Source organism: Saimiri boliviensis, chromosome 18 (assembly GCF_048565385.1).
Source record: "Saimiri boliviensis isolate mSaiBol1 chromosome 18, mSaiBol1.pri, whole genome shotgun sequence".
Taxonomy (NCBI): Eukaryota; Metazoa; Chordata; class Mammalia; order Primates; family Cebidae; genus Saimiri; species Saimiri boliviensis.
Window position 1 is genome coordinate 22,109,146 of NC_133466.1, and position 72,089 is coordinate 22,181,234.

Consider the following 72,089-nt stretch of genomic DNA (forward strand, 5'->3'; position numbering starts at 1 on the left):
GAGATGTCATCTTCCTTCAGTTAAATGGCTATTATCAACAAGCCAAAAAGAAATAAATGCTGGCAAGAAATAAATGGATGCAGAGAAAGGGGAACTCATGTACACCGTTGACAGGCATTTCAGTTACTGCAATTACTATGAAAAATGGTATGGTGCTTTTCAAAAACACTAAAAATGTAATACACTGTATAATCTATCCATCCCACTAACTAGATGTTTGTCCAAAAGAAAGAAAATTAGTATTTGAAGAGATAGCCACAATCCTGTACTTATAGCTTCACTATTTACAATAGCAAAGATATAGAATCAATGTAAATGTTCATTAACAGACAAATGGATAAAGAAAGTATTATATACAATAGAATACTATTCAGCCATAATAAAGAAGCCCTATCATTTATGGCAATATGAATAATCCTAGAGGATATTATGTTAAATAAAATATGTCAGATCAGGAAGGGAAATACTTAATCTTCTCACTCATACATGGGAGCTTAAAAAGTTGGTCTTGTAGCAGTAGAGAATAAAATTTTGGTTACTAGAGGTTGGGATAGATAGGAGAGAGACAATAGAGAGAATACAATAGTATAGCTAGACAGGAGAAATAAGTTCTAGTGTCCATAGCCCTGCAGGGCAAATATAGTTAACAATAATCTATTGTATATTGTAGATTATTCTAAAGCCAGAAGAGAATTTATTTCATTATTCCCAACACAAAGAAATGATAAATGTTTAAAGTGATGGGTATGCTAATTACCCTAATTTGATCATTATACATTGTATACATGTATTGAAATATCACTCTGTATCTCAGAAATTATTACAGGATTAAGTTATAAATTATTATGTGTAATTAAAACTAAAAGAAAAAACTTATCTCTGTATTTATTAGATAGGTGATAGGCTCAACAAATACTGCTCTCAAGGATGAAAATTAATTTAATGATATTATTGGTCAGTGGCTACCATTCAGCTGTTTGTTAGAAAACTCGATATTTTGTTATCATGTTCATACACTGTATTTTCCCCTTTCTTATTTTGAACACTTTTTTGAAATAATTTATCTCCTGCGTTTTTCTCTAGAGGGGATTTTGTTGCTCACCCAAGGCTCAAATTTATTTGATTCTCCACACCATTCACTCATATGTGAAATATGAGAATGACAGTAGCATTAGATACGTTAACAAGAATTTCAATACTTCTTTCTTTCAATGATGGATTCAGAGCATAGAATTTGGATCTACGTAATAATAGTGCTGTGTCCAGTGGATCTTATTTTTAATAAAATAATAATGCAAATGAAATGTTATAATTGTAAAACCCTGGTAACCATACACCCTCAAAGCTACTCTTCGTGTTTTTTTCTTTTTCTTTTTGCTGTGAATGATAAAGCTTCTCTACAATTTGGGCTGAGTCCTAGATTATAAGTAAGCAAAACCAAACAATTGTACATGATTTTATGGTTTGACTTCAAGGACTGCATAGAGAAGAGAGTTTACCTACTAAGAAATACAAATGCCTTACGGCTTACCACTCATTTGCTTGCTACAACATGTTGGACCTTGTCTTATGTCCCTGGAAATAAGAAATAATTAGAATAATAATGATGTTTACATGTTTGTCTTCATACTCTATCCATATGGTGGAGTTATGCTTGTCCTCTTCTAAATGAACATAGCATCACTTGAATAATATCTAAAGATGTTTTGAATTTTTCTATTATTGTTCTTCTTTTTTATTTATTTATTTATTTATTTATTTATTTATTTATTTATTTATTTGAGACAGAGTCTCCCTCTGTCGCCAGGTGCTAGGCTGGAATACAGTGGCGCAATCTCGGCTCACGCCAACCTCCCCTCCCGGGTTCAAGCAATTCTCCTGCCTCAGCCTCCCGAGTAGCTGGGACTACAGACATGCACCACCATGCCCAGTTAATTTTTATATTTTAGTAGAGACGGGGTTTCAACTCTTGACATCGTGATTTGCCTGCCTCGGCCTCCCAAAGTGCTGGGATTACAGGCGTGAGCCACCGCTCCCGGCCAGATGTTTTGAATTTTAACACACATTATCTTACTCTATTTTGGCAGTTTCTTAACTTAGAGAAAATGTCGTGTTAGTGTTTATATTGAAATCTTCCACCTAGAAATGTGTTTGTCTCTTATAAAAAGAGGTCAGTTTCAGACTAGATGAAAGTACAAAATAAACTGTAAGCTAGAAATACATGACGTTACTTTCATGACAGACAGAACTACTAAATACAATACAACTAAAATAATGTATTTTTAATTTTATAATATGTGCTCTTTCAGGGAAATAAAGAATGAGTTCCATATTTATGTCAACATCTAAAAGGACTGACGAATGGCACAGTCTTTCACCTTCTGTCCAAATAGTGGTTTGTTAACAGTCAGAGAAAGCTATTTCTGTAAATCTGTCTCTAACTTCTAGAAATGGGGGTAATATTACTTTGATCTCCTTCCTGTCTTTGCTAAAATAACCTTTGGTGATTCAGCATGGTAACTCAGAATGAAGGCAAAATGATCTTATCTGTAATCCCTGAAAGATGACTTACTTTTTCTTGCCTGAGAACTTAATTCCGTATGTAACTCAGCTAGTCGAAAAGCATGCAAAACTTGAGTCCAGGTACCTTAAGTTGTTTAGGTTTTGGTACAGGTACAGGTTTTAGAACTAGGCTTTTTATTTTTTGTTTTTTTTATTATTATTTTTTAAGTATCATTGCCATTTCGGCTCAACTTCATTCAAAACTCTTTTTTCAAGTCTCTCAGTATAATCTCCCTGTCAAGTGGAGCACTTCAGAATTCCTCCTGATGCTGAAAAGAATTCAACTTTGCCAAATATGTGCTGCTATCCCGATAGAAAGATGGTGGCTGATGTCATTTGAAGAGGGAATAAATTCTGGTTTATTCTTCTCAAAAGACAAATCTGGTGATGAATTTCTCAATGGTTAACCTAAGAAGTAAACACTTCTTAATGTGGAAAACTTGTATTTTTTTTTCCAGTGATAATACACTGTATTCTCAAAAGAAGAAAAGACATCCCATGTGTTTTTGCCAAATGAGTTTCTTAAAGTAAAAATAAACTATAATAATAACATTAACTATAAATCTTCAGAATCCTGTCTTGACCAGGCATACTTTGTAAGGATTAGCACAAGTTCAGATTTTGTTTTCTTTTTGTGTTGTTGTTATTGTTTCATTGTTGTTGTTGTTTGTTTTTTAATTTTAAAATTTTCCAAACCTTGGTTAGAGGATTGTGGGTTATTTCTATTTGTTCAAACTTTTGGTTATGTTTAATTTTTTTTCAAAAATGTTTTCTGCTTTTTCAATATGATAGTGAAGTAAGTTTTCCATTGTCATGTTATATAATTATGAAATATTAATAGAATGTATTAACTTATAAGTATACATGTACATACACCTATGAATACATTGCATGTCTCCTCTGATTAATCAAATGTGTATATATATCTATCTGTCAATCTAGTTAGGTCATTTACTATAGTTTTGCAGAAAGACATTCAGATTACATCTACCACCAGGACTGAGAAAAGGGGGAAATTACAAATTAAAAGTTCAGTGGGGACAAAATATTTGAATACTTGCAAAGGGCAAGTCAGATAGCAATAGGTGAAAATATTTTATAAACTACTAATATATTGAAATATTCTCCCCGTTGTATCTTAATTAAAACCTGAAATTTGCAATGTATATCTAGTGCCCCACATCTGTCAACACCCTTCCCCTTTCCCTTCCCTTCTGACTTTGGCTGTATACCTTTCTGATCAGTCTCCATTCTTAAATACAGAGGAAGATAATGAGCTGCTTTGGCTAATAGTAAAATGGGGGTATTGTCAATAACCAAATTCACTTGCTGCTTTCTCTACATTAATCTGTGCTCCAATCTCAGTAACTAAATACCATTTTCTTTTCTCACTCAATGCTGTGCACTAATCTACTCTGTTGGCAAGGGTGATTTCTTGCCCCTAAACTAACTCCATATCTGTTAATATCTGTGAAAAAATGATTATGTCTTATTATTAAAATCTCCACAAGTAGCCTACAGCTGTATTTTAGCTCAAGTCTACTATGGAGGCTGCAGTTCTTGATAATCTAGCATCACCCTTTCTTTCCTTCTGGTAGAATGCACGCTTGTTACCCAACTTTCTGAGGCTGGATGTGTGTCATAAGTACCAGCTGTGACCTTCCCATTCTTGCCAAATCCTGAATTTGTTCCCATGTCTGTTCTGATCCTGAATTTGTTTTCATATGTGTTTTAACCCAGTAACAATTCCTGCCTAATTAAACTTTCCAGATGTAACTATACCAGGCAGGAACTAAAGCACTCCTTAAATACCTATACTAACAAATATATTTTAGTTTTACATATATGTTTCTGCTTTTTGTTGTTTTTCTTTCTTGAGAAATAAAATGAATGTTCCATTCCTCCTTTCCATCAGCATGTAATGAATTATATAACATTATAAAATCACATAGCAACAGAAAATACGTGTATTGCATAATAGGTACTCAATACATTTTTTAAAACTGATGGATGAATGAATGAATCAATGAATAAATAAATAAATATGTAAACCATTAAGAAACTTCCCCTATGCTAACATGTCTTATTTCTGGATGAAATATTCCAAAATTATTTACTGATTTCTTCATCATGTAATATTTGTCATCTTCTCATTATTATCTTCTCTATGTTTACTTTCCGTATGCTATAAATTTACTTTCTGCCTTCAAGTTGGAGGATACGTGTGCTAATGATGGCCTAATTCTCACAAGATAATTATATTAGTTCTAGAGAATTATACTTTGTCTTTAAATAATTAAAATATTTCTGTAAAATATTTTGTCTAATTTTATTTACTTTAACACTACATGGATAATAATCACATATAAGTAAATTTCAGTGGCTGGTATTATTTATATGTATATAATATATCACTTATACAAATATTTATAATGTATATATCTATATAAATATACATAATTTGTATAAATGTAACTAATTTGTATAAATGTATGTGATTTAAATAAGCTTATAGCTATATGTAATTTATATTTATATATGTGTATATATATAGGTAGTCATATAAGTATACACAAAGCAGAGACTTCTAATAATTTATTCTTTTTAAATATAAATAATAAATATTGATTGAATATTAAATGCATAGTAGTATGGTTTATAGAAACAATGAAAGTAATTAAGCTTTATGTTCTACTACTCGACACTATGGAAAATAATAAAAATAAATATTGAGTGAAATGTGCTTCCATGCCTAAGTCTTGAGTATAAATTGCTGTTCAAATGTTCAGAACTAATTCTATAGCATAAATATAACAAAGTCATGTGAATTAAATTTAAATTAAACACATTTTCTTGTTTGTAAATTCTAATAACATTTAGACCATAGAGTTTAATGAAATACACAAGGTAAAGTATCCAGAAATAGAGTGTTTTCCTTATAAACTGTTATCATATCTGTAAGTTCTCTAAATCACATAACAGCCTTTAATACATTTTATAAACCTTGTAAAACTAGTGATTTTATCTAGCATTTATTCAAATTATCTCTATGCGTAAGTGAGAGTTTTGTTTATTTGTAAGGTACAAGAATTGGTGGTTAAAATGGTGTGGTTTTTGTTAGCATTTTGATTAAATGTAGTCAATAATGATGCTAAATAGCTCATTTTAATATTAAATATCAATATAAGCAGTTAATTTTTTGTTTTATATTTTATTTTGTTTTGTTTTTTAGAAATAAACATCCTGTTTCTGTGGATTTTACTTACTTTTATGGAAAAATTACTAAAGGACATTTCTAAATTACACTTATCTAATGTTCTTATTTCCAAGAAAAAACAGTATCTGAATATTAAATATCAATAATAAGAATATACATTTCCATGTTTCAGATTAACGTAAAGTCATGCTCACTTATTATGAAAGGTAGTATAAAAATGTAAGTTATTTTTGCTATTTTATGATAGACTTTATTACAGAAATTGATTTTTTAAAATAGTTATCTCTTTTTTCTGTTTCTTTTAGCTACTGAAGAACGGACGAGGCCAACACCAGAGGGAGCCCAAGTTACCTAACCCTGTTCTCAGGAGCTAAAGTGACATCATCAGTCATCCTATTTATAAGTAGATTTAATATTCAGAGTCAGCCCAACACAGCCAAGAATGGAAGAAATAAGTGATTTATTGCAGTGTACAAAAAATACGCTGAAACGTATTTTTTACTATTTAACACTGCAATTTCTTAAATTACTTTTAATGCTTTTTATGCAAAGGCATGAGCAATTTCTAAAACAACTTGGAATCTTGAGTGAGAAAATGAATATGAGAGATAATGTGAATTCTTTAAGTTCTGAACTTCAGTGTACTTGGAACACGTGGTCTATTTCCCTCCCCCATTACAAGAACATATTAGTTTACAGTATTCACAGTTTATCATTTTACTTTATTGTTTTATAAATGATAATCTAGTTCTCTAAGTGCCTTTTCCATTTCTTTCTCTTTACCAGCCAGATTTTATATTTTTCCTAAAATTAATACATGTGAAAAATATCTACAGCTAAGGCAATCCACTTTTTCACTTAGGCTTCAGCAATAAAAAATAGAGATTCCAACATTTCACCATACTCATGATTTAGTGATACAAGTTCTCTCTTTGAAACCAGCACATCAGGCAAAAGAAAGGGAGCTTGTGTTTGGTGGGGCTTAATGGTTACAGTTCAAACATCTGGAGCATCAGCCTTTGAACAACAAAAGGAATTTCTAAATTCTCTCTTGCAACTTCTTAAAAGTGCTATTGATTGCATGTTTTTCAAATAATTCTAAAGCCAATTCATATAAGCATAAGAAAATGATGTTCTATTTGCCATAGATATTTAATGGCCTTTTTTCATATTTTGTCTTTGAAGTTTTCTTTTTTAGTACATTCTTTCAAGGCAAATGGCTAATGTGTTTCAGAGTGGTGGAAGAAAATAACTGGTTTATTTACAGCCAGTCCAGATATGAGACTCTCATCATTTCTTTTGAAAATCATTCTTTCAAATTTCTGAATAAGTTTTAATTACTGTTGCTAAATCCTCATTAAAAAATTTTGCAAGTGATTTTTGAACTTAAAATTATTGGAATACACCTTTCAAGAATGAATTTTCTCCTTTTTTATCCTAATTATAATGCATATCTCTGAGGGGTTTCATTAATTTACTTTTCCTTCTATGCATTCTGTCCATTGATAAAGTTCATCTTAATTACCGAGAGCCTCCTTAACCGGCACCCCCTTTCCTGCATAATGTGGTGATTTTCTGCTAACACCTTCCTCTCAGTCACTAGTTCTTTCCTTTGTCTTCTGAAACAAACTTCTGTAAGAAAAGAAATAGATATTCGTAATTGCGCTAAATAGCAAATTAAATCTGTATGTCTAAAATTCAAAGAATCTTTAATTTCTCTAACGGCTGCATCTTAAAACTAAATGGAGAATTACCAAGTAGAAAAAGGAGGGGGTGAAGGTATTACTGCCTGACCGTGCAGTTTAAGCCAAAAATGGCCAACATACCTTATTATTTTTTATGTTTTACTTTTTATTTTTTTGAGATAGAGTCTCACTCTTGTTGCCCAGGCTGGAGTGCAATAGCGTGATCTTGGCTCACTGCAACCTCCGCCTCCCGGGTTCAAGTGATTCTCTTGTCTCAGCCTCCTGAGTAGCTGGGATTGCAGGCATGTGCCACCACACCCAGCTAATTTTGTATTTTTGGTAGAGATTGGGTTTCTTCACGTTGGTCAGGCTGGTTTCAAACTCCCGACCTCAGGCTGATCCTCCCCGCCTCTGCCTCCCAAAGTGCTGGGATTGCAGTCGTGAGCTACAGCAACTGGCCCGCACCTTCTTATTGTATACAAATATTTGTCCTTCTGAAAGAAGCAATAACTATTTATTTTTAATGTTCATTCACTAAAAAGATGGCTAGTATGTATAAAAGTGTGTATGTTCTTCTTAGAACCATTCATTTGGAAAATATTTACATGCAAATTTTCCAGAAATTAGCCTTTTATTTTAACAAAATATACAATATACAAGTGTTTTGACATTTCATTAGGCCAAGAGTAAGTGGGATGATGTCCTCAAAAAAACGAGGGGGTAAGAATTTGTAAAGAATAAGAAGTCATCAGATATACTGATACTACCAATTAATCATGTGATTTTGATAACATTTCTTAAGCCCTTTTTATTCTCAATTTCCTTGTTTGTAAATTCTAAAAATGTTAAGTATCTCATGAAACTGTTATCTCAATGTAATGGATGGTTTATATAAAACATTTGGCATACTGTATTTTATAATAGCCACTTGATAAATACAAGATATATTTTAAATTTTTTACACATGAATACTGTAGTTGTACTGGAAATAATATTCATCTTTACAAATTTTCCCTCCAACACATTATATTGAACTGTTATTAAAGTTAGATATATAAATGACAGATTTGGTGATAGATGGACAGATAGATAGATGGGGCTATTGTACTGAGCTCATTTAATTACTAAAGAAGATATTACCCATCAGTAAGAAATGTGGTTTATGTGACCGTCTCCTAAAAACACTCTTACATGTGTACATTTTGCCTTCGTAGTAAGGGAATAAGAAGTATTGACAAATAAGAAGTTTTTGTCAATTACTGTGATATTAAATCCATTTATACTCTGCAACACACATCTGTGTTACCTTAAACCTTAACAAGTTGCTGTTTAGATGTGTAGCTACAGTCCATTTGCCATGTTCTACTCTTGCCTCTACCCCGCACGGCCTTTCCCATGAAACAGGCCTGCATGGATTCTGGACCTTCTCTATTCGTTAAACTGAATTTTTCAATGTGAAAAACAAAGACCAAAACCAAAACCAAAACTAAAAATGTATCAGCAATGCTTCCCTTTCTAGTCTCCTCACTTGGAGGAGAGAAAAGTCCTACCCTGGGATAGGAGATTTAGCAAACCCCAATGGCATGAGTGAGTATGCATTATATAGAGAAAATTACTGACAATAGTTGTAGTATACTGAAAAATATCATATTTATTTATCATAATTTGTATGCAAGAAAGCAACAATACCAAGCATGTCTTTTATTTTTAAAAATGAATTAGGCTTCTTTTATATTAACCAGTGTGCATACTTAAAGAAACAGAAAAAGTTTCAAAAGCCTGTGAGTTACCTGTATCAAGCAGTAAGCGTCACCATAATTTGAACATTATTTATAATAACCTATTTTTAAAACCTCATTGAAAATTATATTTGTACATTGTAACCACTTTTCAAAGTGCATAACAAACTCCAGGCGAAGGATTGTTTCTGTGTCTTCATGGTATTCAAATGGTGCATTTGTAACATACTGATTTAGAGATGTGTCATTCAACTACAGCGAAGGGACCTGTATGTCCAATTCAACATGGTCAGACTGTGCGGACATTTTCCTTTCGTGCTTCTGTACTCTCCATCATCCAGACAGAACAGGTGGTTGCCATGGGCAGCAAAACATTAGGGGAAGCGTGCTTGGCTAGTGACTGCTGATTGCATAAGCCACTGCAGTCCATGAAAAGTGGAATTTCTGGGTTTTCTTTCATAATGAAAACCCTAGAACTATTTATGCCTGGATAACTGGAGAAGGCCTGATTTTGAAATAGATCCCCTTGGCTCCCAACCTTGCAAGAGTTTAGCCAGCTTCTCATATGTAGTGGGGGGAGAAATACACCAAAAAAAAAACCTCTCATTGTCATTAACACTGAATTAATTGAGGCATTAACACTGTAAAGTCATGATATAGAAACTAAATGTAGTTTTTCCTTCTCTCTTCTGTTTTTCTGTGACATTCATTATACATTCCAAAATGCCTACACAAAATGATGTGTCAGGAAATGGCTAATTCATCTCTCTATGTAATAGATTACATTCCTTTTCAATTATTTTGATTGATAAGCAGTTAATCCAAAATTCAGTATTCAGTAAAAGTTTGCTTAGCAAAAGGGATAGAATATAGCCACAACACAGATAATCCAAAGTGATTAATAATATAAAAATATTTCTTTCTAAAATAAATTTAGCATCACATTTGCAATTTGAAAAAATTAATCTAGCATGATTTTTTCCCTTTATTTGTACTTTTCAAATGGAGTTATTTTCAGTAACTATTGTAAGTTTTCTACATACTAGAAAATTTTATAACACATTTTATGTTTTAGACATATAAATGCTCATTTACTTTATCTTTCTAGTTTCCAATATCAGAACCTTCTTCAATCGTTTTCTGTTCCACTTATCCCAACAAGAAAGACAAAGCTAATATTTCTTAAATATTTTCTATATCTCAGTATGTAACGATTCTATTTCAGAAGAAAAAATACATAAACATATAACACTAAACTTAAAAAAATGATAATGAAGGTACACCAAATACAATCTAGACCAATTATTAGAAAACATCAGTATTTTGGTTAGTTTAGCTAGGTCAGTTGTTCAGCGGCCTTGATACGAATTTGAAACCATATTAAATATTGATCTCTAGGTCCTCTCTATCATAGTCATATTTGGAATAGGTAGATAATAGTAAAGGTAAGTCTAAAATTTTCCAGTACTAGTTACTGAATATCATCTATTTCCTATTGAAGTATTTTTCCTACCCTAAAATGATGGGCACAGATGTAGGCATTTAACAGAACATCTAACAAAACTGGTGTTTTCTTGAGGTGTTTTATCCTACAATCTAGTGATTGAAGCTGGTTATAAATGGGCCTTTTACATGTCTGAAAAATACATAGTTATAGAAACAAGATCCACATTTATATGAGAATGTAATGAAGGCAGAATAACTGATGAGTTAACTTAAGGACAAATATTTATAGTTATATATATATACATATATATATATATATATATATGTATATATATATGTGTGTGTGTGTATGTATGCCAGTAGTTTAGAAAACATCAAAAAGAGTGATATAAACATAAAAAAACTAGAGTTCAAAATGATAAAATTGAGTTTGACAGAGCAATCTTTACATACAAAACTCCATGCAAATGAAGCATGCTAATCTCAATGTCTGAAAAATGGAGTTTATGTGGTTTTTTTCATAATATTTCTGTATCTTTTTATGATTATAGTTCTCATACAAAAAGCTCTCACTTCCTTGGTATGCAAATTAATATGGTGATAATTATACAAATTTCTTAAATAATGTTTATTTCTCATGAAAATAAGAAAATCTTTTTTTTAATGTATAACATTGTTTTATTTAGTTATTGTACTTTAGAGTCTGGGATACATGTGTAGATCATGCAGGATTGTTACATAGGTACACACATGGCAATGTGGTTTGCTGCCTCCATCACCCCACTACCCACATCTGGCATTTCTCCCCATGTTATCCCTCCCTGACCTCCCCACACACCCCGCTGTCCCTCCCTTCCCCCCGCAACAGACCCCAGTATGTGATGCTCCCCTTCCTGTGTTCATGTGTTCTCATTTTTCAACACCCACCCATGAGTGAGAACATGCAGTGTTTGATTTTCTGTTCTTTTATCAGTTTGCTGAGAATGATGGTTTCTAGATTAAACCATGTCCCTGCAAAGGACGCAAACTCATCGAAAGTAAGGAAATCTTAGTTGTTTCTAACTTGCTCAGATACCAGAAGAAAAAGTGTACAGCAAATTTAGGTATATGAGACCACAACCTCTCAAGGTATGTTTGAATTAAGCAGTAAATTACCAGCAACGTTAAGAAAGTAAAGAAATTGAACTTTATCACAACCACATGGCAAATAATAAGGTGAATAAGCTAAAAGGAGAAAAGAGCACATGAGTTGCAAGAAATAAAGTAAAAATGAAAACGTTTCATTAAGAAGCAAGTATGTGGCCACAAATTATGACTTCCACCTAGAAAATAAACTAAATTCAAAAGAGCAGCAACATATAAGCAAATATAAAAGCAAAAACAGTTAAGTAAAAAGACTATTTTAAGAAAACGCTTGAAAGTCATTAAAATAACCATCATTCTCAGCAAACTGACACAAGAACAGAAAATCAAACACCACATATTCTCACTCATAGGAGGGTGTTGAACAATGAGAACACAAGGACACAGGGAGGGGAGCCTCTCACACTGGGGTCTGTTGGGGGAAGTAGGGGAGGGACAGCAGGGGGTAGGGAGTTAGGTAGGGATAATATGGGGAGAAAAGCCAGATACAGGTGATGGGGATGGAGGCAGCAAACCACATTGCCATGTATGTACCTATGCAACAATCTTGCGTGTTCTTCACATGTACCCCCAAACCTAAAGTGCAATAAAATGTATAATTAAAAAATCAAATTTGAAAACTCAGAAAAGGTGCATAAAATAATGAAAATTGTAAAGGGCAGACATGAAGACATCTTTAATAAAAGTCAACCAAGATGAAAGGATATCCAAAAGTGTATTTCACCCTTGTGTGAGAAAGTTTCCCTTTGAGTTTCAAATGAATAACAGGATTGCAAATAAAGACTGTTAGATTAATTCATGGTATTAAAGTCTGCTTTCCAAAAGTGTGGACACAGAGCTCATGAGAAACACAAAATACACTGGGCATTATTTGTTAAAAATGCAGTATTACATTGGGTATGAAATATTTACTGCAATGAGTATTTTGATAGACCCACCAAGGACCCTCTCTGGTTATTAATCTTGCGTATATCTCAAAGGTTCCATGCCTATGGGATCCCCAGGTCATGTTATTACAGATTCATTGCAGGTCATCAAACTGCCCAGAAATGTCATTAAAGATTAATCTATAATGACATTCAAGTGCTTAACATTTTATTTGGAAGATGTATTCACAGTAGGAAACAGTTTAACTTCCTTTTCTGTTTTATTCTTTGATGGTGAGTTTGGGGATCCTTCAGTGTGTCAAAGGCAGATGCTAAAGCAAATGTCTTTCTGAACAATGTTCTATGTCTGACAGTTAATCAGATCCTCAGATCCCTTTTCATCATCTTGTAAAAAGAATGGAGGATGAGGGTTTGATTGAACTCCCTTAGATGATTTACAGGTTTCACTGTTTCATTGTTATTTGGGCAAGAGAAACGTATGCTTTGCAAACCCAGTTTATTTAGCAAATGTCCTCCAGGTTCATCAATGTTGTAGCAAATGGCTGGATTTTCTCCTTTTTAAAAACTGAGTAATATTCCATTGTATGCATATATCACATTTTTTAAAATTCACTGATCTGCTGATGGACAGTTGGTTTGTTTCTAAATCTTAGCTATAGTGAATAATTCTGAAACGAATGTGAAAGTGCAGATTATCTCTTTCAGTCCAAATCTTAATTTTTTCGGATACCTAAAAGTGGAATTGCTGGAATATATACTCACTTTAATTTTGATTTTTTGAGGAATTTTCCTAGTGTTTTCCATAGCAACTACTTAAAATGTACTATTTTACATTCCCACCACCAAGATTCTACAAGAGTTCCAATTTCTCTGCAACCTCACGTCGCCAATACTTAATAATGCTTGACTCTATTATATGTGGCATTTAAAATAGGCTAATTGAATCAAAGAATACCATAGTAGTTTCAGGGGCTTGCAAGTGGGAAAAATGAGGGGTTATTATTCAAACGGCATAAAGTTTCTGTTATGCTGGTTAAATGAGTTTTAGAGATCTGCTGTATAAACAGCACTTATAGTTAAATTTGGTATTGTGCATGCAGTAATTTGTTAAGAAATTAGATCTCATATTAAGTGTTCTTAACACACACACACCCCAGCAAAGAGATACAAGGAAACATTGGAAGGTGTTGTATATGTCTGTTACCCTGACTGTGGTAATGATATCATGGGTGTTTGCATATGTTCAAACTCATTAAGTTGTACACATTGATACATTTGTTTCCTTGTATACAGATTATAGCTCCAAGCTGGAGTGTGGTGGCATGAATACAACTCACTGTAAACTTGAATTCCTGAATTCAAGAGATTCTCCTGCCTCATCTTCCCAAAGTGCTGGGATTACAGGTATGAGCCAAAACCCCCAGTCAAAACTTTTTAAAGCTCAATCTAAAGATATTAGAAGTTAAGGTATTTCAGAAATTTGTCATTTTCCTCTTCATAAGCACTTGGTTGCAATACGAATTGATCAGTGCCTCTGTTGCTATTACTCATAAATATTTTGATTAATTATTACAGAGTATCTTTTTATTTATAGTGACCACATTGCATATTCTTATTGTCAAATAGCTGTTCAAACTTTTTTTAATCTTAATTTTTTCAATCTTCATATCAACTACTCACCAAAGTGTAATGGGGTACCCATTAGTAGAGTTTAAACCGTGCCCTTTCATAAGAGTTGTTAAAATGCCATCTTCTCCTTTGTGTCCCTGAAGCGGATGAGATTTACAAAATAAGAAAGTAAATGAAATACCTAATTCACAGAGCAAAGAGTTTTTCAAGCTTTACTTTGTGCTTTACAGGGATTACTTATTCAATTGTCATAACAAATTTATAAAGCAGGTATTATTTTAATTCTCATTTTACATATGAGAAATCTGTCTTATAAATATTAAATGCTTTGCCCAGGGTCACACAGACATAAATTATAGAAGAAAGATTCTGTCTATATTCTTCACTACAATTCCATAGTATATACTAATAAAAGTAAGAGGCTTTCATGACAGATGAAGGTACGTATCAGACCCTCATTGATCCAAGAATCAGATTTAATAATGTCATCTGAAGTGTACAAATATCAATGAGGTGACTTAACAATTCCTATTGACAATAAATATTTTTGAACCATGTAATATATTTGTAATTATATTCACATAATTCATAGCATTTTCCATTTTCTTCTATACCAAGGACATATTTAAATGTTATATGTAAATTGAAGTATTTTCACATTAAACAAACTTTTACAAATCAAAACTTTACAATTAACAAGAAACAATGAGTATATCATCACAAGAAATTCATCATAAGGCTAAACTCTATATCAATTAAAATGTAATACCTTCAAATGCAGAGTATTACATATATGAAGGCACAGACTTCAAGTCACCATTTGTTTTAACCCTTCTATCTTCCTACGTTTATCCCCAACTCCTACCCTCTGTACCTTTAGTTACATACTGTACTGCCTAGGCACCTGGGCCCCATCATCTCCCCTCAGCTCCATAGGCCTCTTATTTATAAAGGATATAGTCAAGTGTTGTGACTAGCTGCTGAAGAGATGCAGGAATTGTGCAAGTTCTTAGCCACTAGCACACAGCATCACATTTTGGGTTTTCCTATCGTGTGCATGACCTACAAGGTCTGTCGGATGCAATCTCAGATTTTGTGTCTTTTGAGTCACTCTGATTCCAAAAGTAGATTGCCTGTTATTAGTGGTGACCAGCCTATTATCTTTGGCTGTCCCCAGGATCTACCACAGTGTCCTGTAGACTCTGGGGACCAACTTCTCATGGGCCTCCTATTTGCCCATTTGGAACACATCAGGATACCATAATATATGATTTGTAAAGCTCTTCCTTTGAGCATTTTCTAGACTCGCTTTTTGCCTGAATTCTATTAATAAAAATAAAATAAAACTTACAGGCTGCTTTATAACTTATATGGACCTAAAAACTTATGAAAAATTTAGTACACTCTATATTAGTTGTTTTGATTAATACCTATACACCTGTAGTTGAAAGTTACTATTATTATCAAACATTGCTATTTAAATTATAAAATTGTAGAACAATGTTCTGATTTATAAAAAATATAGAAAAAAATCTTTTTTGAATAACCTACAGCTCACCCTTATGAGTTGTCTGATTCTAGTCTTTTGCTATCTTTGAGCTGTCTTTTACTAATTTCTACATAGCTGATTAACATGAAAATTCTGCCAATACTGGCTGAGTTTTGAATTTTCTCTTCCACTTTGTGGAAAACTCAACTTTGCTTTTTTGTACATATTCATTTCAATATTCCTTATCTATGAATGTTTCTATATTTTGTTTACTCTTTTGAACTGAATATGTTTAAGTTAACGAAAATAAAAGAGTGATTCCTTAATTAAATTTGTTAAATAAAATTTTTAACATGAGTTCATTTTACATATTTTTCCTGAAAATTATTTTGACTTTTTTTGAAAATCATCTTTTAACAAAACTGAAGCGTTCCCTTACTACTGTCTTGTAACCCATATAAAAAGTGTAAATCTCAGTGAGACAAGTACTTAAAACTGTGCTATCAACTCTGAAACCCTTTGCCAACATAACATAGAATAATTCAAATGACAAATTCGAGTGATATAAGAAATACATTATTTGAGAAAAATCTAGTATTTACACTAAAATGTAAATTGAAAGCTTTATTTTCTGTGAGAATTTAGGTGCATCAAAAATAACGGGAAATGCTGATCAGGTTTGAGAAAACAGATCATTCAGGGAGTGATAAATTGTTTAAAGAAAATCGGCCTGAATCACAGGAAAACAGGCACATCTGACAAACGTGATAGTGCTTTGGTTGATAAAATAATACAGTTGTCAGAGAAAATTGGGATCATAATTTTCCTACAGTACAAATCGTTTCCTAAATGACCAGATAGAAAACTAAATCTACAAGGTCAACCATTATAGAGGGAAGTGAAAGACAGCTACTTGGATAAAGAACTGTCTTGAAGAATGAAGACAAATGATAACAAGAGAAGAAAAACCTCAGTGTGGATAGAGGTGACAAGGGCGATGCGTCAACTACCCACATTATTTCCAATTGTAGAAAGTTAAGATGCCAGTGATGTGAAAAGCAGAACACTCAACAAACCCAACAAGTGTTCCTATGAAAACACTGTGAATTTAAAGTCAGCAATTCATCCGGCGGTTAAGGTCACTATTTTTCAAGGATTTGTTAAAACCATGTTGAACAATGAGTCCAACAGACCAGTGACTTATATGTTATTCATTGTAATAACACTAGGATATCTAGGCACTTACAAGACAGGAAAAGAAAATGTTAAATTCTCCAAGGTTGTAACATATTAAACATAAGGAAAAAAATATTTTACAAATGTTATGTGTGTGTTTGGGTGCATACACACAGCAGGATAATTGCTATGCCTTCTCTATTGTCCTATATGTTTTCACCTAAATCAGAAAAAGTGAAAGCATGTCATCATCTCAGGTGGTTTGATCTGAGTGTATGTTACATGTGTGTTATATTTGTCTTTTCCCGCTGTGTAAAAATACCCAATAAACTAAGTGGTGGGATCCCACATAGATTTCTTATCATCCAGTTTCCTTAGGCCGGCAGGTCAGACACAGCTTAGCTTGGTCACTTCATAGGGTCCTTTTTCCAGGTCTTGCTGCAGTCAAGGTGTTGGTTGGACTACGTTCCTTTCTGGAGGTCAAGGTCTCTTCCCTGGTCACATGGATGTTGCCAGCACCCAGTTCCTTGCAGGTGTAGCATTCAGGTTTCCACTTTCTTGTTAAGGGTCAGTTGGAGGTTGCTGTCAGCAACAAAAAGCTGACCACAATTCCCAAAGGCCCTTTGAACATTAGTTTCTTGAATCTTTAGGGCAGTAGGAAAATCTCCCTGACCTCAAAGCTCTCTCTTTGGGAAAGGTCTGGGCTCTCTTTAAAGGCTAATTTGATTAGGTTACGTCACCTGAAATAATCTCCTTTGGACTCATATTCAACCAGTTTTGGACCTTGAATCAGCTTTGTCATTTAAAATAATGTAATCACAGGAGTGAATCTCTTCAAGTTGACAAGTCCTGCTTACACTCAAGAGAAAGAACATAGTTGTGGGGATCTTGGGGAACATCTTTTATTCTGCCTGCCACATTCATCAAGCTGTATGTTTATGATTTATGCACATTTATGTCTATAATATTAACCTAAAAATAATCCCAAAAAAGTAGAAAATAAAGTATTCAGGAAAGACAAAGAAGATAAAGAGAAAAGAAAACATGTCAGGATAATCATGAGTGTATATTCATAAGACTAAACAAAAGACACTAGATGCTGGCATTTAGAGACCAGGAGGTGAATTATTAGGAAAGATAAAGTTCCGTAATGACAAAAATTTGAGGCAATGTTTTATTACGATAGGAATCATAGTGTTTGCTTTCATTTAACATAGAAAGCGACCCTGGAGTTTGTGTTGAAAGGAAGTTGTTGCCTCTGTATCTGCTTAAATGAAGTATGCATGTCTAGATCAAATATTAACCACTGAAAATGAAAGAGTTGGAAGACTCAAGAAGGCAAATTCACTGAGTGGAATCAATTCTTCTGAAAAGTCAGTGACAATGGGATTTCAAAAATGACATTGAATTTGTCTAAATTAAATTGATGATCCTTGAAATGACAGATTCATTGAAGTGGAAAAAAACACACTATTTAAAAGAAATCCTATAGGTAATGTTTGCAAAGGCAAATGAACATTTAGTCTCTTAGATGTTCATTCATAATTGTACTATTTTAAAAATGCAAAAATAAGAAAGTAAAAGAGAAAGCCCTCCAACAGGGCTTTTTAAGAAGTGATACCTGAACCTATGGTGTATCTGAAAAACAGAATATTATAGCAAATTTTAGAAAGGTTATTTTTACAATTATATAATAATTGTCATGAAAGCATAGGGTACATCATTCATAGATTTAATATATTTAATTATAAAAATGTATTGTGGAGAATATGAGAAAAATAATTTTGTATTTGTATTTTTTAATGTTGCAAAATAATAGGTAAGTATAATGTAAGGGAAAAATAAGTAACTGTATAAAACAATAAATTTCAGTCATCAGAAGATAGATTATAGAGAGCCTTCAGGAATTAAAAGAAGAGTTAGAATGAAAGTGATTCTCAGAGCAGGCTAAACAAACATTGCCAATAGCCAATGAGGGTACTTCTCTAGTCTAGAAAAGAATAGCACAAGCAATGAGATGCCAACTCCATCATTTAATCTTTGAGAATGTATCTGTCTATACAACACTTAGAATGGAGGTAGGTGTAGAGTAGGTAAAATTCTTCCCATTTGTACACATCTTTTTAAATCAAAAGTGTATTATTTGCAAATATCTGGTATTCTCTCAACAGCCCTAAAAAATAAGAAAAGTAAAAGAATGATTTGAGCACCTCATGTTTTTAAGTGACATTTTCCATATTACACAGAATATTATATTTAAAAAGTTCAGATAAACTTGATGCCTCTTCACGTTTTATGCCTGATTTGCAACAATTTGTTTCATATTACAATTTCTTGCAAGTGATCCAGTTTTCAATATTTTAACAGAAGAATGGGCCATTGTCACTCTAATTTTCTACGTTGATCTTTCTTGCTAGTATTAGGTCACATTTCCACATATTCTGTAATATCAGTAACTTGCACATATGATAAATCCACTCTTCACCAAAGAATTTCTCACAATATTTAAAAGAATAGCTTAAGAATTCCTTTGAAGAATAATGCAGTCTTTGATTATTTTTAACTTTCCCTTAGCTTTACTTTATTCCCCTTTCTCTTAATATTTCAATACTTTGAGAATGAACTGAATCTGAATGTGTAAAAGAAATCAGATGCAGAATTTTGTTTAAATTAGAGTGATATTGTGGACTGAGCAGTAAATATGGATAAGAATGATTAAGTATCTAGCTAATCAAAGAATATATTAAATAATGCATGGGCTTATATATGGCCTAGGAAATTGCTGTAGCCTTGAATACTTCTGCGTGCATAATTATTAAAAATAGGGAACTTCCATCAAATGCATTTGATAAAGAACTGTCAGGAAAAGGCATTTTAACTCTAACAGCCTATGCCAGCATAATTTTCAATGTTTCCTTAAATTGTTAAGAATAATAATGATTTAAATTTAGCCAATTATTTATGTAGAAAAAAAAACAGTTCAAAGTGAAAAGTTGATTTTCTTTATCCTTCATTTTGTGGCTAAAATCAGCTAGGGAATTAACGTAGAAATTGACTGAAAATAAAAAAAAAAATGAAGCTTCTTTCCTCAAATCAGCATCACTGATTGATTGGGGATTTGTAATGAGTTATAAAACCTTTCTTTTCTAGGTCACTGATACAAACACTATCACGATAAAGCATGTCTAAAAGTTGCTGTAATTTGATGGATATTCGGTGACCCATGAGAATTTGCTAGTGGTCTGATTTCAAGTTCTGGAAGGAAAATTGCTATATCTTAAACTTGTGCTTGTGACAGTTAATAATTTAATGCATTAGCCTTTAATAAGTAGCCCTTTGGACTGAACTATCTGCCTCAAATACAGTAAGCCCCACAAAAAATTTTATTAGGGATTTATGTACTTGCACATCTTATTGCACAAATAGATAATGCCACTCGGTGATTTGTCCTAATTCGAATAGTATTTAAATGTGTTTTTGTCCTTTAAAAAATAATGCAATAAATGGGTCTAATACATTAATTAGTAAAGCAATAGAGGAATACTTTTGCTATGTTTTTCACATGGTAGGGTTAGAATATAGCCTACTTGGAAGTTTGTCACCATTTATTCTTCAGCTAAAAGTATCAGGGCAAGCTAAGCATCTTGACATATTCATTTAACCTCTGCTTTATATCTAAAAGCTGAACATTTATCAACCTCCAGGGCCTCGGCTCTTTGAATTGCTTAGAGTGAGCATCTGTATTCAAACATATGCTGTGGATACGGAAGGTATTTTAGCCAGTTTGGTTTAGCAGCTGTTCTGTAAAAGTGAGATGAGTAATTTAATAAGCAACTCTCCTTGACTCTGATACTCTTCCCCCAGTGTATGCCAACCTCAGCCAGAAATGCAGCCTAAAAAGGGTTCACTGCTTGTGAGACATAAAGACAGGATAATGATTTATGAAGAGGACCATCTTCCAGGCGCTGACAAGTGCATACTGTCCTACACAAGTCATCACTGCTGCTCTAAAGAGAACAGATGGCTTTGCACACACCACTAACAAAGAAGGAATTCTGCACAGATAGCATGAAACTTCACCACTTTTCTGAACACATCTTGTCATAACCAAGCAAGAAAATGAACATGCCAAACACACATTGCCAAAATGCAACAAATGTGGACCTTGGCCTTGCTCCTAGGAAAACATCATACAGGGCAAAAAATGTCTTAAGAAATAGATGAGAGCAAATTACCACATTTGTTATTGCCTGTATTATACCAAATAGATGTTCCCAAAACATGAAATCAAAGCAAACCCTTGGTGGAATTGGAAGATGGTTACTGTAAAGCTATCAATGCAGAAAAAAAAATTCTAGATTTGATGTGATTCCTACTGATTTCTTCATTCATAAAATGTTTCAGAATTTACTTAGAAAAGTATAGCAGTTATATGTTTTGGAAAATACAAACAAATAATAGACAACATCTTGATTAGCAATGAGTTTTTAAATGTTTTATGTAGTAATTGCATGTAATAATTGTTCAGGGAGTATACTCCCAAACAACTAACCAAAAGACTGTGCTCTTAATATATCAATTAATTTTTGTTATATTTTACCTTACAGCATATTTAGTATAATGGGCTTTATAAAATATTTATTCATTTATAGGTAGTCATATAACTGATTCAGAGAGCATATTTATTAACAACTGGATCTTGGGAATATTAGTGTAGGTAGCATAACCAATTAAAGGACAATTTGGCAATGCATCATACATCTCCATTGGAAAAAACAACCAACCAAAATATACATCTATTTGCAATTGGAAATGTTGAAGTTTCTGTACTACATTGTTAAAAAGAATATTGGGCCGGGCGCGGTGGCTCACGCCTGTAATCCCAGCACTTTGGGAGGCCGAGGTGGGCGGATCACAAGGTCAAGAGATTGAGACCATCCTGGCCAACATGGTGAAACCCTGTCTCTACTAAAATATAAAAATTAGTTAGGCATGGTGGCATGCGCCTGTAGTCCCAGCTACTTGGGAGGCTGAGGCAGGAGAATTGCTTGAACCTGGAAGGCGGAGGTTGCAGTGAGCCAAGATTGTGCCACTGTACTCCAGCCTGGTGCCTGGTGGCAGAGTGAGATACTGTCTCAAAAAAAAAAAAAAAAAAAAAACCATCTAAGCAGTTGTCTGTGTGTTATCCCTTAATGTTTGTAGACAGAGTTGCAGTCGATTCTTATTTCTATTTCCATCACTGACATACATAATCTAAAAATCACTTTAGGCAGATGTTTATGCTAGTTGGAACTCTTCCTATGAAATGAAGGAGCTGGTTTTGAAGCTTCCCTGTACTGCTTAAATATTCTGGAGAGGGGGTTAATTTTAGCCCTGACAACTGCAGCGGTCCTGCTGTGACTTCTTCAATGTAACCATAGAGTGCCTCATCACCTGTAGCCTTCATTGACCCACTCTGCATTTCATACTCACACTATTCCACAGATGTCATTTCTCTGTTTCTAGATCCTATGCAATAGTTGGTGACTTAATTTCTGGTTGTAAATATAACCTTTCCTGGTATGATTGTTCCCATCTCTCAGATAAGCTGAGGAAGTATAGTCACATCTCAGTGGGTCAGGTCAGACAAATTGCTGATAAATTTCTCCTAGTCGTCACCGCAGCTAAAGTCATGTAGAAGCTGACAAAGCTGACAAAGCTTCCCAACCCCAGAATTTATTTATTCCCCTGTCAGGAAGTGTTGATTTAGCACAGGGCCAAACTTTCTCATGTATTGTTAAATAGGTTTGAGTCATAAGATGGAGAGATGTTGGATACTGAACTCCCAGCACTACGGTTTGTCTGATGTATTGGTGACAGGAAAGGTACTTGGTCTTTAGAATTAAGTAACCTGTAAGTGGTAGACAAAAGTATAGTGATCCAGTTCAAAGGATTTAAGAGGACATATGATTTATTGCCTTTCCTCTGATGTAGAAGTGAAGACTGTTTGAATTAGGATTATTTTAAAACCTGACATTGTAAAAAATAGTACTGGTTAAATATTATTTGACCTTGGTGACTTATGTACATCTGTCAGTTCATTAGAACATGATGATGGTTGTGGTATTCTGCATCTTATTTAAACTTATTTCATTACAGAAAATGTGTGGCAAGACTCCAATCTCCTCAAAGCCATTTTCTACTTTGGGCTCTCCTATGTCTAGATCTCAGAATTGTGGTTAAAACATAATAGGCAGTCACTGAGTATTTACTGAACAACGTGTCTGCAGGTGGTAATAATTATTATGGATTCTATGTATGTTTCAGACAGTTTCTTCAAATAAAAGCCTTATACTTAAGGCTTTAATTATAATTAAAATGTATGTATAAGCCTTATACTTATATTTAAGGCTTTTATTCCTTCATCTCCCAGATGTGAGGAGAACACAGGGAACTCAACCTTTGGGATTCTGTTACAACTGCAGAGTTAAACTGTACCAGGATAGTAACATCGTACTTCATCTATGATAAAGGAAGCTAGTTCTCAATTTATCCACCATAGGGAGAACAAGGTGCTTGACTTCACAAACACTACTTAATCAACTGTCAGGCTGACAGACTCCCCCTGAAAACTTTAATTTTAATGTTCAATATTCTCTCAGACAAATGCAAGTATTTTTATATGGGTAACTGTGATACTTAAGTTTGTGTGCCAACTTGATTAGGTTGTTGGTTGCCCAGATATTTGGTGAAACGTCTGGATGTTTCTGTGAGGCTGTTTCTGGATGAGATTAATATTTGAATCAGTAGACCAAGTTAGGCACATTGCCTTTTCCAATACAGGTGGGCCTCTTACAATCCACTGAAGGCCTGAATACAATAAAAGACTGAATAATAAAAATTATTTCTGTCCATCTGTCTGCCTTTGATCTTGGATATTAGCCTTCTTCTTTCACACTCAGACTCAGATTGGAACTACATCATTGGCTTTAATGGTTCTCAGACCTTCAGACCAAGGACAATCACATCCTCAACTCTTCTGGGTCTGAACTCCTCTGCCTCCATAACCATGTGATCCAATTCCTTATAATAAATACATACATATATACAAAAAGATGAACTTACGGGCGATTTGATTGAATGATTTTCAACTCTTTACTGATGCAAAAGCGATATACTTTAGTAGAAATCATACTGGGAGTACCCATATGATAGAGTTTGGCTCTATGTCCCCACCCAAATCTCAGGTTGAATTACAATCTTCGGTGTTGGAGAGGACCTGGTGGGAGGTGATTGGATCATGGGGGCAGATTTTTCCGTCGCTGTTTTCAGGATAGTGAATAAGTTCTCATGAGATTTGTTTTTTTTTTTAAAGTGTGTGTAGCACCTCCCTCTTCACGATCTCTCTCTCTCCTGCTCTGCCATAGTAAGACCTGCTTTCTTCCCCTCTTCCACCATGATTGTAAGTTTCCTGAGGACCTGAAGCCATGCCTCATGTACAGTCTGAGAACTGTGAATCAATTAAAACTCTTTTCTTCATGAATTACCCAGTCTTAGGCAGCTCTTTGTAGCAGTGTGAGAATAGACTAATGCACCATAAAATCATCTTGTTTTTCATGTTTAGTACAGTTTTCAACAAATTACATGAGATATTCAGCACTTTCTTGTACAATAGGCTTTGTGTGACATGATTTTGCCCAACTGTAGGCTAAGTGAACACATTTAGGTAGGCTAGGCTAAGCTATGTTGTTCCATAGGTTAGGTGTATTAAATGTATTTTTGACAAGATATTATCTATTCATGATGAATTTGACAGGACATAACTTCGTAGTAAGTTAGGTAGTGTATACATAAATTCAAATGTTTCTGCTCCTCTGGAGAAACCTGACTAATACCATAATCAAAGATAAATCCCACTACTTTTGTAAAGAGAAATGAAAACACCTGCTAGAAGTGAGTTATGGAAACTAATAACAAACAGAGGAAACTAGCAAAATGAGAGAATAAAACAAAAGGACATAGAGTTCTTAAAAAGTTTTTTGTTATTTACTGTACTTTAAAATTGCCATCAGTTAAAAAGCATAACTTCAAATAATAGTTATTTTTAAAACTCTTAAAATGTTTGCTATTCTGCATACACACTGATACAAAATATAGCTCTTAGAAAAAATGCTTAAAATCTGTCAGAATCAGCTTTTTTTTTCAATCACAGATTTATTTCCCTATTTATTTTTTTTTAAAGCATAGCAGTAGACCAAGAAAAACACATTTTTTTTTTACATGAAAGCTCATTTTACATTGTTTGAAGAAACAGTACTATTAGAATTTTAGGTGAAATCTAAGTCCCTACACCAGTCTGAAGAGAACAATAAATAATATATTACACTTGGCTTTACACTTGCCAAATTCAAGTTTCTGGGTTTAATATTGTGAACAATAGAATATAAAATGTTCCGCCTCTAGGGCAATAGCTTTTATTTATTATTATTATTATTATTATTATTATTATTATTATTGAGATGGAGTTTTGCTTTAGTTGCCCAGGCTGGAATGCAATGGCACGATTTTGGCTCACTGCAACCTCTGCCTCCTGAGCTCGAGGAATTATCCTGCAGGGTAATATCTTTTAAAAATCAGGATGTCTCATTTCTTAAATGCCATTCATCCTGTGTGTGTGTGTGTGTGTGTGTGTGTGTGTGTGTGCAAAATTAACACTCTGGAATGTACTGTGACATATATCAGTGGCTCCTTGATAAAGTTACTGAAGTGTACACTGTGTTAAATTGTTAGGTGTCTCTACTATTCTATTATTTTGACATGCTTTAAAGAATATCTGCTATGCATTGCTAATTAACAGAGAGACAACTCACACACAAGCACTGCTATCAAGAGCAAGTTTTCATATCATTTTCTGTTACAGTATTTTCTGACTTACTTGAGATCTTTGCTGAAGTATTTGGTGAGTACAAAAAAACTAAATGAGGCCTGGCACAATGGCTCAGGCCTATAATCTCAGCACTTTGGAAGGCTGAGGTGGGTGGATCACCTGAGGTCAGGAGTTAAAGATCAGCCTGGCCAATAGTCTCTACTCTACTAAAAGTACAAAATTAGCCAGATGTGGTGGCCCATGCCTATAATCCCAGCTACTTGGAAGGCTAAGGCAGGAGAATCATTTGAACCCGGGAGTCAGAGGTTGCAGTGAACTGAGATCGCGCCATTGCAGTCCAGCCTGGGTGATAAGAACAAAAGTCTATTTCAAATAAAATGATTTTTAAAAAAATTAAATGAATGATTCCTAATCCTTTGGGTATATAGGGAGTACTGTGATTGCTGGGTCAAATGGTATTTCTTGTTCTAGATTCTTAAGGAATCGCCACACTGTCTTCCACAATGGTTTAACTGACTTACACTCCCACCAACAGTGCAAAGCGTTCTTATTTCTCCACATCTTCTCCAGCATCTGTGGTTTCCTGACTGTTTAATGATCCCCATTCTAACTGGCATGAGATGGTATCTCACTGTGGCTTTGATTTGCATTTCTCTAATGACCAGTGATGAGGAGTTTTTTTCATTTGTTTTTTTGGCCACATAAATGCCTTTTGAAAAGTGTCTGTTCATATACTTCACCCACTTTTTGATGAGGTTATTTGTTTTTCTTTTTTTTTTTCTTTTTTTTTTTGAGACGGAGTTTCGCTGTTGTTACCCAGGCTGGAGTGCAATGGCGCGATCTCGGCTCACCGCAACCTCTGCCTCCTGGGTTCAGGCAATTCTCCTGCCTCAGCCTCCTGAGTAGCTGGGATTACAGGCACGCGCCACCATGCCCAGCTAATGTTTTGTGTTTTTAGTAGAGACGGGGTTTCACCATGTTGACCAGGATGGTCTCGATCTCTTGACCTCGTGATCCACCCGCCTCAGCCTCCCAAAGTGCTGGGATTACAGGCTTGAGCCACCGCGCCCGGCCTTGGGTTATTTGTTTTTTTCTTGTAAATTTGGTTAAGTTCCTTGTAGATTCTGGATAGTAGCCCTTTGTCAGATGGATAGAGTGCAAAAATTTTATCCCATTCTGTAGGCTGTCTGTTTACTCTGATAATAGTTTATTTTGCTGTGTCGAAGCTCTTTAGTTTGGCTAAATCCCGTTTGTCAATTTTGGCTTTTGTTCCAATTGCTTTTGATGTTTTAATCATGAAGTCTTTGCTCATGGTTATGCCCAGAATGGTATTGCCTATGTTTTCTTCTAGGGTTTTTATGGTGTGAGGTCTTATGTTTAATCTTTAATACATCTGGAGTTAATTTTTGTATAAGGTTTAAGGAAGAGGTCCAGTTTCAGTTTTCTGCTTATGGCTAGCCAGTTTTCCCAACACCACTTATTAAACAGAGTATCCTTTCCCCATTGCTTGCTTTTTCAGGTTTGTCAAAGGGCAGATGATTGTAGATGCGTGACATTATTTCTGAGGCCTCTGTTCTGTTCCATTGGTCTATACGTCTGTTTTGGTACCAGTACCATGCTGTTTTGTTTACTGTAGACTTCTAGTATAATTTGAAGTCAGATAGTGTGATGCCTCCAGCTTTGTTCTTTTGCTTGGTATTGTCTTGGCTATAGAGGCCCTTTTTTGGTTCCATATGGAATTTAAAGTAAATTTTCTTTCTAATTCTGCAAAGAAAGTCAATGGCAACTTGATGGGAATAGCATTGAATCTATAAATTACTTTGGAGAGTCTGAACATTTTCACAATATTGATTATTCCTATCCATGAGCATGAAATGTTTTTTACATCTGTCTGTGTTCTCTCTTACTTCTTTGAGCAGTGGTTTGTAGTTCTCCTGGAAGACGTCCTTCACATTCCTTATAAGTTGTATTTCTAGGTATTTTATTCTCTTTGTAGCAATTGTGAATGGAAGTTTGCTCATGATTTCACTCTCTGTTTGTCTATTATTGATGTATAGAAATGCTTGAGATTTTTGCACATCGATTTTGTATCCTGAGACTTTGCCATTGTTGCTTATGGAGTTTTGGGGATGAGACGATGGGGTTTTCTAAATATACAATCATATAATCTGCAAACAGAGGTAATTTGACTTCCCCACTTCCTATTTGAATACTCTTTATTTCTTTCTCTTGCCTGATTGCCCTGGTCAGAACTTCCAATATGTACTATGTGGGAGTGGTGAGAGAGGGCATTCACACATATGTTTATTGCAGCACTATTCACAATAGCAAAGATGTAGAACCAACCCAAATGCCCATCAATGATAGACTAGATAAAGAAAATATGGCACGTGTGCACCATGTAATACTATGCAGTCATAAAAAGCATGAGTTCATGTGCTTTCCAGGGACATGGATGAACATGGAAGCCATCATTCTCAGCTAACTAGCACAGGAACAGAAAACCAAACACCACGTGTTCTCTCCCATAAGTGGTAGTTAAACAATGAGAACATATGGGTACAGGGAGGGGAACATCACACATCAGGGCCTGCCAGGGGGCTGGGGAGCAAAGGGAGGGATAGAATTAGGAGAAATACCTAATGTAGGTCTCAGATTGATGGGTGCAGCAAACCACCATGGCATGTGTATACCTATGTAACAAACCTGCACATTCTGCACATGTATCCCAGAACTTAAAGTAGGGAAAAGAAAAGAATTAAGAAGATTTAAAAGTCAACATATTGAGCAGAATAAATAATAAAAATATTTTCATCAAAAAAATTAAAAGATGGGTTTAAGTCTGTTACAATGCACCCTTCATCATATCTCAGATTCATAAAAGATAAATCTGATAATGTGCTTTCTCTAATGGAAGGTCACTTCACTTTTGCTAGAAAATTGAAAAGTACTATGATAATTGGTTAATTCAGTTCACATGTTTTGGAAGAAAATAGATTGACATTGACAGTAATTATTCTTCAGATAATTGTATCAGGAATAGCTAGAATTTCTGATTATGAGATTTCTTTCTCCAAATGTTAATCTTAGTCTTTAACAAGAATTGGGCAGAAAAGATTCTAAAAATAAATTGCTACATATCCCTTTCTTCACTGTTTCTGGTAGAGTGCCCAAGATGATATTCTCTAAATAACATTTCACCTACACTTAATCTTGAAAACAAGATTTGTATACCTGAACTCAGGTGTTTTCATACAACTAGTATAATCTCATTTTGTTTTACTGAAATTGAAAAAATACAACTACAAAGAAAACCTCTTTTCTTTTCAACCATAATGAACTTGAATAAACACAACATTCAGAAGGTTTACTCGTGATTTCTTTTCCTGAAATGGTGAATAAAATACATTTCATTGTGATCTGAGTAAAACTTCACTGAGCGAAGCTTATTGTACAATAAATACATTTAGATTTCATTGAGTCTTTTCAAACTGTTATATATCTCTATACCTGAGACAGTCCATAAAGAAGTGATATTGCAATCATTTATAATTTCACAAGTATTTTAAAGCTGATGAGTAATAAACTCCTAGACATGTGATTAAGATCATTTTTATTAGATTAATGCAAACATAATTGCAGTTTTTGCCATTATAGTAATATTTGTGACAAGAGGTGATTTTAAGTTTGTGTTAGAAATCTCTCTTGTCTAAACATCATAATCAGAACAATGATACTATGAATCATATTATCTTACTCAGATTCTGCTCCAAATGTGATGCAATCAAATATTAGAAAATGTCATGATAGTTATATGGTGGAATCTAATAATTTTAAATAAAAAATAATCAAATATATTTCATGTGCAATAGATATACGATTGCAGATCATTGTGATGCGGATGAGTAATTTATTTTTAAAAATCTGGAAGAAACAGATTTAATACATTTTCCTGTGGATTGTCAGCATTGCGGTTAATCACAGAATAATTCTAACTCTCTCTAGTTAGTATATCTGTATTTCAGTTAAGAAACTGGAACACTTACTTTATGTAAGAAAAGAAGAATGCCTAACAAAAGACTGAAGAATAAGCAACTCTCAGCCCTGAATTTTTATGACAATTTTATTTTATTAGTGTATCCTCCAGAAGGCTAGGAGTCACTTGACATGTTAGTAGCGGTATCAGTTCAGTGTTTTGTGTGTGTTGATGTAATTTCAAACTTTCTGAGAAGTTGCAAGCCACAGTACAAAGTAGTCCCACAAAACTCCTTGCCAGAACATCCCATTCAAATTTGCTAAATGTACCAATAATATCTTTTAAAAAGTCTAATCCTGGATCATTCCTTGCATTGATCATCATGTTTCTTTAGCTTTCCTTATTCTAAAATAATTCCACAATGCTTCTTTGATTCTTATGACCTTAAAATTTTAAGAACGTAGGCCAGTTTTTCTTTCTTTCTTCTTCTTCTTCTTCTTCTTCTTCTTTTTTTTTTTTTTTTTGAAATGGAGTCTTGCTCTGTCACCAGGCTGGAGGGAGTACAGTGGCACTATCTCAGCTCACTGCAACCTCCGAATCCCTGGTTCAAGCAATTCTTCTGCCTCAGCCTCCTGAGTAGCTAGAATTACAGTCACGTGCCACCACGCCCGGCTAATTTTGTATTTTTAGTAGAGACGGGGTTTGACCATGTTGGCCGGGATGATCTCAATCTCCTGATCTCGTGATCTGCCCACCTCGGCCTCCCGAAGTGCTGGGATTACAGGCGTGAGCCACCATGTCTGGCCTGTAAAATATTTTTCAATTTGGGTTCATCTGATGTTTTTTCACAATGAGATTCATGTTATGCATTTTTGGCAGGACTCTCATGAAAGTAATTCTGGTTTTATCATTGCATGTCAATCTATCACATTCCTGGGAATATTGACTTTGATCACTCAGTCGTACTAGTGTGCTAGCTATCTTTGCTGTTGATGTTACACTTTCCCTTTTTATAATTGATGATAATTCTGGAGGGAGGTACTTTAAAACTATGCCAATGCTTCAATGTTCATCCAACTTTTGTATACTAGTGATAGTATCCATAGATATTTTAGTTAATTATTGCTAACATGGTGGACAAATGGAAATTTCCTATTTCAACGATTCCTTCTACACCTAGTATACATTCTCTTTTGAATATATTCCCTTTCTCTCTTTCCATTTATAATTAATTAATTTTATTTGGTTATATATAATTATATATATAACATATAGAATTACAAATAATAATATCAGTTCAAGTTGTTAAAATATACCTGATAAATCTGTGGAGACTCCTTGAAGGAGCTAATATTCATATGTTGGTATCCATGAACCAGATACGTCTCCCTGTATTCCCCACACACACCACTGTATATTTCATATAATTTCACATGGGTATAACTATTTGGAAAAATTTTAGCCGTGACACAGATAATTTTCCTAAACATATGCGCCTAACAAGGTTGATGGTAACCATGCTGCAAGAATAGCTCTTTTGACTTAACCGAATTTTGCATAAATGAAGCACCCTAGAACCAACCAGGATTTCTACTTTGATGAATTAAGAGGTAATCACCCGTAAATGACTAAATCAAAACAGATTGCTGAGTATACACGAAATGATGTTTAAAACATAGCCCTTGAAGACAAAGCTAAAATTATTCATAGAATAAACATCTAAGCTGTTTATTTTGCAACCTTCTTCATTTTGGCAATTGAACTTACTAAATTTATTTAAAGAGATTTTCGTAAATAGTTTTAAATTATTTCCAGCTGAAATATAATACTCAGTATCTCTGAATCACAGAGATTTTAGAGGATATAAGCAAAAAAAAAGTGAACTCTTAAGTAAACTGAGAAACTAAAGTTTATTTCTAAATTGTAGAGCACTGCATTTTTAAAGTTTACATGAAGTTATAATATTATTATATATTTTATAACAAAAATTATGGATGAATTAGAAGTGTCTTTTTGACTATGATTCATTGTATTATTAGAATTAAATAGATTAGAAATATTTGTGCTAAAGAATGCCTTTCCCTTTCATTAGATTCTTCAGAAAAGAAAGAAAACCTGTGACATTGCAAATGCCATGCTAGACATTCTACTAGCCTTCTATGGCTAGGGTACTTTCCATCAAGAGAACCCCCACCACACACACACACAAAAACAAGAGGCTTGAGAAAAGTAGCAGTGACTTGGTAAAGGCTGTAGAATATGAGTGAAAAAGAAGCAAAAAACAATAACCCTTACCTTGTTCCAGAATAAACATTCTATTAGCGAAATATCTTTTTTCATCTCCTCAAAAGTCAGTCTTGAAAATCACACAATGGATATTAAAGTGTAATACTTATGGTAATGAATATACACTTGTGTAAAGAATCACAAATGTACATTTGGTTGTTACTTCATTACACATGTAGAGATCTCAGTTATGTACACTCCAGTTTGAGAATGTTCATTGATTATAACCACAGAAGGAAGCTTTCCAAGAGCTCAATCTGAAGGAATTTCTACTTAAATTTACATCAAGATAGTAGTTTTAACCTGTATTTCAGAAACTGAAACTGTAATTATCTATTGCAGGTAACATATATACTGTGTTATGCTATCTTGTGAAAATACGTAGATTAGACAAAATATTTGTTAACATTTAATGAAGGATATGCAAGAAGGCTTCCACACACACAAACACACACTCACAATCATGCACACATCACAGTATACCAGTGATTTGTTTATATATTTTCATTATATAAAATAGTTCAAAATACATAATATGTGAATTTTAATGTATACTATGTACTTACTATTTATCGTTTTGTTAAGGAACTTAAAGATAATGACTACTTAAAATTTGTTCCACCATTAAGCTTAACTTACAGTGTGGTAAAGAAAATTGTTTATAATTTACTTTATATTCTTAGCTATATTTTATTTATGCAATGGGAATTCCCAATCTCCCATGCTAAAATTCTGTGCTTGTGGTTAGTAGCTTATTTGCTATTGATAAATTTGCATGTATATTAAAACTCCTATTGTGTTAAATATATGTATATATAATATATATACATATATTCAGCAGATACTCTGCTGAAGTATCTTTGTGAAAATAAAGCCCTAAAAAATTGTACACGCTTAAGTTTAAATGCAGAAAAGCCCACGTGTTGAAATGAAACCATTGTTTTCTAAGAACATGGTATATATGCAAAAAAGGTTGGTACTCAATTTATAAAATGAATAAGAGAAGTAAATTTCATGAGAATTTTCTCCTGTGCTTTGTGTGTCCTTGAAACAATTTATTTATTAAATGCTTTCTGTTTTTCACCTTAACTAGATCCAGTTGATTCTTATTTGATATGGATTTTGAATTCTTCTTTATCTTTATGCTACAAATAAATCAGTGATGTGAAGAGAACTCAATCATAAGAGAAAAATATTTTCACAGCTGTCTGCCTTTCCATAATTAACATTTACTTCTTATTATACAAAATACTGGGCTCATGCATGCACATGTTTATAAAATACTTCTCAGGTGAATAGTAGTAAATATAATTTTTGTAATGTTACATTTAGTTTGGTATATTTTATATAATTCGTGTAGTATAGAAAGCAGAAAACATAGCTTTTAAACACATTTCCCCTGACTAATTTGCTTAATGTAGAATAATATATTATATCAAAATAAAAAATAAGTGGTGAAAAAACACATGTATTGAAGGAAAAGTCATGTGACGTAAGGAAGATGTAGTGATTTTCTTTAAAGTACTAAAGAATAATATCAATTTAGAGAATTTGTAGTTAAAATAGAGAATCTATTGGAGGATTAACTCTGAAAAGCCATGCAATGCTAATCTATAAAAGAGACTTTAAAAAGATAATACACACACGCACACACACACACACATATACACATACATGTAATTATGATTATATATGTAATTATATTTTATTGCTACTTGATAGAAAAAACATATATATATATATTTACCATGAAATAGCCAAGACAAAGATTATCTGGCACCCAATTGTTTGCTCAAAAGATGGGTAAATGAATTGTTAGTCACTAAAAAATCATTCCTTCAAAAGTTGACTTTTACACCTGATTATTCTTGTCTGTCAGATAATCAAGAGATTAACATTGTTTCTCCAGCTATCCAATTTCTTATGCTTAAATTTGCACTGCCTAATGGATTCCTGAACTTTCACATTCAGCTCTTTCCTGCTCTTCTCTGCCTCATCAGGGCATCTGACTGCTATAACTCATTGGGATACTGTTCATACTCTCTACAAACTCGACATTGATTTGAGTGTGTGTGTGTGGGAGGGGTTGGTGGGGTGGGGGGGTGCACATGGTATAATCTCCATTATTGGATAGAGAACTGAAGTTGATGGAGAGGATATGTGACTAGGATTGAATCACACAACCCACTTCCTCTGCTTGATGAGTCAAACCTAAGATCTAGAGGCCTGCAGGCTCATCCTCAGCTTCACGTGTCTCAAAGTGACTATGGATCTCCCTATCTCTGATTCCACATCTGCACTTGCATATTTAATTCTAGGCATAAAGCATGTGAAATATGAGAAACATATTCTTGGCAGAACTGGATGCACAACTACCATCAAGCAATAATCTTTAATGTCATTGAAAGAAATCATCTGTATTACATTTCATTTGTAATCAGTCTGAAAAAAATTATAGAAAAAATTTTGATTAAATTGTATTGCTCTTCCTAATTTTAGTGAGGTGACACATTAAAATTTAAAAGGTAAATAAAGATCTATTGTATTTTTTTTCAGAGATATTTTATTGACATTCATGAATAGGTTATATATATATGTGTATATTTATATATAAAAAGAAGCATAATATACACAGTAGTCATTATCCTTCCAACTTCCTTTAGTGATATTTTGGAGCTTATTTTTTCTAATTTTCTTATCATTTCCCTGTCTTTTCTGGAGTTATATACACCTTATCCCTAAATCCCTACTACTCTGCCTTTACTTCTGTCAATAAGCTCATGTATAATTTCAAAACTGTAAATATAATTTAACTACACACTTCATAAAGGGTTTTGCCTGAGTCAAAGAGTGTATTTGTTGTTTTTAAAGATTTTTCTTGAAGATCAAGTGATTTTAGGTGTGTGACTTTTTTTCTGGGTTCTCTATCCTGTTTCATTGGTCTATGTGTCTTCCATTGCTTTGTTGGTTTATGCTCTTTTTTAGTTCCATATGAATTTTAGAATAGGTTTTTCTAGTTCTCTCAAAAATGACATTGGTAGTTTGGTAGGAATAACATTGAGTCTATAAATTGCTTTGGGCAGTATAGCCATTTTAATGATATTGATTCTTTTTATACATGAGCATGGAATGTTTCTCCATTTGTCTGTGTTTTCTCTGATTTCTTTCAACAGTATTTTGTAGCTTCCCTTGCAGCTATCTTTCACCTCTTTGGATATCAGTACTCCTAGGTATTTCATTTTCTTTGTGGTTATTATAAATGGTATTGTATTCTTGATTTGACTGTAAGCTTAGATATTGTTGGCATATAGAAATGCTACTGCTTCATGTACATTGATTTTGTATCTTGAAACTTTGCTGAAGTTGTTTATGAGTTTTGCAAGCCTTATGGTGGGGTCTATGATGTTTTCTAGGTGTAGAATCACATTGTCTGCAAAGAGAGATAGTTCAGCTACCTCTCTTCCTATCTAAATTTCTTTTATTTCTTTCTCTTGCCTGATTGCTCTGGGTAGGACTTCCAATAGTATGTTGAATAGGAGTGATGAAACTGGGCATTTTTGTTTTGTTCCAGATCTCAAAGGGAGTGCTTCCAGCTTTTCTCCATTTCGTGTAGTGTTGAATACGGGTTTGTGATAGATGGCTCTTATTATTTTGAGGTATGTTCCCTTAACGTTTGATTTGTTGAAGGTTATTAACATGAAGGGATAATGAATTTTATTTAGGCCTTCTCTGTGTTTATTGGGATGATCATGACATTTTTGTTGCTAATCCTATTTATATGGTAAATGACATTTATTGATTTGCATATATTGAACCAACCTTGCATCTCAACAATTAAGCCTATTGATCATGATTAATTAAGTTTTGATGTGCTACTGGATCCTCAATTATGTTGAGAATTTTTGTGTTTATCTTTAGCAGGGATATTGGCTTGCAGTTTTCTTTGTTCAATTGTGTCTTTGCCATGCTTTGGTATTAGAATGATGCTGGCTTCATAGAATGTTTTATGGAAGAACCCCTACTCCTTGGTTTTTTGAGATACTTTCAGTATGATTGGTACTAGCTTTTCTTTATATACTTGGTAGAATTTGGCTGTGAATCCTCTGGTCCAGGTTCTTGTTGTTTGTTTGTTTTGCTTGGCTGGCTGGTTTTTTTTATTATTGATTCCATTTCAGAGCAAGTTATTGGTCTGTAATTTCTTTCTGGTTCAATGTTGGGAGGCTGTGTGTTTCCATGAATTTATTCATTACCTCTAGGTTGATAATAACAATGAGGAAAGGACTTCCTAGTCAATAAATGGTGCTGGAGTAACTGCCTAGCCACATGCAGAAGACTGAAATTATACCTTCACCTCTCATCATATGCAAAAATTAAATCAGAATGGATTAAAGACTTAAATGTAATATCTAAAACAATAAAAACCTTAGAAGGAAACCTAGGAAATATCATTCTGAAAATTGGCCTTGGCAAAGAATTTATGACTAAGTTCCCATAAGCAATCACAACAAAAACAAAAATTGACAAGCAGGACCTAACTAAACTAAAGAGCTTCTACACAAGAAAAGAAACTATTAACCAAACAAGGAGACAACCTACAACATGGGAGAAAATATTCAACAAAGATCTAATATCTAGAAACTATAAATAGTTTAAATCAGCAAGGAAAAAACACAAATAACCCCATTGAAAAATGAGAAAAGTGCATGAACAAACACTTCTGAAAAGAAGATGTACATGTGGCCCACAAATGTATGAAAAAATGCTCATCCTCACTAATCATTAGAGAAATGCAAATCAAAATATCCCACAATGGCTATTATCAAGAAATCAAAAACAACAGATGCTTGCAAGGCTGCAGAAAATAAGGAAACACTTATACACTGCTGGTGGGAATGTAAATTAGTCTAGCTACTGTGGAAAGCAGTATGAAGATTTCTTGAAGAACTTAAAACAACTACCACTTGACCCAGCAATCTCACTACTGGGTGTATGCCAAAGGAAAACAAATTGTTCTATCAAAAAGACACATGCATGTGTATCTTCATTCCAGTGCTATTCACAGTAGCAAAGACATGAATTCAACCAAGATGCTCATCAATGTTAGGTTGGATAAAGAGAATGTGGTACATTTATACCATGGGATACCTATGCAATCATAAAATATAATAAAATCATATTCTTTGCAGCAACGTGGATGCAGTTGAAGGGCCTTATCCTAAGTAAATTAATGCAGGAACAGAAACCAAATACCATACCACATGTTCGCACCTATAATTGGGAGCTAAACATTGACACATGGGCACAAATATGGGAACAACTGGCAGCGCAGACTGTTTAAAGAGAGGGTGCATGAGTTGGAATGCTACTTATGGGCTCTTAGGTTCACTACCTTGGTGATAGGATCATTCATATACCAAGCCTCAGCAACATGCAATTTACCCATGTAACAACACTGTACATGTACCCCCTGAACCTAAAATAAAGGTGGAAACAAAAGGAATAAAAATAATTTGCCTTCAATGTGTTTGCAGCATTTTGCAATTCCATCACCAGTATGTGAGAGTGCATCTTCTACTACATACTGTCAACATAATAATATCCAACACTGTTATTTCTGCCTATCTGATAGGTGGAAAATTATACCAGTTTCTTCCATTTATTTTTTTATTATTAGGAGGTTGAATACGTTTTCTTTGTTTAAGAGCCAATTGTGTCTGCACTTTTGTAAACTATTTACCCTTCTGCCTATTTTCATCTGTTAGCTTGCTTTTTCTTTTTCTTAATAATTTCAAGGAGGTTTTATAAATTATATAATTGTCTCAGTTATGTGTTGCAAATAATTTTACCATTTTACAAATTGTCCTTGCTTTTGATGGCTTGCCTTCTCGTGTAGAATATTTTGATTTTTGTATGGTCCAAAACAATTTGATTTGCATGTAGGCAAACATGTCATTTTTAGCTTTGCACAACTTGGTTATAGTTAAGAAGGTCTCATCCACTATGTGATTATGAAGCAATTCTCATTATTTCTTCTGTCAGTTTTATAACTCTATTTTCCACCTTTAAAGTTTTTCTCTATTTGAAGTGAATAGGGAATTCAAGTTTGTTTGTTTGTTTTTCCAGAAAACTATCTTGATTTATAACAATCTACTTCCTGACCTTACCTTTACCATATACTAAATTCCTATAGCTATTTAGATGCATTCTGGATGTACCATTTTTTTTTCTCATTTACCTGTCTGTTCATACACACTATCATATTTCCTAATAATTTAGTTTCATTACAAAACTATTTATTCATATGTGATTATCTTTTGTTATGAATGAATGTTAAATTTTATTAAAATTGGATAGACAAATAAGTAAGTATGTATATTTTCTTAGCCAAATATTGAGCTATTTTGCATTGCTGAAGAGAAAAATGTTGTTCCTTTTCATTATTGTTTTAATATGTTTCTGGTTTATGTTTGTTAATTGGCATTTCTCTGACATATTAATAAATTGGATTGGTTTATTGTTTTCTATTTTTTTACAGTTTGAAGAATGTGGACATCTATGCTATGCAAGCTTCAGCAAAAAAATTGAAAAAAGAAATCTTTCTTTTTCTTTTCTGAAACAGTTTGAAAAGCCATAGAAATTTATGTTTCTTAAAATGTGAATTCCTTATTAATACTATCTACCCCTTGAGGGTTTTGTGGAATTAAAAAAAAATCTCTTTTTTCAATGAATGATTTAACTAGTTATTATTTTTATTGTACTAGGAGTTCTTAGAGAAATATATGTTCATACAAAATTGCCTGTTTTATTCAGGATATCAATTTATTTTCATAGGTTTCAGCAAAGTTTTTGCTAAGCTTTTTTAAACGTCTAAAATACCAGTGGTTACTTCTTCTTATAATTGTGTATTTCTGTTATATGTTCTTTCTAATTTCTGATTATTATAGCTGTTTAATTATTTTAGTGTTTTATTCAAATAACTGCCTTTAATATTAAAGTACTAAATGTAACACATTTTTGATGCTGATCTGTTAATTTCTCCTTTTTTCATCTTCATTTTGTATTTTTCTAAGCTTTTGAATTATGTTAATTTTTATTTTTAATTTAGTATAATCTTTTCTAAATATCAATTGTCCTTGTGATAATTACTTTAGTTGTATCCCAGATGAAATTGCAGCTTTTATTTTCTTTTGACCTAAGATATTTGAAAAAGAATTTCAAACAGTTTTCAAGTGTGGAGGGCTTTTTAATTGCTTACTTGTTATTCATGTCTGATATGGCTTGGATCTGTGATCCGTGTCCCCACCAAAATCTCGTGTTAAATAGTAAATCCCCAGTATTGGAGGTGGGGCCTGATGGAAGGTGATTGGGTCATGGGAGTGGATTGTCCCCTTAGTGCTGTTCTGGTGATAGTAAATGAGTTCTTGTGAGATGTTGTCCTTTAAAAGTATGTGGCACCAAGCCCTTTTCTCGCTTTTGCTCCTGCTTCAGCCACGTAAGGCAAGCCTGCTTTCCCTGTGCCTTCTGCCATGACTCTTAAGTTTCTGGAGGCCTCCTCAGAATCTGAGCAGATGCCAGCATTATGCTTCCTGTACAGCCTGTAGAACTGGGAGTCAATTAAATCTCTTTTCTTAATAAACTACCCAATCTCAGGGATATCTTTATAGCAGTGCATGGATGGACTAATACAATCCCTAGTTTTATTTCACTGAGATTAAAGAATACTTTATGTACTATTTTTTCTTTTCTTTTTGAAATGTATTGTTTTGTTTTGTTTTGTTTTGAGATGGAGTTTCACTCTTGCTGCCCAGGTTGGAGTGCAGTGGCATGATCTCTGCTCACTGCAACCTCTGCCTCTCAGGTTCAAGGGATTCTCCTACCTCAGCCTCCTGAGTACTGGGATCACAGGTTTCTGCCACCATGCCCAGCTAGTTTTTTTTTTTTTTTTTTTTTTTTTTTTTTTTTTTTTTTTTTTTTTTTTTTTTTAGCAGAGATGGGGTTTCACCATGTTGGCCAGGCTGATTTCCAGCTCCTGACCTCAGAAAATCTGCCTGCCTCAGCCTCCCAAAGTGCTTGGATTACAGGCAAGAGCCACTGAGCCTGCCCAAAATGTATTAATTTTTTTAAAGAAAAATATATAATCACTGTTTAAAATGTTTCATGTACATGTGGAAAGAATGTCTAATCTCTATTTTGAATAAGTATAATACAATATATCTTAATTAGATCTGATTCACTGTTAAGTCTTTGTATTTATTTTTATCTCATTTGAGTTTGTCATAGAATGGTGAAGGTTAAAGTTGTTTTTCTTTTTTCTTTTCTTTTTTTTTTTTATTCCCTCTGGTTTTATTTTTTCTTGTCCCAGGGAGTTGTTATGGATACAAGTGCTATGTTATTTGATGCAAAATTATTTGTATGATATATTTACATAAGTTTTAAACTCTTTTTTTTTTTAAGCTATTTCAAATATTGCTCAGCCCCTCACCATCTCCACCTAATGTAAATGTTATTGGACTATTTCTTTTTTGGTAGTAAGCTGGAATCATACTGACATTTTATTGTGAATTTTATTTATGTTTCCTTAACCATCAAGAAGATTGACCTACCGACCTACCATTGACATCATATATTAATTGGCCATTTGGCTTTGCTATTTGTGATTTTTCATATAATTTTCCCATTTATGTGCAAGGTTGGATTTAACTGCACATGCTTTTTATACAGTAGTCATACTAACCTTTAATTTGATCCCTAAGTTTCAAATATTGTTTCTATTTATTTGTACATCCTGGCTTTAATTTTTATATCTTTTGTTTTACAAAAGTTTTAAATTTTTCATACCTAAATATACTTTTTTTTCTATTGTAGCTTCTGTGTTTCCTGTGTTGATTAGAAAGTTAAACCCTAGGCCTGGCACAGTGGCTCATGTCTGTAATCCTAGCACTTTGAGAGGCTAAGGTGGGAGGATCATTTGAGCCCAGGAGTTCGAGACCAGCCAAGGCAACATGGCGAGACCTCATTTCTACAAAAAATAAAATAAAATTAGCCAGATGTGCTGGCATGTGCCTGTAGTCCCAGCAACTCGGGAGACTGAGGTGAGAGAATCCCTTGGGCCTGGGAGGTGGAGGTTGCTGCAGTGAGCTGAAATTGCACCTCTGCATACCAGCCTAGGTAAAAGAGTGAGAGCTATCTCAAAGAAAATTAAAAAAAAAAAAAAAAAAAAAAAAGAAAGAAAGAAGAAGGAAAAGCAAAAAAAGTTAAACCCTAGATTATATATAAAAGTTTTTAATTGTCCTCTAAGAAATCCGACCTCTATCTCCATAAACCAAAATATTTTAAAGCAAGCCAACTATTTTATTTCTAGCCCTTCAAAAATACTTGGTGTATTCATTGTCTTTTGTTGTAGTTGTTTTATAAACATTTTAGAATTTTATCATATACTATAATGTGATATTAGAATTAACTTATCATATACTATGATGAACCAAGTGTAATTCTAACAAATTTGAATTGAGTTTTTTATTTCTTAGTTGAGAATTTGGTGTATCTAACCATTGACTTAGATCCTCTTTTAATGATTGTACTTTATATATTTTTGCATCTATTTTAAAGTGTCTTTTTAAAAACTATTACCATAGAGCTTTTAAAAATAAATATTGTAACTGTGCTGGAGAAAATATGTACTATCAAATTGTTTGATGTAGTATTCTACATTTCTTCACCAGATAATTTCTACATTTTTATTGTGTTGGTTTTATTATATGTGTCTTTATTTTTTTTATCTGCTTAATAAGAGAGAAATATGTTTTAAAAAAGTAAAGTTAGGGCTGGGTGTGGTGGTTCTTGTCTTTAATCCCAACACTTTAGGAGGTCAAGGAGGGCGAATCACTTGAGGCCAGTTCAAGACAAGTGTGGCCAACATGGCAAAACCCCAGCTCTATTAAAAATACAAAAATTAGCTGGGCGTGGTGGTGCAAGTCTGTAATGCCAGCTATTTGGGAGGCTAAGCCACACGACTTGCCTGAGGCTGGGAGGCAGAGGCTGCAGTGGGCTGAGATAGTGCCACTACACTCCAGCCTGGCCAACAGAGGGAGGCTTACTCTCAAAGAAAAAGAAAAAAAGATAGGTTATCTGTTTTTTTCCTTCTGTTTTCTATCAAATTTTTACCCATGCATTTTGGGGCTAAGTGATCCTTTGCAGAGAGATTTTGAATCTTTATCTCATTGCTGTGAATTTAATGACAGTATTATTTTAAATAATATTTTCCACTTATAAAAATCATTTTTTGTTATATTACTGAAGCTAAACAGGCTTTCCTTTATTATTTTTCTAGCATACACCTTTTATCCTTTACCTTTCAGTATTTCTCTTTTCTTATATTGTCAGTGTATCTTTATACACAGCATGCAACTGGATTTTATTTCTCTATTCAGCCTCATTGTATTAGACTGTTAGTAAGAAATTTTATTTCATGTTATATACTGTGTATTCTTATTTAGTTGGATAATTTGAACCATCTTATTTTATGTTCTTCTTCGTTCCATTTTTTTCAGTCTCATTTTTGCTCAATTCTTTTATTGTGTGTGTTTAATTGACTTTTTTCCTCCTAATTGTTATATACCCTCTTCTACCAGATTGCTGGTTCCTTACTCATTTTAAAATATATGATTAACAGTTATAAAATTACTTTATATAATTACATACATCTCAAAGAACACAGGACCATATAATTCCCTTCCAACTTAGATACTATATTTTTTACCAGTAATATTTTTTACTGGTCATGTTATTATTTTGCCTTCTCAGTAAGGCTCAGAAATAGCTGGTGGGAATAACAGAAGTACCGTGTTCAGAAGTACAACAGTCTCTTGCAATTGGTTTAGTTAGGCAGTGGTATTTTTAGAATCTTTTCTCCACCTTATCTGCTCAACTGACAATGTGGGCAAAAGCTCCATTCCCAAGCTGCACCGAGCAGAGTGGAATCAACTACCTCTAATTTTCTCATTCTCAAAATACACACTTAAGCTAAGTCTACAAATCTTTGCAGTCAAGACCTCGTAACAATTGACTGCTTAATATTCAATCCTCTCTCAGACTTTCTTTTCTCCGTAATTTTCTCCTCTTTGATTCTTCAGTAGTGCCTAAATATTTTTAAATTCTAAAAGTGTAGAAGACATAAAGCATATATAAAGTGGTTGGGAGCAGCAGAAACACTTTTTGTTTAAAACTTATCCAGAAACTATTTTATTTCATTGATCTCCTGAAAGAGTCTTCATTGTATTTGTATAATATAAACATTATAATTTATCTATAAAGAGCAAGTACTCTGGTAGAAGTTATTTAAACCCCACATCTAGTATTTACTGTCTCCTTGACCTTGGGCACTTCCATCATATGTTTATCTCTTATTCCTCAGTGAGATGGGAGTAAGTGTCAGCTTTACAGGACTGTTAAAAAGATTCCATACAATAAGGTATTCAGAGTACTGAACTCAAAAGCAGACACCAGATGAGTTCAACAACTTGTAGATAACTATCATTCTTCAATTTTCCTGTTTGCAACTTTATATTATTTATACATTTAAAAAGTGCATTCTAAGAAGTACATTTCTACTATGGAGTTTATTATTATTTTACCTTCTTGAAATAAATGCTTTCCTTATCTTATGTTTTTTGTTTGTTTGTTTGTTTGTTTGAGACAGAGTTTGGCTCTTGTTGCCCAGACTGGAGTGCAATAGCACATCTCAGCTCACCGAAACCTTCACCTCCTGGGCTTAAGCAATTCTCCTGCCTCAGCCTCCTGAGTACCTGGGATTATACACATGTGCCACAATGCCCGGCTAATTTTGTACTTTTAATAGAGATGGGGTTTCTCCATGTTGGTCAGCCTTTTCTCAAACTACCTACTTCAGGTAATCTGCCCGCCTGAGTCTCCTAAAGTGCTGGGATTACAGGCATAGGCCACCACTCCCGGCCCTTATTTTCCCTTTTTAAACTTTGGAAATAAAAGACTTCAAGGGGATGGCTTTTCTTTTTGACATGATTTGGGTTACAACACTAATTTTTGATTAGTAATTTTTTCACTTTTGCTGTTTTTAAAAATTACTCGTTATGATTATTTTTGCACTTGTGCATAGAATTGCACGCACACATAACTGCTTAATCTTTACCAAATCTACTCAAAGTTATAATCCCAAACATAGTGAAGAACTCAGCTTTCAGGTTCTCAGCAGCTTTATTACAGCATAAGCTAAAAAGTCAACTACATCACCAAAGACTCTGATTAAGACATTTAAAATATACATAAAATGTCCTATTTCCAAACTTACTTAAAATTATATTGTAATATTTATACACACCTTTATAATCATTGTACTATTTTTCATATTAATTTTTGCTTAAAACATTAGATACTTGTGCGTGCCTGTTCATGTATGTATGTGCTTATAATATTCAGATTAAGCCAATTAAAAGCTGGAGATGAAGCATGCAGAACTAGCCATTTCATTTTCCACAGGAATTCTAGAGTTGCCCCTATGGCACCTCTAAAGTGTTATTGGACTATGTGGAATCACTATTGTACCAACTATTTGCAGAAATATAATAAATATTCTTGGTGCCTTGTCTATATTACAAACAATAAGCAGAAATATTTAAAAATTATATATAAAAGATACAGATTTGTTTTTAGATGATTTTACAGTTATTCCAACAGTGTTGGGAAAGTTTCGTAAGTAAGTTAATAGTACTCTCTCTTCAACCCAGGTCCTGGACAACTGTGGTGTGACTTCTGGGTTCTGGATATCATTTGTTGAAAAGCACAGTTTTGTCTGTAAAACAGTCCCAATATTGCCCCTCCATATAGATTCTTCCATATGTTGTTCATTTAGGGTTCAAGGTATAAGAAATCCTAGAATGTGATATATAGACCTTTATGAAACAAAATATTGTGTGGACAGTATTTTTATTTTCAGAAGAGCTTTTTCATCTATCTTTATTTACTGAATCATAACGTATATAATACACAACATGCATAAAATGCAAGCAGAATGTATAAAATAAAACAATCAAATATTGCTCAAGAGAAATTTACATGGATGTCTGAAACTAGGGAAAATTTATCTGCAACTTTCTTTTAGGAAAATGAACAGATGCTGTATTTCAATGTAAACACCTAACTTACTGTGAAGTAGATTCCATTAGAAAAAATTGTTTTTTGCCTTTTTCTGGCAGTAAGAGTGGCTAATTAGGAATTGCAATAATGACAAATATAAAATGCATTAACATGTCTTATGAGCCAATTAGAAAGCATAAAAATGACAAAATAAATGCCATGTATTGAATATTTCTTCTGTCATAAATTGAACTGAATTTGACTCTTTCGGGGTATGGTAATCAAATGCTGCTTCTACTACACAGCGGTTTAATCTAAAAGGCATATGGAACATTCCCAAATTGTCAGTACATTTTTTGCCATTATTACTGTATGCCTAAACCATATCTGACACACAACAAATAACTAAATTATAAATGAATGAATTCATTAGTGAATAAATGGATGGGCAATAGAAAAATGTTCAATATGTCCACAATGTATATAGAAATTATTAGACACAGCATTGTTTCTTAGATTCTGTTGGGCATTTATGAAATGTATTAATCTACTTCCTCTCTCTTTCTTTCACATACAAATATATGTAAACCCACATAGTCCCGAACACATCCTTATACAACCCTCAATAAAAACAAATATTGCTTTGACTGCAGAACTTTAAAAACTATTACCACACTCATTTTCTTTTCTTTTCTTCTCTCTCTCTCTCTCTTTTTTTTTTTTTTTGAGACAGAGTCTTGTTGTGTTGCCAAGCTGGAGTGCAGTGACACAATCTCCACTCTCTGCAACCTCTGCCTCCCAGGTTCAAGTGATTCTCCTGCCTTGGCCTCCCGAGTAGCTGGGATTACAGGCACCCAACACCATGCCTGGCTAATTCTGTATTTTTATTAGAGAAAGTTTCACTATTTTGGTCACGCTGGTCTCAAACTCCTGAAATCAGGTTATCTGCCTGCTTCAGCCTCCTAAAGTGCTAAGATTACAGGTCTGAGCCACTGTGCCCAGCCTCAAATGCCTTTTTTTTTTTTTTTCTGTAGGACTCAAACATGTCTTCGAAGTTTGGGGGTGGGAGTGCAAACAGACTGGAAGAACTAATGATACTCTAGCTTCCAAATCTCTATACTCTTCTAGAATTCATCATTATTATTACTAATTTGATACTTCAGATATATACTTCTTTATGCCGATATAAATTGTTTTGTTTGTATAGCCGTATTTACCCTTCTAAAAAAACCCTCAACTACAAGAGTTCAAATACCATATCAAAATTAGTAGATACATAATTGTGATTGCTTAGAAAACTTTCAGGATGCAACAAAAACAAATTTCCACTAAGTTAAGAGCAAGAAATGGCTAAGCCAAATCTTATTTCTAGAATTATAACATTCTCATCATACCTCCTATAACTATGTATGTATCTTCTGGTGACATACAGGTGCTACTTAAAATTCAATTACTCTCTAATCTTGTGTTGAAAAGGTGTTTGGAACTATTTAGTAAACAGCAACCATGTTTCTCACTTCAGGTGAGAATTATATATATTTATATAACATATTGTATAAATATATAATATATAATACTATAATAATATAGTATATTATATAAATATATTATATAATACTATAATAATACAGTATATTATATAAATATATTGATATACAATATATATTTTAAATATATATAATAAAATTTTATATATTATTTAAATATATTATATATAATATATTATAAATTTAATATAATATATAATTTATATGTAATGAATTTATATTTATATGTAATAAAATATATAATATATATTTAACATGTAATAAATTTATAATTATTTCACAATTTATATATGTAATAAAATATATAATATATATTTAATAAACTCCTCTTTATATATAAATATACACACATATATATAAAGTTTATTAGAGTTCATTAAGTATTAACTCACATAATCACAAGTCCCAGTAGGCTGTCTACATGCTGAGGAGCAGGAAGATCCAGTCCCAGCCTCAAAACTGAGGAACTTGGAATCTGATGTTCAAGTGCAGGAAGCATCCAGCACGGGATAAAGACGTAGGCTGGATAACTAGGCCAGTCTTGTCTTTCCACACTTTTCTTCCTGCTTTATATTCTAGCCTCATTGGCAGCTGATCAGATGGTACCCACCCAGATTAAGGGTGGGTATGCCTTTCCCAGCCCACTGACTCAGATGGCAACAGCCACATAGACCAACCCAAGATCAATACTTTTCATATTTCAATCCCATCAAGTTGACGCTTAGTATTAACCATCACAGGTATGTAATGTTATGGTGGAGATTGGGCATCTAGTGTATTCATCACCCAAATATTAAATAGAGTATCCAATGGGTAATACTGAATATAGTCTACAATGGATAATATTAAATATAGTATCCAATGGGTAATTTTCAACCCTCACCTCCCTCCCACTCTCTTACCTTGTCAAGCCCCAGGCATTTATTTTTTCTGTCTTTATGTTCATGTGTTCCATTGTTTAGCTCCCAAGTATAAGTGAGACTATGTGATATTTGGTTTTCTGTTTCTGAGTTATTTCACTCAGAATAACAGCCTCCAGCTCCAACCATGTTGCTGCAAAGGATGTGGCTTCATTTTTTAAAATTGCTTCCTATAAAGAATCTTGTTTTAATGGGATGGATGTAGCGCTAAGTACAATGGCCCCCATCTGCTACGACCAGAACTTGGACCCTTCCTTTTGGGCTCTTCTCCACCAGTGTCTGTTCATGAGAGGAAAGATAGCTCTTCACTGTCCTTTCTCACAAATATTACCCATAGGACTGGATATATAAATGTATAGGCCTTAGTGAAAAACAAAAATGCATGGCTCTTTGTTCAAATATCATTAATGATTTCAAGACAATGTCAACACAATAGTAAACTGATCACAGAGTCCCATGGGACTGCACAGGTCATACGTGAATTGGTCATGAATTGCCCCTTGATGCCCTATCAGCAGAAGGAGGCTAACTTACAAGAAGTTAAGACACACTCAGAAGTTTTAATGATGGATTATTTTTGATTCTACATTAGGTGGTATTATTCAGAAAGACAACTTAAGTTTAAAACATTCTGCTAATTGAGTCAACATTACCATTTATATTATTTTTGATTTAAAAAAGACCTAAAACATGTTGAAAATGGAAAGCACTAATGTGAGCTTTCTTTTTATTTTAAAAAGAAGAAAACCCATAAGAATAATGTAAAAAGTACCTAACATACACATGGACACTTGTTTCATTAGCTCATCTTACCCATCAAGGTGAAAACCCTCATGCAGACCTGTAAGGGTGTCCTTTCTCATCATTTGCATGAATGCTCCATTGACAGTGGTTAGAATACTGACAGTGAGAATTAATTGATCTATTTCTTCACTCCACATCCTCCAGCCTATTGATACTAGCCAGTAGATTTTAATCTTTTCATCTCTTAGAACATCAAAGCTTATGATGTTAAATTCTGGCTCTATAGACTTATTTTAGCTTCACAGTTTCCAGATGGGGCATTATTACTGGGCATGCTTGCTATCATGGTCATTCATTTCAAAATATTAGGATGTACTTCTCAAATTTAATGGTTTGATTACTTTTTTTCTTCTCCCTCATACATTATACCCACCCTACCCATGTAATCATAAACAGTTGCCTATTTACAAATAAACTTTTTTTTTTTTTACTTTTGGCTGGCAGCAGTAATTCATAATTTTTAAATCTTACCAATAAATCATAATTTGATCACAGAGCAAAGAGCCATATAATTATTTTATCAACACAGATCCATAGAGATTTGATAGAGGTAGAGTTTTGAATTAGTGATTATAAAGACATCTGAGCACAATGACAACAAAGTTTTCAAGGGGAGACACATCTTCACATTCCACGAGACATTTCTTTCTGAAAGGGCTTCTCAGCCTCTGCGTGATTGACATCTTTGGCTGAATAATTATGAGAGAGCTTTGTACATTTGAGGATTTTGACCAGCATCATAGGTTGCTACCCACTAGATGACAATAACACCTTCCCACTTGTGAAAAAAAAAAATTATTTCCAGACATTGCAAAATGTCCCCTGGAGGACAAAAAAAAATCCTTAGTTGAAAACCACTGCTTTGCAACAACTCTAAAACAAATACATCAGATTTTCAGGTTGAATTTTTGTTTATATTTCCCAAAGGAGCTCAGTGAATTTTTATGCAATTATCTATAGATATATCTGGACAAAGCACATTAGACAAGTAGAGATTTTATTTTTTGATATAATAACAAGCTTTCCCAATACTATGGATATGTTTATTCTTTATATTACATTTAAAAAGAGTTACTTTGAAAATGACGTGGCCTGGAGTTGTGCCTTAGTATGTTAACTCAAACATTACTTTCATTGTCCTTGTCATATCACAGACGGTACTAGGTCAAAATGTCTTCTTTTTATGCCAAAATCGGGTAAGAAAGGCAGCATTGTCTTCAGAACTGAATATCTGTTTACTTCACATGCATATTCATACAATCATGTCATCTCAGGCTGTATCTACTTAACAATACCATTTGAACAAAAGAAAAATATCAAACAGCTGCATAAAATTGAAGAATAACCATTTTTACTGATTTTTTTTTTACTGCCTACTTGCTCAGATTCCTGAATCTTTTATAGTTATGATAGACTTTACCTTCAAAGGGTGAAGCAATAACAGAATTATTCTTGAAGAGTAAGGGATAAATTAAGTGGTCAATTGGAAGGATTCCATTCTATTGTGTGACCTAGAAATGTGTTCAGATATATTTTCAGTGAAGGTTGAATTATATACATCTTTTATAAATATAGTTATATTTTCTATTTTTGAGTCTCCTTATGATTAGCCTTTATTTAACATATCCCTGTTTTCTGTCATTCAAGATAAATTCATTCAGAAACAAATTTCAGAAAACACAAAGGCAAACATATTTGCACTGGGAAATGCAGGTTACAGTAGGAAAGTCGTCTATGAATTTCACACTGCTTCTACACATTGTTTATCAGTGGAAACACAGATAATGAGTAATAAGAAATAGTTGGGTGTTGAACAATGAGAACACATGGACACAGGGAGGGGAGCACTACACACTGGGGTCCGTGTGAAATGGGGGGAGGGGCGGGGGGTGGGAAGGTCGGAAGAGATAGCATGGGGAGAAATGACAGATACAGGTGAGGGGACGGAAGGCAGCAAACCACACTGCGAAGTGTGTACCTATGCAACAATCTTGCATGTTCATCACATGTACCCCAAAACCTAAAATGCAATAAAAAAAGTAAATAAAAAGAAATAGTTGGTTCAACCACATACAAGTAGGCTTAGATTATTCAACTAGTAAAATTAGCTTATAAAAAAAACCTCAAGTTCATTTTTAAAGAATCAAGTACCTTGAAAATCATTCTACTTATGTTTATAGGTTGATTGCTTTGTTTTGATTTTTCCCTCTCTAAAGGGAAAATGAAGAGGGAGGTACGCTTAAAATATCAATGAAAATATTATTTCTTTATCTCGACACCTATTGCATGAAAATATATTTGCATTGCACTGTGATTGCAGTTTTGGGAGAAATAACAATAGTTTATAATAAGCATTATAAAGGCTTTGCTAAAAAATGAATTTTTTTCTTCAACATTTATTTTAAGTTCCAGGGAACATGTGCCATTGTATAGGTTTGTTACATAGGTAAAGGTGTACCATGGAGGTTTGCTGCACAGATCAACCCATCATTTAGGTATTAAGCCTAGCATCTATTAACTATTCTTCCTGATGCCCTCCCTCTTGCTAACACCCGGCAAGGCACCCCGGCAGACACCAGTGTTTTTCTGCGGAGGGTCTAAAGCAAGATTTGATAAAAGCATTGGTTATAATCATTCTCAGCAAACTGACACAAGAGCAGAAAACCAAACACTGAATGTTCTCACTCATAAGTGGGTGTTGAACAATAAGAATACATGGGCACAGGGAGGGAAATATCACACACCAGGGCCTGTTGGGGTGTTGGAGGGCCAGGAAAGGGATAGTAGGGATGGGGAGATTGGGAGGGATAACATTAGGAGAAATACCTAACGTAGGTGACAGGGGGATGGATGCAGCAAACCACCATGGCATGTGTATACCTATGTAACAATCCTGCATGATCTGTACAGGTACCTCAGAGCTTAAAGTATAATAATAATAATAATAATAAAGCATTGGTTTTCTAGTATCACTGAAAGATGATCATGGAGCTCCATCCAAAAGGGATCTTTCTTAATATCTTATAAATCATATAGCATCTAGCATTGCCTCAGCTTTGAAATCTGAAATGAAAAAGGGTTAGCATATAAAAATATCAAAAACCACTAGTATATATATTTCTGAGTCAGTCTTAGTATTATAGTCCTACCACTTAAAAGTGAATTATTTCAGAAAAATATTGCAATCAGGGCATGAAATATAATAGACAATCAATATGCAGAATACCAGCAAAACATGATATAAACTATGCATTTTTCCTTGTTAAAGTCTTATATGAGACATGAATTATGCAAAACAACCAAGAGATTCTATTAAAAAGGTGATACATCTTCAGGATCCTAAGACATGAAAGACCATTTGAGCTTTCCTCTCAAGGTTATTATGGAGTTATCAGAATTCCTCAGAGTCTGAAAGTTTTAAATGAAAGTAAGATAGTGAGGATATATTGCAAATTATATGCTGGTAGAAGAGAAATGCTCCAGAAAAAAAAATTTTGATGAAGTAATCAAAATTATTTATTCAGTAGGCCACTCATTTGTTGAAAAACACTATTTATAAAGTACTTTCGAACAATTTATAAAGTGCCTGGCTGCACGAATGATGTCATTGGATAGAGCATGTACTTTGAAAACATTTTCATTAATAGGCACAACATATTACCCAATAAGAGTTTGTATTTACTTTATCTGGCAGAAATCAGTGCATTTATTAGATGTCTCATTAATGCTTTTAGAGTATGAATTCCAAATTATTGGAATAATTAGCAATAAAACTGCCACTCAAGCATGAATTAGGAGACCCTGATGAATTATGACAAATTGTGGAAGTTTATGTTCAGACGGTCTGTTATGGGCAAAATTGTAGATTTAACACTAAAGACTGATGCCCCATCTATCAGCCACTCATAATCTTGGATCATATTTAAAAAGAGTTGGATAATCCTCTGCAGTTTATGAGTTTCCTTCCCAATTAACCAATTATTTTGGCAAAACTAAGTATGACTAATTTCAGCCAGATGTGTGTAGAGAAGTGAAAGGATCAATAATCTGATTAGCCAATGAAAGTCATAATAAAATGCTCTTGAGCACAATTTAAACAATATAATTTTTATCCCACAGGACATCTGATTTTAATAGTCTTGTTTTATTCTGCTGCTAAATTTTCACGTGTGTGCGTGTGCACACATACACACACTCACTCACTCACAATTAAAATAAATGCATACTGCATAGCACTCAACAAAGTAAAAGATTAGAAACAAGGACTTTGGGAGGCAAAGGTGGGAGGATTCGCTGGATGTGGTTGTGTGGAACCATAGTTCCATCTACTCGGGAGGCTGGGGTGGGAGGATCACTTGACTCTGTAAAGTCAAGTTTGTAGTGAGCCATGATGGCACCTCTGCACTCCAGCCTGGGAAACAGAATGAGACCCTATCTAAAAATAATAATAATAATATAATAATAATAATCATAATAATAATAACATGTGATAATCAACTCACTGATTTAAAAAAAGAAAAAAGAAACAACATAATATTTAAAATGTTAACCATTTTAAACATTTGGTAATATTTTACTAAGTGGAATCAGTTTGGCAAAGCATTTTAGAGAGCTCACATATTACACACCACACACACACATTTTGATGCTGTATATTACATTAGCATTCTGAGATTATTCAAATTAAATATTTTTTACCAAGAATGGTGAAAGAGATAGCAAACAAAAGGTATAACCTCATCAGCTTGCAACAAACCTGGAGCTTATTAAACCTGAGAGTCAGCATAGATATTGATAAAGCATGGACTTTGGAGCCATGACTAGCTGTGATTCCACGTGAGTAGCTTGACCTATCTGAGCCTCATAGTTGCTTCTTTTAAAAACAGGTATAATACGGTAGCACAGTATGTAAGGTTGCTATGACATCTGCCTTCCCTGTGCTTTTAGCTGTTCCGCTTCATCTCACACAGGGGATCTCCTCCTGTAGACTACGCTTTCCGGGGTCCAGGTCAACTATTGTGTTTGCCAATGGGAGGCAAAGATCTGGGGCTGTCAGGCTAGAGGAAAGCAGAAGCCAGGTTATAGCTCTAGCTTTCTGTTATATTGCTTGGACTGCCATAACAAAATACCTATTAATAACAGATTTATTCTCTCACAAATCTGGAGGCTAAAAGTCCAAGATCAAGTGTCAGCAAGGTGGGTTTTATTTTTATTATAGTAATAATTATTATTTTCCTTCAAGTCCTCTCCTACCATCTTGCAGATGGTGGCCCCTCAAACTATGCCTCCTGAATACCTGGGATTATGGGTATGCACCACCACTCCTGGCTAATTTTTTTGTATTTTCAGTAGAGATGGGGTTTCTCCATGTTGATCAGGCTGGTCTTGAACTCCCAACCTCAGGTGATCCACCCTCCTCAGCCTCCCAAAGTGCTGGGATTACAGGTGTGAGCCACTACACTTGCTAATTTCTCCTTATAAAGACATCAGTCCTACTGGATTAGGTCCTGCCCATATAACCTCATTTTATCATATTTACCTCCTGAAAGACTATCTCCAAATACAGTCACATTCTAACACGTACTGGGTGTTAGGATTTCAACATATGAATTTTGAGGGACCACAATTCAGCCCTTAACACTCTCTCTTCCTTTGGTGGCGTCTCTAACAACTTTGCATCCTTCACGGCTGCATCTCCTCACTGGACAATGGCTGCACTCCCAGGGCCACGGCTTTAGCTATTGCTGGATAGTACCTCTGCTCTTCCAGCTTCTGTTGGATGACTTGGGCCCTAGGCGCTGGCAATCTCTGCTCCTCTTGTTTTTGTCTTCACTCAAAAACTAGTTCAGGTTTCTGCTGCTGCTTACTGGGATATCTCATCTTCCCTCCTTGAGTTTCTTAGCTCTTTCATTTGTAATCGGTTCCCCTGGATTAAATTTTCTTTGTTTATCATACTGCATTGAATTTCTTTTCCCACAAAAGAAAGAGTCAGTAGACACAGATACTTGAAATAATAAATTAATTAATGTTTGCATTTCAGGAGAACATAGTGTGGTAAGCATCATGTGTGTTTAAGCAAACATTTCTTTATTCTATGAATGTTTTCTGAACAACGTCTTTGTCTCAGAGGAAATTGCGAACAGCTTCAAAGTGGTTCTATTCAATCTCTTTGTTATTACTCCTCTCTTTCAATAAATCATTGTTCCTGAAAAGTAACATTTTGAAGTAAAACTTGGGGATTTTGATAGATAGGTAAAGATTCATTTTACCTTTTTTAAGAACATAAAAGAGATTAAGTTTTCTGTACCAGTTACTGCCTCCATTATGCCATTTCTAGGTGTAGTTTTTCTCTGTCTTACAGGGGTGAATGGGTTAAAATCAGAATGTTTCAATTTTATTTTTTAAAACATTGTTTTCTAATCCTGGCTATGCCCCTTAATAACTATGCTAGTCACCATTTTCTCGTTTATGGTTTAGAGAGGTTCATTCCTACCTGAAATTTGGTGAGATGATTCAATGAGAAAATGGCTTCTTCAGTTTCACCCTTTTCCCATCTTTTTACTAGTATCATGTTGCTATAACTTGAAAAAGTTTGCCCATCCCTTGAGTAATGTCATTATAATATGCCTCTGAAATATGAGTAAAATCTTACCCCCAAATACTGAAAAATTTGGCAAAAGGGGGTTTACATTGCAATTTTATTATTTTTGATGTATTGATATTCACTTTTAATACTTCACAATTTCTACTGTATTAACTGGCTGCTGCCCCTGGCCCCTAAAATGTTAAAAACGGAGGCACCATATCGTTCTCTCTTACTTATTCCTTAATCCATCTAACTGTTTGTCTTACTCAATCTATTCCCTAATGAAAATCAACTGTTACGACTGGGCTCAGTGGCTCACACCTGTAATCCCAGCACTTTGGGAGCTTGAGACGGGCCAATCGCCTGAAGTCGGGAGTTCAAGACCAGCCTGACCAACATGTAGAAACTCCTTCTCTACTAAAAATACAAAATTATCTGGGTGTGGTGGCACATGCCTGTAATCCCAACTACTAGGGAGGCTGAGGCAGGAGAAACACTTGAATCTGGGAGGTGGAGGTTGTGGTGAGCTGAGATGGAGCCATTGCGTGCCAGCCTGGGCAACAAGAGCAAAACTCTGTCTCCAAATTAAAAAAAAAAAAAAAAAGAAAAAAAAAAAGAAAGAAAAACTCTGTCTCAAAAAAAAAAAAAAAAAGAGAAATTAAACTATTCTGATTGTCCTCCTCCTGATTATTTTGTGATTATCCCTAACACAAACCTAGAAAAAGCAACACCAGCCCAACAAGACAAATCATGAATTTGTAGACTTTAATATTTATGTTTCTATTGTGTAAATATGTGCATTATCTCCCATCATAGCAAAGAAATCAACAAAGCAATTAAACACATGCATGCATCTACATACATACACATGCATACATGCATACATACACATGCACATATACAGTAAACACACAGCCTTTGAACTTTTGCTTCTGTTATTCTGGACCTTTAACTGGCTATTACCGAATATTTCTTTGCTTTAGGGCCAAACGTTTTGGAAAAACTGTGTATTTTTAGTGTTTTCCCTTATCAATCATTCCATCCACAATTCCAACCATGAATTCAGGTTTCTCCCTTTGTCATTTTGTACTAACTACTCTTGCCAATGTTTGCAATAGCATAGTGTTTATCCCTATAAATATTTTCCAACGTTATTTTCTTTGACTTTTCTGTAACCTTTAGTGTTCTCTGCTACTGCAGTGGTGTTTTCCTTTTACTTCCCCTCACATCTTTTCAGTCTTTTTGGAGGCTCCATTTTTCTGGACTGAATAGCAGGTTTTCTGGAGGGTTTCATCCCCTGGTTTGTTCCTTCTGTACCGCTTCATATGTAAAACCTTACATACACTCATAGCATAATTTTTTGCTTATGTAAAAGATTCACAAATACTTATGTTTACTTCAGTTATTCCCCTCGTCCACTGGTTGTTGCCTATATAATCAAATGCAAATAAAGTATCTTCTTAGGAAAGACCTTCAGGCAGGTAAATATGTTAAATATAAGGAAATCAAATCATCCTGTTCCCCCTAAACCCATCCCACTAGGTATGAATGTTTCCACTGTTGAAAAATTCTTATAGCCTTGAAATGATCAACTTCCAATACCCTCCCCATCGAAGTACTTACTGTTATAAAATTATAGCTCCCTAAATGTACAAAATCTCCTATTCCCATTACCACTTGTATACCTTTCACTGATATTTTCATCATTTTTTTAAAATTCAGTGAGTTGTAAATACTCACCTAATCTTCTTGCCACTTGTCTTGCTACCTTCTGCATGGGAAACTCTCCTCTGACCCCAGATCATGCTTCCTACAGCCATGGAGTGTTATTTCACAAATGCAAATATAATTAGTTATTCTCTACTTCAAATAATTCTAGTAGCTCCCTAATGACTAGAGTATCAAATTTATATTCTTACTATGGCTACAGGCTTTGCTATGCCTACGCTTATTTACACAGTTCCAAACTTAATTCACCACTTTATTCTCAAATTCTGCTCTCTAGCCGTACAAATACAGCTAGCCTGGAAATAAACAAATATACCACAAGATATCAATTCAGCAATTTTATTCCTGATTTTCTCTTTGTCTGGGAATCTCTAACAGTTTTTCTCTACCCTAGAAACTGGAGATGGAGTTATTATTTTTGTGTTTTAAAAAATTCATTTTACATGCATCCAGTGCTAGCAGACCTCTTTGATTATCTTATCTATATACATTTTAAAGATTAAAAAAGAAAATAGAAGGGTGCCACATACTATAATAGATTGGGGTACCGAACACCTGTAGCAAACCTTTTCCTCTCTTCCTGTGTTACAAAGTCTGGGAAGCTAAATTTCATTCCCTAGACTCCCCTGTGACTGGGATTATGAGAGTTACTAAGGATATGCTAATCAGATGCTATTTCCCAATATCTGAAACTGAGTCTATTTAAGAAAAGAGAGAATGCCAATACTTTGTACTACATGACTCACTCATTTGTGTATTAGTCTGTTCTCTCATTGCTCTAAAGCAATACCTGAAACTGGGTAATTCATAAAGAAAACAGGTTTAATTGGCTGATGGTTGTGCAGACTGTGCAGAAAGCATGCCACCAACTCTTTTGAGGAGGCCTCAGGGAGCTTTTCCTCATAGCAGATGGCAACATGCTAGCAGGTGTCTTACATGGTAGGAGGAGGAGGACAAAGATAGAGAGAAGGGAGGTACTACACATTTTTAAACAACCAGACCTCAGGAGAACTCACTATCACCACAACACCACCAAGGGGGAAGGTGTTAAAACATGAGAAACCGCCCTTTGAGCTGATCACCTCCCACCATGCCCCACCTAAAACATTGGGGATTACAACTGGGCATGAGATTTCGGCAGCAACACATATCCGAACTGTGTCAATTTACAATTAATGATCCAACAGAGAAGGTGTGGTTCTAGAACCAAATACTGAAGCAGTTCATCTCTGATCCATAGGCAGAAGTGACAATGGTGTATTTCTGAACACAACAGCTGCAACAGTGGCTTATTGATTCCCTAGCTTTCTGATTGAGGCATGGGGAGACTCAGTCTTCCAAGTTTTCAAAAGTCATAACTAGATTTTAGAATATATTGCTCTGTTTGTAATTCTGTAAGCACAGTTTTCTGTTTTAAAATAGATGAATAACTTGACAAGAACGATAGAATGTAAATAATATACCCCCACCCTTACATGGATGAAGAAACAGAGGAAAAGAAAGCAAATCTTTCAAGGTGACACAGAGCATAAGTCATTAACCCAGGAAATGAACTTAAGCATTCTCTATCAAATTCAACCTAAATCTCAGCCATTTAGGCTCTCTTTTATGTTGCTAAATTTGCCAAAATCTTCACATTTGCAGTTACTACAACTTGATTCCTTTAGAACATTTTGGACCTATCTATTTCTAATGGCGGCTTTATATTAAACTAGCTCACATCAGAACATCATCTGTCAATACAAAGAGATGGATAACTTCCACTGAAATAGGAATATTTATCTTGGCCTAACTAGCACTGCTTTTTGCTCTCTAGGAGACCTAGAAGCCGCATAATAATTAAAGTTTTCTTGGTTAGGCCAGGCACAATGGCTCATACCTGTAACCTCATTGCTTTGGGAGGCTGAGGAGGTGGGAGGATATCTTATGCCTAGCATGGGTAACATAGTAATACCATGCCTCTACAAAAAAAAAAAAAAAAAAAAAAAAAAAAAGGAAAAGAAAAAGGAAAAGAAAAAGTACAAATATTAGCTGATCATGTTGGCTCATGAATGTAGTCTTAGTTACTTGGGAAGCTGAGGTGGAAGAATCGCTTGAGCCCAGGAGCTAGAGTTTACGGTGAAATGTGATTACCTCACTACACCCTAGTCTGGGCAACAGAGAGATACTGTCTCTAGTGTCTCCAAAAATAAAATAAAATAAAATAAAATAAAACAAAATAAAATAAAGTAAAATAAAATAAAATAAAACTTTGCTTGGTCAGCATGAAACAATAGTGAAAAGAACTGAAAAAATAACTTGTGTTTCTATCTTTACAAAGTGTGTGGTCTTAAAATTTTTTGGCTTTAACTTCTTGTATAACTTTTAGTGATATGATTAACACCCGTTGAGCTAGAATATCTAAAACAATTTTACTAAAACTCTCATTCCCCTAAATGGCTCTTTGATTAAAACTATCTATGTGGGCGTCTATGATCACCTTTTTCCACTGACCATCCTCTGATCTAAGTAGCCACTTCTTTAAATATGATGTCTACATTCAGTAACTTGTTGCTTATATATTCAGGTTTTGGACCATTGTTTCTTTGTGAATTTGTCACCCAAAGACAATGTTATTTGCCTTATCTCAAAAATTTTAGGAAAACCCTCAGTGTCACTGTCCTTAACCCTAACAAGCACTTGGTGCTCTTAATTCTCATCATCCTAATTCTTACATATCTCTCTAATTAGAATGAAACATCCAGGAGAGTAGAAACTATTTCACATTTTTATTTGTAGCCTCAGTTCCTACCACAGCACAAAGATCCACAAATACTAAAAAATTATTCTGAATGAAATATTATATTTGAAGAGAATTTATCAGTTGCAAATGCATACTGACATAAAATATTAATAGTATAAAGATTGTTGTTCCAAATACATATTTAGGATTTAAAGATAATTTAAACTTTGTTTGCCAAAGGGCAAATTATTACAAAAAGTTTTATGTTTTAAATTTTTATGTATTTCTATAGTGTTAACTCCTACAAACTCAATAAAATAAATTATCATTTTGAGCTCTGAGATAAGAGGAAAAAGATAAATGCATATTATTTCAACACTTCACACTTCAAAATTGCTCCTAAAATGCATTCGGAAAAAAAGTGAATGCTCAGTTGCCTTATTTGGCATATCTAAAGATGAAGAAACTAGAGAAAATATAAGATTAATTTGAAATATATCTACAGGGGTAATAACTTATTTCCACAACTATTGTCATAAATATGCCATGGCAATCTTATTAACTCATTCAATCTAATTAGTGTCAAAGTCAAGGTGCATGTCCTGAATGAATGATTGCACTCAGCTGTAACCATTAGAGCCAATATATACATAACAAGACACATTTTTCAAAGAAGTGTTTTCATAGCGAACACTGAAAGATTTTATGGGACACCAGCTTAGTTTACTCCAACAAACGTTTTCTGAATATCCATCATTTACACAGTGTACTAAGTTCTAAGCAGGCACAAGTGAATTAAAAGCAAACCCATCAGAGTTTGCAGTAGGAAAATTAGATATTCAAAGAGAAAACTCTAATTATGTGTGACAAGTGAAATGAATGAAGGCTTAATGGACTTTAGGGAAGACGAGAGGAGGATATTTAAACCTGCTTTGAGGTTGGAGTTGGAGTAATGACAAGAGATACTGGTGCTTCCTGACTGTGATGACATCTAAGCTAAATGCTAATGAATAAGAAATCTAAATCCAAGAGAATGGGAGGGACACAACATTTTCTTAGGCCAGGAGACTTGGAAAATTCTACCAGTGTGAAACTACTTGGTGGGTCACAAGAACAAAAATAGCTTACCAAAGTTGGAGTATAAACTGTCAGGTGGGGACTAGTGAAAGATTACATAATTTTTTAGTAATAGAAAGCATCTATGTCATGAAAGCCCTTTTCTGCAAGGATTAAGAGTGGGTGGTGAAAACTGCCCAAAATACCACTGCAGATACCCTGTTTTGCACCAAGGAGGTGTTCTTTGCATGCTATTGCCTTATAAGTCATGCATGCATTTAGTCATAAAAACATGAAGATAAACGTAGCATCCATTTAGTTTGTTTTTAAGTGGCTAATGTAAATCTCCTTTAATATTTAAACAGTATCAAATTTAGTACAGCACCATAGATGATACTTGAACCTGAAGTGTATAGAATCTGTGGAAGTTTCTGCATCAGCCATTAGGCAAACTTTCAATGGCGGGCTACATTTACATTTGCTTTCTATCATTTTATAAAATGTGCCCCTCTAAACCTTGTCAAAAATGTATCTGTTTTAGCAACCAGGCAACCAGACAGTCTAAAAAGTAAAGCTGGGAAAGTGAGGCTATAAGCTGTATGCTAAAGTTGCAAGATTTTGCTATCTCACTCTCGTTGAAACAAATCTCACACAGAATGTTTAAGTTGCCTCTTTGCCTTTCTCATCAACTTTTGCATGCTTCTCTCCAAAAAATTTATTTTTATTTTCCCAGTTACAACTAATGCACTCTTTTCGATATATTAATTTAAACCTCAACTTCTACCCTCAGTTCAGAACCTTTTGCTGGATTCACACTCCATTTAAGATTTAAAATTGAATATTTAACATGGCCCATTGTGCTTTGTATATTTTTCTGCCCTCTGTGAAAGTCTCAGTCCTCACATTGTTCCCACAAGAAACCCTTTCTCTCTCAATCAAGACCCATAGACCTTTTCTCCCTACCTGTCACAACCTGAAACATTACAGAGAAGTTTTCTCTGCCTAAGATGTTATTCATAACTCTCCCTAAGCCCTACATTTTCTTTCGTGAAATTAATTCATATTCAACATTCAAATCTCAAAGAAATGTTTTCTTACCTAGAGAAGGCTCCACTTATCCTTCTACTCATCCAACCACCTTTAGAATATGTCCCACAACAAAGTTCACTTCCCTTTCCAAGAACTTACCATATTTATAAACTTTGTTATTATTATTTAAATAATGTCTAATTTCCCTTCAATTAATAGATACTATGCTCCATGAGCACAGAGACCATAATTCTTTGTGTTCAGAATTGCATCTCCATGACAGTGTCTAATATCTATCACCTATAACAAAAAGCTAAACTCAAAACTCTTAGCTGAACTATCAAAGCACAAAATTTGTTTTATCTCAAAAGATTTGCTGGTCTATACGAAAGTTTAAAGCTGTTGACTGATAAATGATTCCCTTGTCTATATCTATGATATAAAATATTTGAGGGTATGGATAGAGAATAATTAGTTTTGAACCACATTTTCAGGAAGTGCTGTGAGTCTTTACCTATTCACCACTGAAAAAAGGTAGAGAGGAGGTGATAGGATTCTTTTTCTAACCTTAAGCTTAGTCAGAGAGCTGTTATCTTGGCTGGTTCATGCTGCTATAACAAAATGTTATAAACTTCATAGCTTGGTAGCTTAAAAACAACAAAAAATTATTTTTCAAAGTTCTAGAAGCTAAGAACCCCAAGAACAAAGTGCCTATAAGTTTGGTGTCTGATGAGGGCCTGCTTTCTGTTTTATAGATAATGCCTTCCAGCTGTGTCCTCACATAGCTAAAAAGAGTAATGAGGTCCCTTGGCTCCACTTTATAAGAATGCTAATCCCATTAATGAGGGCTCTACAGCCATCAACTAATCACCTCTTAACATCAACACATTGGTGATTAGGTTTCAACATACAACTTTTGGGGGACACAGATATTCAGACCATATAAGGTTTTAACTAGATCATTCATTCCTATAGCTTACATTGTACTTTATGTAGTTAGAAGAGCACAGAGAATAAAGTTCTAATTCACACTTCCAGAAAGTAGTGGCCAATGGAATCATAAAGAAGGCCTGAAACCTTGAAAGCAACTACACTACTCTCAAAGAGTGGACCAAAGATGTGTGGTTTCTGAAATCAGTAGCAACCACCATAGGAAAGTCAGCCCAACAGATAGTCTGCCATAGTTGTAGGATCACAGCAATAGTAGGACCCCAGCAATAGTAGGACTCTTATGGAGCAGACACTGAAGAATAAAAACGGTTATTGACTTTTCCTGTTTTTGTTGCTGTAACAATATACCTGCAATCAGTTACTTATAAAAAAAGAGGTTTAAAAAAGAGGTTTGTTTTCACTCATGGCTCTGGAGGCTTGGAAATCCAAAAGCATGGCAGCAGCTTCTGATCAGGGCTTTCATAATTCATTGTAACATGGCAGAGAACAGGAAGAATGAAGTAGGTATGTATGAAAGGGACAAAACACAAAGGGTGGCCTTATTTTATAATAACGCTCTCTCAAGGTAACTAATTTGGTTTCTGGAGAAGGTAACTAATCTGGTCTCATTCACTCCTCTGAGAAATTAGTCCCAAGAGAGCGGAATTAATTTCTTTTAATGACCTAATCAATTCTTAAAGACCCAACCTCCCAAAATGACCACACCAGGAACCAAATTTTCAACATATGAAACCTGGGGTACACACTCCAACCTTAGCAGCTGACTAAAGAAAAAGTGGAAACCATGTCTTAACAATTGAAGAATTCAGCAAACAACTCATAAAAACATCTGTGAAAGAATAAGCTTTAAACATTTAATAATGAGAAGAATGCAAAGATATCTTACATAGCACCAGTGAAATAAATTGTCATTTCCTTACCTCTTTTCTTACCAATCTCTTTGTCCCCCTGGAGTTAAAATAGTAGATAAATAAAACACGATGCCTCCTCTATCTTAAGGCAGCTGACAATCCATTACAGCTGGATTTAGCTAAAAAAGGAAATCTAATCATTGAATGATCATTGCAGTGCTGATTAATATGCTGGATGTTTTTAACTACTGAATTCAAACTGTATTTCTATTATTAAATGGCTGTTGAACTTTATGTTATTTAATTGTGATCAGAAATGTCATGGAGTCATTCTATCTTTTCAAGTTTGTTTAAAGGTGGAGGGGGTAGAGAATCCAGACCTAGAGATTTAAGATGGAAGACAGAAATACAGTTAATTTTATTATTATATCCCATGAGTACCACCAATTAAATATACATATTGCATGGTACTTAATGTACATTTGTTGTGTGATTGAGCTATATTTTGGCTTGTCTTTTAATTATAAGCCATATAACCATGAAAAATGCCTGATAAAATTAGTATCATATATAAGTAAGAAATTCACTTAAATTTTATAATCCTCTCTAACCTTGAATGACTACTATTCTCTGGTAATCGTATTTACTTAGATATCAGCCTCTAGAAAGTATAGAACAGTTTAATTGGATGATAATAATTGTTTTGCATTTTCAACATAGAAGATACTAAATAAATAAGACATTGAGAGCTAAACATTTAGCTCAGTAGATAGTAATAGATAATGGTGATATATTTCATAAATGTAATAATAGAGCCTGAAATCTAAAGATATCATATGAGACACATTTAACCCCTTTAAAAAATAGGTCTTGACTTTTAAAAAATAAATAATCAACGTTAAAATTACAATAATGCCGATATATCTAAAACTTTAAAGTCAAGCTAATTTTGAAAGTAAACCTACTGTTTAAAACTGATAATATCATTTTTAATTTGAAGTTTCTAGTTAATAACTGGCTTTATTTGTTTGTTTTTCTGAATTTCTTTGTGTGGGCAATAGTAGCTTAATAACATGTTTTTCTACACATCATCCAATGCTTGACCCAAAATCCAATTAAATCTCTTAGAACATTGATTAATCCCACAAAGAAAGGTCATGGTATAACATGTTTAATTAGTTGTATAGAGCAGTGTTTTATTGAATACATAGAGAATCATATAAAGTTCATATCTTGAATTTGCTTTGAAGAAAATGGAAATGTTTGCCCTCTTTCTTGTTGCTTCAAGTCACATGTTTGAATAGTTTTATTCTGGGGGCATTTTATCACATTTTAATTAATCAGTTATGAGACAGACAACATAAAATGTTAACTATAAGGATAGAGGTAAACTGTTATGTAGTTTTATATGATGAGTAACTTTTATTAAAAAATAACTATGAGAAAAAACAAGATTGAACTTTGAAAAATGAAATATCATTGCTATCTGGGAAGAATAATATGAGAACAGATTTTCAGTGGGAGGTAACAACCTGGAATATTATAGTGCCAGAAGATACCTAATAGTCACAGACAGTGAATTAGACATTAAACATAGAGTGATTTTTTTTAAAAGGCTTAAACATTTCAGTTTTTAATTTTCCTTTCAAATTTATTTAGAATCATGTAAAATTTTTAAATTCAGCTATGTGATCTTGAAAAAAATAAAAGGTTTAGGTCCCAAATATCTTCTATATAAAATTAGCAATTTACATAGGTAATTGGCCCATGTGAAGGTATTCATTCAAATTGAGAGAAAAATAACAAAATATTCAGATGATCTGTTATATTTTAATACAGCTAATGTTTTAAATATTAGAAACACAATCACTGTACTTTTAACAGTAGCAATTACTTTCAAATATTTTTAAAATATATACAATATTTTAGAACATTTACTTTTAATTACCTTAAGACCTAAGTGAGAATACCTCTGTAAACAAAGATAGAGGCATCATATTACCCAACTTCAAACTATACTATAAAGCTACAGTAACCAAAACAACTTAGAACTGGTGCAAAAACAGATACGTAGACCAATGGAACAAAATAGAAAACTTAGAAATACAGCTACACACCTACAACTCTCTGATCTTTGGCAAGGCAGACAAAAACGGGCAATAGAAAAAGCACTCTCCAGTCGATAAATGATGCTGGGATAACTGGCTGGCCATATGCAGACTGAAGATGGACCTCTACTTTTCACTATATACAATGATTAACTCAAAATAGTTTAAAGATTTATATATCAAACCTCAGGGTAGGCACAGTGGCTCAGGCCTGTAATCCCAAAACTGGGAGGCTGAGGTCGGGGGATCACCTGAGGTCAGGAGTTTGAGACCAGCCTGGCCAACATGGTGAAACCCTGTCTCTACTAAAAATATAAAAATTGGCCTGACATGATGGCAGGGGCCTGTAATTCCAGCTACTCAGGAGGCTGAGGCAGAAGAATCTTTTGAATACGGGAGGCCAAGGTTGCAGTGTGCTGTGTTTATGCCACTGTACTCCAGCCTAGGAGACAAGAGTGAGATTTCAACTTAAAAAAGGGGAAAAAAAAAAAAAAAAAAAAAAAAAAGAAAAGAAAAAAAGAAAAAAAGAAAGAAACTATAAAAATCCTGGAAGACAACCTAAGAAATATTCTTTCTGACATCAGCCTTGGCAAAGAATTTTTGGCTAAGTCACCAAAAGCAATTGCAACAAAAGCAAAAATAAACAAGTGGGACCTAATTAAATAAAGGGCTTCTGCACAGCAAAAGAGCCTGTCAACAGAACAAACAGGCAACCTACAGAATAGAATAAATCTGCAAATTATGCATTCAGCAAAGGGCTAATATCCAGAATCTATAGGGAACTCAAATAACAAACAAAAGACAAACAGCCCCATTAAAAAATAGGCAAAGGACATGAACAGATGCTTCTCAAAGGAAGACATACCAGTGGCCAACAAACACATAAAAAAATACTCAGCGTCACTAATCATTAAAGAAATGCAAATTAAAACCATAATAACATGTCATCTTGTATTAGTTATATGGTTATTATTAGAAAGTTAGAAAACAACAGATGCTGGAGAGGCCGCAGAGAAAAGGAAACGCTTATACACTGTTGATGTGAATGTAAATTAGTCCAGCCACTGTGGATACCAGTTTGGAGGTTTCTCAAAGAACTTTAAACAGAGCTACCATTTGATCCATCCATCCCAGTATGTGGATTTTACATATCTATAGCTCTATCTGTATCTACATGTCTATTTAATTAAAAAAAAAAAAACAAATATTTTACCAAAAAAACACATGCACTCATATGTTAATTGCTGCATTATTCACAAGAGCAAAGCTATGCAGTGAACCCAGGTGCCCATCAATGGTAAATTGGCTAAAGAAAATGTAGTACATGTATACCATGAAATACTATGCAACAGTGAAAAAGAATGAAATCATGTTCTTTGTAGCAACAATTGATTGAACTGCAGGCCATAATTATAAGCAAATTAAGGCAGAAATAGAAAATCAAATGACACACTTTTTCACGTATGAATGAGAGCTAAACTTTGAGCAACCATACACATGAACATGGGAATAAAAGATGCTGTGGGTTACTACAGGTGGGTGAGTTAAAAACTAAATAGCACATACCATGCTTGTTATCTGGGAGGTGGGATCCATACTCCACACCTCAGTATCATGCAGTATTCACATGTAACAAACCTGCACATGTACCCACTGTATCTAAAGTAAAAGTTGAAATTAAATAAATAAGTATGTGTATATTAGGCATAAGTTGTGAAATTTATAATTTTGATTAACTATGTAGAGCAATATTCTCACTAAAAATTCAGAATGCTATTAATGATTGGAGGTTGCAAGAAGTTTGACAATAGCATCAGAAGAAAATACTAAGGGGCTTTTGTAATAGATTCAGTTGGCCCTGGGTACAGTAGGAAAAATAGGGCGAAGTAACCAAGTAGGAAAAATGGAGCTTAAGCAACAATTTATACAAGAGATCAAATTTGAAGATAAATATTGTGAGACAGAAGGTTATCCAAAACAAATGATTCTCTATCCAGATACTCTTTCTTCAGAGACTTTATAGAAATTGAGGGGAAACAAAATCTTTGGAACATACCATAAATTATACAATGAACTTTAAGTTCTCTTTTCAACATGCTTTAGGACAGTCTATGTAATACTTCTGATATTGATCAAAATGTAAATACAAGATGGCTGCTCCTAATCCATGGTCATATATTAGTTTTCACTATTATTATTTTAATGAAAACATTTGCCAGGGATTGGAATTAGTAAATAAGTAACATGAGCACTTATTGTATATGAGGAAGTCTGGAGTTTTCGGTCAGTTATTATACACATAATTTGCCAACATCCAAAAAATTTGGCATGTATATAGTGCTAATTCAACCTCCATGTCAATTAAATTATCTCTGCTGGGAATTGTGTGGATAAGAGGCATTCTTGATGATGAAAATAATTAATACTATGTACATACTACGACTGTGTTAGTTGTCAAGTCTTTCAACATATGTTCAGTTTGATTATCGTAACAGCTCTTTTAAGTAGAAATTAAAGATAAATAATGCCTGGATAAATTTAAAAATCTCACATAATATTGCAAAACTAAACCTACTAGTCTCATGATTTGGCCGGTCCTTGCCATTCTTTTTGCCAGTTAACATAAACATGCTTTACAGAGCCTGTAAGCTCTACGCTTTCCATGCCAGGAGGTGGGACTTACAAGACTGGCATTATTGCAGTGGTAAGCAGCTTCCACTATTGCCCCCGCTCCATTCTCACCTTGTGGTGGTCAGGCCCTGGTTAGGTCCCTTCCAATGTGGAATCAGGCTAACTGGTGTAACCTATAAGATACTGTGGAAATTATAGAATGTGACTCCAAGGCTAGGTCGTAGATGACATTTTGGCATTGTGATGTTCTATCGGATCATCCTTTGGGGGAACTCAGCTCTATGATTAAGTCCATTCCAACACTGCAATGGATAGGTCAATGTGATGAGAATCTGAGTACTCCTGTCGACAGGCATATTAATTTGTTAGTTCTGGTAGTGAGCCCATCATGAAAACAAATCCTCTGGCCACAGCCAAGCCTTCAAATGACAGCAACAAAATCATGACAACAACCACATGAGAGATTTGGAGTCAGAACTGTGCTAAGCCACTTCAGGATTTTTCAACCACAAAATCTGTGTAAGATAATAGAGTGTTTACTGTTTTAAGACACTAAGTTTTGAATAATCTATGTGCAGCTAGATAACTAATACAACTGCTAGTCATACTGTTAATTTAGTATTAAAATTGTATATGCTCCCTAAATTATTATATTTTATTCTGTATAATCACATTTCTACTTATTCTTTAGATATTTGAGGGAAAAAATTTATAGATGCTAAAATAGCTATACACAAATAGATTATTTCCTCAATAAAATGTTAAAGGTCAATAAAGGTTTTCTCCAAATTCCTAATATTTATTTCCTCAGAAATATTTTTGAGAGTCTATCATGTATTGACGGAGGGATATATAATCCCTTCCTTTATGTAGACTGCATTCCAGTGTGGAATACAGAAACTACACAATGAAGTAAACAAGACTGCAGTAGGTATTATTGAGAATAAGAATTTCTTTTCATGGTAGAGAAGAGCTTAGGAGTGACATGAACTGACTCATGGTTACTAGAATCCCCAGGGCTGACAATGCCCATAGGCACAGTGTGGGCAGATTGCACTGAAGATATGACAGCCCATGGATGCTGGAAAATTCAACCAATGTGTTTGTAATTTCAGCATGGTACCTGGTTTTTTATATCAATATTTCCAGTTGAAAACACAGGGCAAGCGTTGCCAATTGTTGAATTCAAAATCATGTGACAATACACTGGTCATAAAATATGAAGTCTAAGACTGTGAAAGACCTGTGATTTTACTGTGTTGTAAAGTACCATCAGCCTGCCGCAGAAAACACAGACCATGCTGCCATGCCGAATCTATTCTGTTAAGTGTTATGACAGTAGCTGCTGTGTTGAATATATAACCTTAGCAGGCTAATATAACACATATGACTCCTTAGTCAGAGACAAAGACCATTTATCTCTCTTATGTTGGCTCCCTGTACATCAGCTCACACAGGGCAACACAATGAGAGCCAGATGTTATATGTACATTCAGTGGAATACACCACAGGAAAAAAAAAAATCCTCAAAATTAGGAAACTCTTATTTTAGGTAGGGTCGCTGATGTCTTGCCAATCCTCCCCTCCAAAGAGAAAAACAGAGACAGAAATTATATTTCTGTTTAATCTAAAACATAAACAAGTATCTTTGGGGAGAAAGGAAAAGGGGGTTTCTATGTTATCCCGAGATGTAAAAAATTCTATTCCAAAAAAAAAAAAATCCACTTTACTATCTTGGAATGTTTCCATATACAAAGATTGACCATAAATGCTTTTACTCAGAGTACTCAGACTACGCAGCAATGCAAGAAATCCATGGAGAAATGACTTCAACACAAGTACGGGTAGGAAAGTGAATATAAGGCATTTAAGATGTCATAATGAATTTCAGGCTGCTTTTCAAAAAGCAGAAGATTCTGCAAACATGGAAGGCAATTCAGATTCTGGATGGACAAAATAAATGTAAAATGACTGCTGAAGTTGACATCTAACACTGGCTGATTCATTGATATCACAAAGTGAACAGAAACAAACTTTCTTCTCATGTCTCTATTTTCCATCCTTTGTTAATTTTAATCTCAAGCTGTTAGAACTATGGCAATAGCAGATGCAGAACTACGTAAAACAAAACAATATAAAACAACATCAACAACAACAGCAACAGTGATAATAATAATGCATTTCGGAAAATAGAAGAGATACTATAGTTTCCTGTGACTCCATTTTGTGAATAAGAAAACTTTTCTTAAGAGACTTCCTGTGGAATTTGTTTCTGGTCCTATTGGTTAGAATCCCATCAGTTGCCTTTTTCTGAACCAACCTGCCACCAGTGTAAGACTACGGAATTAACCAAAATTGGCTTAATTAACTAAAATGGTTATGGAAATGGCCACCAGAGGGTGCAATGGGAATGGGAACCGACCCAGATTTGATGGCTCAAGAAACTGATCCTGAAATACCAGACTAATAGGGTAAGAACTAAATAGCTGAAGGGAATCAAAAAAGTGTGCTAGGCAGAACACAGTGTAGGAAACGGATGAGCAGGTGCAGAGTTTTTCAGGAACAGAAAATAGGTAAAATTAAATGGACCACGATCAAGAGTTTAGTTACCAGAAATAAGACCAAAATGGCAAACAGTGTTTAGTCAGCAGGAGCCAAGAACATTTAATTTTTTTCTAAGGGCTATATATTTGTCTTTATAACAATTCCACTATAGCTGATTCTATAACTTTATACATAGATCCTACACTAATATTACTATCAAAAATTAAATCTTTTTTCTATTTGTTTATATTTATTTCTTGGAACATTAGTCTTTTGTTTCCTTAGCTGAGAATTGTTTTACTCTTGCATCCTATCTTATAGAAGACTAAAATTCGACATGGGACCAATGGCTATAGGTCATGATGGAATTGCGTACATTGGTCATCACAGAAGAGAAATGCTGAAATGAATGACTTGGTTCTTCAGTGAATTTGAAACTTCATAGTTACAAACGTCTTTTTTCACTTTTTAAATGTGAGTTTGCAGAAGAGGATAAAAAACTATGGACCATGAACTTTGAGAAAGAAAAAAGGATATAAATATCAAAAAAATAGTTTTATGGGTTCTGGATAAATTTTTATCTTGAAAAGTTCTGCTGTGCAGGCACCTTAGTATGGAGTAATTAGAGTAACTCCCAAGAAAGGGAAACAGGACTTGAATTTCTTTGGTTTAAGGAAGGAACATGAATGCACTTGAGGTTTCCCTGGGGTGGCTTGTCTTGCTTACTAGCGTAATATTTAAGTTAAGTATTCAAGAGAGATACTCCAAGTAGGAGTGAAAATTATGCTTTAGAACTGGATCATTCAAAATTTAGCTCTAAGAAAATTAGAAGGTAAAATACACAGCAGACACAGGAACTATAAAGAAAACCACGGTTATAATGTCATGACTTCTTTCTTTTTCATTTTCTCTCAGTGATGAGTGTTGAGGACAACTGGAAAGACAGAGAGAGCATGTGTAGAAACAGCTCCCGGAGAGTCTTTTTAAGGCATTAGAACAAAACCAAGTTGTAAACAAGGTATTGAGAACATTTAACTAACATATTTCTCCAAATTGAGGTTCTTTTATTCCTACTCAAAATGAGCATCAAACTTCCAATAATAACTAGATTATTATGTATATATTTGAAAGTGAAAATAAGCAGTCTGTTTCTTTATTTTGTGGTTTTTATTCCTTAGATAACTTCACAGTACTATCACCACTTCCACATTTTTCTCTTTCCTTATGCCTTCACCTCTGGAATGAAACTTCAGAAGTACTAGGTGGCAACAGGGTGGAAAGGCAAAGCTGGATTTGAAGGTGTAGAGTGCATTCGTGGTTAGTAAAGAACATAATTAATTTTATTTCCTAACCATTCCTGTCTCACTTTCAATTTCCCAGAAAAATAATGCTGAAGATTGC